Source organism: Chiloscyllium plagiosum, chromosome 2 (assembly GCF_004010195.1).
Source record: "Chiloscyllium plagiosum isolate BGI_BamShark_2017 chromosome 2, ASM401019v2, whole genome shotgun sequence".
Classification (NCBI taxonomy): domain Eukaryota; kingdom Metazoa; phylum Chordata; class Chondrichthyes; order Orectolobiformes; family Hemiscylliidae; genus Chiloscyllium; species Chiloscyllium plagiosum.
In genome coordinates this window covers 73,115,042-73,187,130 of record NC_057711.1, presented here as the reverse complement: position 1 = coordinate 73,187,130, position 72,089 = coordinate 73,115,042, and the positions used below count along the sequence as shown (strand labels likewise).

At 41.5% G+C, this 72,089-nt stretch overlaps 2 protein-coding genes and 1 long non-coding RNA gene across 4 annotated transcripts; all 3 read right to left on the bottom strand.

Moving 5' to 3' along the window:
* Window positions 1-100: 100 nt before the first annotated feature.
* Window positions 101-4,610, bottom strand: LOC122560830. 2 transcript variants are annotated; one of them, XR_006314824.1, is made up of 3 exons: window positions 4,206-4,527; window positions 3,900-3,984; window positions 101-147 (listed from the first exon to the last, which is right to left on the bottom strand). It is a non-coding gene; the product is annotated as an uncharacterized LOC122560830 (long non-coding RNA). The 2 variants fall into 2 exon arrangements; XR_006314826.1 differs by lacking the exon at window positions 3,900-3,984 and having other exon boundaries at window positions 4,206-4,610.
* A 10,565-nt stretch (window positions 4,611-15,175) lies between these two features.
* LOC122539244 (testis-expressed protein 43-like) lies at window positions 15,176-29,384 on the bottom strand. Its single transcript, XM_043673949.1, has 3 exons — window positions 29,307-29,384; window positions 20,860-20,968; window positions 15,176-15,467 (listed from the first exon to the last, which is right to left on the bottom strand). The coding sequence occupies exons 1-3, from the start codon at window positions 29,327-29,329 to the stop codon at window positions 15,255-15,257; spliced, it is 345 nt and encodes a 114-aa protein (XP_043529884.1). The 5' UTR covers window positions 29,330-29,384; the 3' UTR covers window positions 15,176-15,254.
* A 13,071-nt stretch (window positions 29,385-42,455) lies between these two features.
* On the bottom strand, window positions 42,456-61,456 carry phax (phosphorylated adaptor for RNA export). The gene is made up of 5 exons (XM_043711966.1): window positions 61,310-61,456; window positions 56,437-57,119; window positions 50,749-50,869; window positions 47,182-47,265; window positions 42,456-44,489 (listed from the first exon to the last, which is right to left on the bottom strand). Exons 1-5 carry the CDS (start codon window positions 61,385-61,387, stop codon window positions 44,217-44,219), a joined length of 1,239 nt encoding a protein of 412 aa, XP_043567901.1. The 5' UTR covers window positions 61,388-61,456; the 3' UTR covers window positions 42,456-44,216.
* Between the last annotated feature and the right edge of the window lie 10,633 nt (window positions 61,457-72,089).

The window sequence follows — 72,089 nt, the reverse complement described above, 5'->3', positions numbered from 1 at the left end:
ACTATGCAACATTCTCGTCACTTTACTTTTAAAAAAAGGAGTCTTCCTGAATGCCAGTGGAATGAAGAACAGGAATCCTGCACTCAATTTAGCTTTATTGAAGCAACTTCTACACCGAGGCACAGCGTGTGTGTTAATACAGGCTACCTAGGAACAATAGGAAAAAGTGAGGACTGCAGATGCTGGAGATCAGAGCTGAAAATGTGTTGCTGGAAAAGTGCAGCAGGTCAGGCAGCATCCAAGGAGCAGGAGAATCGACATTTCAGGCATGAGCCCTTCTTCCTGAAGAAGGGCTCATGCCTGAAACGTTGATTCTCCTGCTCCTTGGATGCTGCCTGACCTGCTGTGCTTTTCCAGCAACACATTTTCAGCTACCTAGGAACAATAACAACATTAGCATGGTCAGTTAATATAAGTAAATTAGCCAGTTGCATATTAGATTTAAATTTTAAAACGAGATTACTATTTGGAAGTCATTCCCAGACTTAGAACAGCAAAGTTCCAAATAGGCAAAAAAAACATTCAGATTGTTCTGCTACAACACATATTTCATTAACACAAGTTCACTGTAATGCAATTAATGAATTGGGGACACTGTTTCCAAAGCACAAACATTTAAAATGGTTGTTGGCGATGTAATCTCATTACAGCCAACACTAAGCACTGTTTCTAAAACGTGATTTTTCTACAATGAGGAGTTGCATAAGATCGCAACCATTGAGTTCTTCTACAACAATCTGTATTTATACAGCATACTTCATGATTTAAGAGCTTCCCAAACTCAAAATGAACTGAATAAGTGACAGAATTTTAAATTATGCAAGCAAATGTACAGTCACAGTAAACAGTTTGGAACCACAAACAGAAAAAAGATGAATGATCGGTTAATCTCTGATACCATTCTTCCTTCTCTTCTTTAAAGATTGCTAATGACAGATATGGCATCCACTCTGAAGTAAAGTATAATGGCTCGTGAAAGGTAGGATCCCAAGTAATCGGTTAGTTCAAGAGGTGAACGAATATAATCTCAGCCATTGTGAAATATGGTTATACAAGTAGAACAAGACTGAGAACTTAACATTTGAGGGACATTTAACCTTCCCAAGAGATGGGAGGAAAGGAGAAGGTAGTTGGGTAGCACTGTTCAGAAATGAAATGAGGACAGTTGTGAGAGATGATTTCAGCTCAGGTGATGTAGATCCATTTGGGTGAAGACAAACAACAGGAAGGGAAAGACATTGGTAGGAGTGACGTATAGACCCCAAACAATTTCAAGCTATAGGAAAGGGAGTGTATCAACAAATAATAGGAGCATGCAAAAAGAATAGAGCAATAATTGTGGGTGACTTTAATCTTCATGTTGATTGGGTCAATTGTGCTGGAAAAGGTAACTACATAAACAAATTCAGAGTGCACTATGCATAGTTTCTTACAGCAATATTGCTTGGAAACAAATCAAGAAGCAAGGTGTCTATTGATCTAGTAATGGGTGATGAGGAGGTTTAAAAAGAGACCTCCAAGTAAAAGATCCCCTAGGAATTAGTGATCATAGAATTTAATATTCAGTTTATCATGTTAAGTGAGAGAAACTGGAGTCAAAAAACTGTTTAATTTAAATCAAATGAAATACAATGAAATGAGGATAGAATTAGTAAAAATGAACTGGGTAGATAAGTTAACAGAAAAGACAATAAGAAAGCAGCAACATACATTTAAGAGGTACTTCATGACTCTCAGCTGGAAAGATTCGAAGATAAACCAACCATAGCTAACTCAGGAAGTTAAGAACAGTACAGAAGTTGAAAGAAAAAGCATATCACGGCAAAAGTCAGTGATAGCATGAAAGACTGGAATAAATTCAGAATCCAGGAAAGGAGTACTGAATATATGAACACTGAGAAAATAAACAAGTGAGGATGACAATAAAAGCTTCTTTAATTATATAAGAGAGAGAGAAGTCCAAGTGAACATAAGGCCCTCAGAAAGTTAATCTGGAAAGAGTGTAATGGGGAACAAGGAACTGGCACAGAAGTTAAACAGATATTTTGCATCAATCTTTAATGAAAGAAACTTTGAACATTCCATTCATACTAAATAATTATGTTGGTAGAATTATGTTCCATCATCACTAGAGAAATAGCATTAGACAAACTAATGGGCTAAAAGTAGATAACTGGCTTGCATTTGAGAATCCTAAAAGAAGCTACAGAGACAGATGTATTAATTGTAATTTTTCAGAAATCCTTGGATTCTGGAGAAGTTCTGAAGTACAGGGAATTGGAAAAATGTCAATGTGACAACCTGATTTAAAAGCAGATAACTATGAGCCGATTTGGTTCATAACTATTGTTGGGAAAATGGTGGAATCAATTATTAATCATAAAACCCTTACAGCACAGAAATAGGCTATTTGTCCCATCGAGTCCACACTGACTCTCCAAAGAGCATCTCACCTAGATTCACCCTATCCCTGCATTTGCCATGGTTAATCCACCTCGCTTGCATAGCCCTGGACCCTATGGGCAAAGTAGCATGGCCAATTCACCTAACCTGCACATCTTTGGACTGTGGGAAGGAAACCTGTGCACCTGGCAGAATTCCACAGAGACCCTGGGAGAAAGTTGCAAGCTCCACACAGACAGTTGCCCAGGGCTGGAATCAATCACAGGTCCCTGGCACTGAGAGATAGCAATGCTAACTACTGAGCGACCAGGCTACTCATACTCCCATAAGGGGGAGCTCATAATCAAATCAAGCAGAGTCAGCATGGCTTCATGAAAGGGAAATTGCAGCTAACTTAAAGATTGAAAGGTAATCTCATTAAATATATAGGATTCTTCAGAGTTTGATATGGTAAATCATCATAGACGAATCCCTACAATGTGGAAACAGGTCATTTGGCCAAACAAGTCCACAGTGACCTTCGAAGAGTAACCCAGCCAGAACCATTCCCCTACCTTATATTACCCTTGACTAATGCACCTAACCTACACATCTTTGGACTGTGGAAAGAAACCAGAGCATCCAGAGGAAACCCACGCAGACAAGGGGAGAATGTGCAAACTCCACACAGACAATAGCCTGAGGCTGGAATTGAACCCGGGTCCCTGGTGCGGTGAGGCAACAGTGCTAACCACTGAGCCACCTTGTCTCCCCTCATGGGAATGGAGGGCACAATCTCAGAATAAAGGGGTACTAGTTCAAGACCAACATGAGGAAGAATTTCATCTGAGGGTTAAATGTCTTTGGATCTTCTTGCCAGAGAGCTGAAGACAGAGTCCTTGTGTACATTTAAGGCCAAGATATGATAATTTCCTTATTAGTCAAGAATCTAAGAGTTACATGGAAAGACAGGAAAGTGGACATTAGGATGTCAGATCAGCTATGATCCTGTTAAATGGTAGGGCAGGCACATGGGGCCAACGGCCTACTCCTGTTCCTCTCTTATGGTCTTAGTCGTAAACTCTCCAGCCAACCTAAACTTGCAACCTATTTGAAGTGCTCAAACATTGCACGTTTCAAGAAGCCAAATTTTTTTTGACCTACTTTGTCAAAAGATTAACAGCAGAGGCCTACATTCACAAAACAAATAATTTGCTCCAAACTGACCTGTAGAACAGATGTCATTTACTAACTGCAGCCAGCTACATCCATTAGACACAATTACAAAGAAATAACTTGCAAGTTGGAGTTACCAAAGAAATTAAGCTACCTTATCACAATATCATAGCTTTGAAATCTAACTCCTAGCTCATCAATGGAGATGGAATATTAGAAGCAAAAATACACAAACATAAGACAGGTTATTTTCAGTCTCTAGCCTGTGGTAATATCCTTGGAAGTGCTGAAAACTTCAATGCTCGTTATTAACACCTATGTTAACAACCGACCATCAATACCTGCCAAATCAGATCAACATAACCCGATTCGATTACTGAGGATAACGTCGTACACCCCAGTTTGAAAACTTAAAGAGCCTCACATCTGAGCAAGAGAAACAAATAAGACAGGATTCAGTTCAGTGGAAACAGTCATTGCTTTGGGCTCAGGACCGGTCAACACGAGTTAAGACATTTTCCTGGAGGCCCATGTGACCCCCAACACAAACAACCCGGTTTCCCAACTCCAATATTTTCATTGGAGAGTCAAGAGAATCAGATACGCAACACTGTTTCACGACGCTGTAATGGTTCTCCTGCAGTGACCTGGACAGCAATGCAGACCGGGAAGGAAGGCCATCAACAGGTCCGGGCTTTCCCAACTCCCCGGGAGATGCAGTGGGCCTCGCCCCGGGACCCAGGTTCAGGTACATTAATCCTCTCCCACAACAACCTGTTTACTCACAGCAACCGCTCCGCCCTCTGACCTCAAACCCAGTGTCACCCTCAATTACGTCACAACGGGCCGGTCGGAGGCAGCCAATCTGGAAAGACCCTCGGGTCCGTATTTACATAGGGAGCGATGATTGGTCAAGTGCCGTCACGTCCATGCGGTAGCTTGGACGTCATCATTGCTTCCGTGGAGGCAGCAGCTGGTTTTATGCGTCACAGATGGGGGAGGGGCTGTGGAAATGTAACTCTCTGTAGGTGCTGGAAATCTGATATATGCAGAAGCAGCAGGAAGGCACTTCGAGATTATTGTCGACAACTCTTAATCAAACTTCAGCGACATTATTTTTCTCTCCTAATATGATGTCGTTTGACTTGTCACTTTCAAATTTGTTTTCAATAAACTGCTTTTTTGCTTTCCTAGGGATGAGAAATGTGTTACCAGGTTACTTTGCAGTTTCACGGGTCAAGCACCGCTGTCAGTATGATAAAGCCCAAGTGCTGTTTTATTTGTTAGTCCATGTTACATGTTACGAAGAGTGGCCTCTGGTTGAGGCAATACTAATGATTTAAATTGCTATCCTATCACAGACATCTACAGTCTTGAGTTCTGTGCTTATTAGTCTCACTATTGTGCATTGCAATAGTGAGACCAATTGTGGATAGAAAACTGGTTAACCGGTCGAAGTCAGAGAGTGGTGGTAGATGGTAAATATTCAGCCTGGAGCCCAGTTACAAGTGGAGTTCCGCAGGGATCAGTTCTGGGTCCTCTGCTGTTCGTAATTTTTATTAATGACTTGGATGAGGGAGTCGAAGGGTGGATCAGTAAATTTGCAGATGATACGAAGATTGATGGAGTTGTGGATAGTGAGGATGCCACTCAGGCCTATGGAGTATTATCGTTCATTAGCAGAGGGATTGAATTCAAGAGTTGTGAAGTGATGTTGCAGCTGTACAGGACTTTGTTTAGGCCACATTTGGAGTACTGTGTGCAGTTCTGGTCGCCTCGCTTTAGGAAAGATGTGGAAGCTTTGGAGAGGGTGCAGAGAAGATTTACCAGGATGTTGCCTGGAATGGAGAATAGGTCGTACGAGGATAGGTTGAGAGTGCTAGACTTTTTCTCGTTGGAACGGCGAAGGATGAGGGGTGACTTGATAGAGGTTTATAAGATGATCAGAGGAATAGATAGAGTAGACGGTCAGAAACTTTTTCCCCGGGTACAACAGAGTGTTACAAGGGGACATAAATTTAAGGTGAAGGGTGGAAGGTATAGGGGAGATGTCAGGGGTGGGTTCTTTACCCAGAGAGTGGTGGGGGCATGGAATGCGCTGCCTGTGGGAGTGGTAGAGTCAGAATCTTTGGTGACCTTTAAGTGGCAATTGGATATGTACATGGATGGGTGCTTAAGCTAGGACAAATGTTCGGCACAACATCGTGGGCCGAAGGGCCTGTTCTGTGCTGTATTGTTCTATGTTCTATGTTCTACACACTGACTCCATTTTTACAAAGAATGATTGAAGGTGAAATCGGCACTTTTATACTTGAATGTTGCCCGTCATATTATACCACTGTCGTCATTCCTATCTGAAATCCATATAACATCCTGCACCTTTTCTTGTTAAAGAATTGGAACCCTTTTCCGTTAACAAGTACAATAACGCATATAGATACAATATTTCTACATATTTGGACAATGCTCTAGTGGACGTGTGACACAACCAGACCCAGTCCTTGGACAAATTTCATGCCTTGGCCATGTGTGCCATACGTGTCTTCACAAATGGATATATGTAATTTGTCATAGATGTGTCAGTAGTCACTATCTTGTGTAACTGATAGTTGATTCCATCCTGTTCAGACGTTTGCCTATTTATTCATAGAATTTAACCATTTGTCATTACAGCATTACATGGCGAAGGCTACACAAAACAACTGTAATCTCTTTCCACTGAGCTATATGTTTGTTCGTAATACTTGAATTCTCACATTCTGCCCTGGTTCAAGTGAAAAACTGCCTGGATGCTTTTTGATTATGCTTTATACCATTCCCTTCTCTCTTTCATCACACACATATGGTTGGAAGCTGAGAGTGTGGGTAAGAAAAACTGAGTCGCTCTGCCTTCCAAATATGAGAGCTGCCATTGAGAGTAAACTCATTGGAGAAGTAGCAAGCAGATTTAGCACAGCCACTAAAAATCTTAGCAAGCCACTTTTGACTATCATGGATTTTACAGCACAAACAGTGCATTTTGCCAGGCTGTTCATTTGAGAGCGAAAAGGAGAAGAGATAATATTTTTAAAGTCACATTTCCTACACATCTTGGAAGGATACATTAGTGCACAGTGGACTTTAGTCAAGCACACTTTGTTGATTAGGAGAATGTGAGGACTGCTAATGCTGAAGATCAGAGTCAAACATTGTGGCGCTGGAAAAGCACAGCAGGTCAGGCAGCATTCTGATGAAGGGTTTATGCCTGTAATGTTGATTCTCCTGCTCTTTGGTTGCTGCCTGACCTGCTGTGTTTTTCCAGCATCACATTTTTCGACCACAATTTGTTGAGCCACATCAAATATAATAAATATGGCATTTAATGTGTCAAAACTATTGCACTAATGGTATCTTTGATTTGTTGCATAAAGGGGAAGTTGGTGAAGTAGTCAGTGACCAAAATGTAATTATTTCTTTAAATATGGAAATAACAATAGTGATCTTGCACCTCGACATGAAAGGAATCTCAAGAGGAAGGAGCGATACTGTCATTGTTGATGTTGATGCAGTTGACATGTCTCCCACGATTTGAATAGCTGGTTGATGTTCTTATTATATATATCATGCCAATATATAGATTCATGCACCAATCTCTTGTATTTTTTTCCTGAGCCCATGTGACCTAAATGTATGTGGTCCAGCATATATTGACGTGGAACTTGCACAATCACCTTTTGTTTGCCTTTGAGATTACATTACTTGGGGGTCCTATTTAGAATGAACATGCTAGTTTGTGGGCCTGTTAAAGATTCACTCATATCACCTGGTGATGATAGTGATCATCTGATGCAGCTTGCTGAATAAGGTCTACTTGGCTCTGACCAAAAATGAATGTGGACAAGGTTGCAGTCTGAAATTTTTGCTTTGCAAAGCCATGCAATTTGGTGCTAAACTGATGGATTTGTTATCTCACAGATCATAATAATACATAGATTTGTGCATGCTGAAAAAAAAATCAGAAAAGGTCCTGCTGCATCAACAATGTAGAACTTTTCAGATGTTGAACCCAGGGAACTGTATTGACCTTTATAATCAATTATCCCAATGCAAGGGATGTCAGACCCATTGAAAGCAATTAGCTTATTGTACATAGATTGTGCTAAATTGTGCCAGTCATTGTGCAACCAACAATTACATTTTAATATAAACTAGAAGGAATGATATGCAAAAGGGGAAGCAGAAGCAAAGGTGATATCATTTCTTTCAGGTGAAATGTATTCTATGTGTTATTCCAAGGATTTGAACAATTTGGAGTTTTGGTAATGGCAGCAACAAAGCAGGGTGCAGTGCCCCTTTTTAGCCAAAGACTTGGCCTTACAAGATTGTCAGTCAGGATCTCAGGAGCAATTAAAGCTTTCTAGGCTGTGCTGGAACTGGATTGGTGGGTATGAATTTTCTAGGCAGGCAAAGGCAGTGAAAGTTTGGGGCTGAACATGTGTGCAACGGTGGCACATATGTACCATGCCACCTTGCAGAGGAATGGTACCTGTGACCACAATCAGTAAAATAGACTCTTGTTGCTAGAAATCAATTAATGGAATTCTATTGTTTTAAAATTTCCAGGTTGCTTTCAATGCCTGTTGGCTCTTCCAGAATGGTTGGTAGCCCTGTCAGCAGGATCATCTAAGGAGAGTGAAATAAGGTTAACATTTTCAGTTGATGGCCATTCATAGAGTCATAAGTCATAGAGATGTCAAGCATGGAAACAGACCCTTTGGTCCAATTCGCCCATGCTGACCAGATATCCTAACCTAATTTAGTGCTGGAAATGAGTTGCTGGAAAAGCGCAGCAGGTCAGGCAGCATCCAAGGAGCAGGAGAATCAACGCTTCGGGCATGAGCCCTTCTTCAGGAATGAGGAAAGTGTGCCAAGCAAGCTAAGGTAAAAGGTAGGGAGGAGGGACTTGGGGGAGGGGCGTTGGAAATGCGATAGGTGGAAGGAGATTAAGGTGAGGGTGATATGGTGAAGGTGATAGGCCGGAGTGGAGGTGGGGGCAGAGAGGTCAGGAAGAAGATTGCAGGCGAGGAAGGTGGTGCTGAGTTCGAGGGTTCGCATTTCCAACGCCCCTCCCCCAAGTCCCTCCTCCCTACCTTTTACCTTAGCTTGCTTGGCACAGAAATCTGAGTTCATCCCTTGTGGTTGGAGGGTTCCGAGGCGGAAGATGAGGCGCTCTTCCTCCAGCCGTCGTGTTGCTATGGTCTGGCGATGGAGGAGTCCAAGGACCTGCATGTCCTTGGAGGAGTGGGAGGGGGAATTGAAGTCTTGAGCCACGGGGTGGTTGGGTTGGTTGGTCCGGGTGTCCTAGAGGTGTTCTCTGAAGTAGGTGGCCTGTCTCCCCAAAGTCAGCTCAGGACAACACTCTCACAGACTTGCAAAGGTAGCTCAGGACAACACTCTCACAGACTTGCAAAAGACGTTCAGACCAACAAAATTTGGACCCAACCAGGACAACCAGTACCTACAACAAATCCGAAGCCTCCAGCAACAGATCTCCCTCCGGATCCTCCGCTCCACGCTTGCAGCCATGCGCCGCTACCTACATTCTCTGCAATTAGCCCTACCCCAGCTCAGGACAACACTCTCACAGACTTGCAAAGGCAGAAGCTCTTCAGCCAGGTTCTCAAACAGACTCACTACCACAGCCACATCTCCTTCCTCAGCACCTGCCTACGGAACCGACTGACCCTGCACGGACTCTGGACTACGTTCAGACCAACAAAATTTGGACCCAAGCAGGACAACCAGTACCTACAACAAATCCGAAGCCTCCAGCAACAGACCTCCCTCCGGATCCTCCGCTCCACGCTTGCAGCCATGCGCCGCTACCTACATTCCCTGCAATTAGCTCTACCCCAGCTCAGGACAACACTCTCACAGACTTGCAAAGGTTCCTCCCTCCTAACCTAATTTAGTCCCAGTTTCAGCACTTAGCCCAATCTAAACCCTTCCTATTCATATACTTGAAAGGGTTCAGAAAAGATTTACAAGGATGTTGCCAGGGAGAGGCTGAACAGGCTGGGGCTGTTTTCCCTGGAGCGTCGGAGGCTGAGGGGTAACCTTATAGAGGTTTACAAAATTATGAGGGGCGTGGATAGGATGTTGGGATATCTGGTCAGCATGGACGGGTTGGATTGAAGGGTCTGTTTCCATGCTGTACATCGCTTTGACTCTATGACTCATCCAGATATATTTTAAATGCTCTAATTGTACTAGCCCTCACCACTTCACAGAACAGCTCATTCTATACATGCACCATCCTCTGCGTGAAAAAAGTTGCCTCTTAGGTGCCTTTTAAATTTTTCCCTCTTACCCTAAACCTATGCCCTCTAGTTCTGGACTCGCCATAGGAAAACATACTTTGTCTATTTACCCTATCCATGCCCCTCATGATTTTATAAACCTATATAAGGTCACCCCTCAGCCTGCGGTGCTCCCAGCCTATTCAGCCTCTCCCGATAGTTTAAATCCTCCAACCCTGGCAACATCCTTGTAAATCTTTTCTGTACCCTTTTCAAGTTTCACAACATCCTTCTTATAAAAGGAGACCAGAATTGCACACAATATTCCACAAGTGGCCTAACTAATTTCCTGTACGGCCGCAACATGACCTCCCAACTCCTATACTCAATACTCTGACCAATAAAGGAAAGCATACCAAACACCTTCTTCACTATCCTATCTACCTGCGACTCTACTTCCAAGGAGCTATGAACCTGTACTCCAAGATCTTTTTGTTCAGCAACACTCCCCAGGACCTTACTGTTAAGTGTATATTTCATGCTTGATTTGCCTTTCCAAAATGCAGCACCTCGCATTTATCTAAATTAAACTCCATCTACCACTCCTCAGCCCATTGGCCTGTCTGATCAAGATCCCGTTATACTCTGAAGTAACCTTCTTTACTGTCAACCACACCCCAATTTTGGTGTCATATGCAAACTTACTAGCTATACCTCTTATGCTCACATCCAAATCATTTATATAAATGATGAAAAAGTGGACCCAGCACCAATCCTTGTAGCACACCCTAGTCACAGGCCTCCAGTCTGAAAAGTAACTCTCCGGCACCACCCGCAGTCTCCTACCTTGGAGCCAGTTTTGTATGCAAATGGATAGTTCTCCCCGTATTCCATGAGATCAAACTTTGCTAACCAGTCTACCATGAGGAACATTGTCAAATGTCTCACTGAAGTTCATATACATCATGTCCACACTCTGCCCTCATCAAACCTCTTCCTTACTTCTTCAAAAACCTTGATCAAGTTCATGAGACATAATTTCCCACGCACAAAGCCATGTTGACTATCCCTACTCCGTCTTGCTTTTCCAAATACATGTAAATCCTGTCCCTCAGGATTGCCTCCAAACATTTACCTACTACTGATGTCAGGTTCACTGGTCCATAATTCCCTGGCTTTTCCTTACCACATTTCTTAAATAGTGGCACCATGTTAACCAACCTCCAGTCTTCCAGCACCTCACCTGTGACTATCGATGATACAAATATTTTAGCAAGGAGACCAGCAATCACTTTCCTAGCTTCCCACAGAGTTGTAGGGTACACCTGATCAGGTCCTCGGGATTGATCTACTTTTATACATTTTAAGACAGCCAGCCCCTCCTCCTCTGTAATATGGACATTTTTCAAGGTGTCATTATCTGCTTGTTCACATTCTGTATCTTTCATGATCTTCACCACAAGTAAACACTAATGTGAAATACTCATTCAGTTTCTCCCTCATTTCCTACGGTTCCACACATAGGCTGCTTTGAAGATCTTGTGGGGCCTATTCTCTCCCTAGTTACCCTTTTGCTCTTGATGTATTTATAGCTTCCCTTTGGATTCTCCTTAATCCTATTAGCCAAAGCTATCTCATGTCCTCTTTTTGTCCTCCTGATTTCCCTCTTAAATATATTCCTACTGCCTTTATGGGACTCACTCGATCTCTTCTGTCTGTACCTAACATATGCTTCCTTCTTTTTATCAACCAAAATCTCAATTTCTCTAGCCATCCAGCATTTCCTATACCTACCAGCCTTGCCTTTCACCCTAACAGGAAACTTCTGTCTCATTTTGAAGGCTTCCCATTTTCCAGCCATCCTTTTACTTGCGAACACTTGCCCCCAATCAACTTTTGAAAATTCTTGCCAAATACCGTCAAAATTGGTCTTCCTCCAATTTAGAACTTTAACTCTTAGATCCTGTCTATCCTTTTCCATCACTATTTTAAATCTAACAGGGTTATGGTCACTAGCCCCAAAGTGCTTCCTTACTCGCACCTCAGTCACATACCCTGCCTTATTTCCCAAGATTAGGTCAAGTTTTGCACCTTCTCTATTAGGTACATCCACATATTGAATCAGAAAATGTTCTTGCAAACACTTAACAAATTCCTCTCCATCTAAACCCTTAACACAATGGCAGTCACAGCTTATGTTTGGCAAGTTAAAATCCCTTGCCACCCTATTATTCTTAAAGATAACTGAGATCTTCTTCCAAATTTATTTCTCAATTTCCCACTGACTATTGGGGGTCTATAATATAATCTCAATCAGGTGCTCATCCTTTTCTTATTTCTCAATTCCACCCAAATAACCTCCCTGGATGTATTTCCAGGAATATTCCCCCTAAGTACAGCCATAATGCTATCCCTTATCAAAAACACCAGTCCCCTTCCTGTCTTGCCTCCCTTTCTATCCTTCCCGTAGCATTTGTATCCTGGAACATTAACGTACCAGTCCTGTCCATCCCTGAACCATGATACCCAATCCCATGATACCCAATCCCATGTTCCTAACTATGCCCTGAGTTCACTTGCCTTCTCTGTTAGGTCTCTTGCGTTGAAATAAATGCAGTTTAATTTATCAGTCCTACCTTGTTCTCTGCCCTGTTCCTGCCTGCCCTGACTGTTCGACTCACTCCGGTTCTCAACTGTACCAGTGTCAGATTGATCTCTTTTCTCACTATTTCTCTGGGTCCCACACCCTACCTTACTATTTTAATCCTCCCGAGCAGTTCTAGCAAACCTCCCTGTCACTATATTAGTCCCCTTCCAACTCAGATCTAATGTGCCCTTCTTGTACAGTTCACTTCTATCCCAAAAGGGATTCCAATGATCCAAAAATGTGAACCTTTCTCCCTGCACCAGCTCCTCAGCCATGACCTCCATTAGTTTGTTACACTGGGAGTAATCCAGATATTACTACCCTTGACATCCTTTTTAACTTCCTGCCTAACTGTCTGTTTTCTCGCTTCAGAATCTCATCCTTGTCCCTTCCTATGTTGTTAGTTCCAATGTGTACAACAATCTCCTGCTGATCCCTCTCTCCTTTGAGAACATTCTGCAACTTCTCTGAGATATTCTTGACCCTGGCATCAGTTAGGCAACACGCCATTCTGATGTTTTGCTGCCTGCCACAAAAACGTCTGTCTGTGCCGCTGACTAGAGACTCCTCTATTACAATCGCATCAGAACCAGTTCTCAAGATTTATGGTTGGAAATGTGAAACGGTCATCAATGTGACACATTAACTCTGTTTCTCTCATCTTGGACGATATCAGATATGCTGAATATTTACAGTGGTTTGTTTTTATTGTGTGATGATAGTACTTTTTTTTCCCTGCTTGTTGGTCTGTCTGTTGGCAATATATTTCAAAGCCTAGAATCATAGATAGAGTCATAGAGTCATACAGCATGGAAATGGACCTTTCGGTCCAACTCATCCGTGCCAACCAGGTTTCCCAAACTAAGCTACTCCCACTTTGGCCCATATCATTCTAAATACTTCCTAATCGTGTACCTATCCAAATATCTTTTAAATGTTGTAACTGTATCTGCATCTACCACTTAGTAGATGGATTTCAACAAAACCTGGTACACCAATAGGGTACTGCTTAGGGAAGAACTACTTACTTATTGGTGTGAAGATACCGAATTGGATCCTGGAATTTAATTTTATAAAATTGATCTGTTAACTTTAGGAGATAGGATAAAGTGATTTTTTTGTGGAATAATGAGGATTAACTCAACTACTCTTATAAAATTTGTCACAGCTATCAAACTATAAGCAGAGTTTCCAAAGCAGGTTATTAAATGTGGATTGCCTTGAAGCCTCCTGAAAAAAAGGGCGCTCTTCATACAAAGCTTTTTTTGAGCTTTTTAGTCACAAAAGCAAAAACATTAACAAAGATGTGGGCAGTTGTAATAATGTTGAAACAAAAACTGAAGTTGCTGGAGAAACTCAACAGTTCTGGCAGCACCTGTGAAGAAAAAGCAGAGCAAGTACATTATGACAGTCCGATGGTATCCAAATTGTAAACATAAAACAGAAATTGCTGGGGAAACTCTTCAGAGCACTGAAGAAGATTTGCTGAACTCAAACGATTTAATGTGTTTTCTCTCCACAGATGCTGCCAAACATGCTGAGTTTCTCCAGCAATTTTCTGTTTTTGTTTCAGATTTTCAGTATCCATATATGTCTTCTATTTCAGTGTAATAATGTTGATATCACAGTGTGGTGGAGCTATGCATTCCACTGAATGCCCTCTTCAATTATTGTAAATACTAGTTGTTGTTAACCATTTCTCTCTCTCGGTGTTTTGATCCCTCCTGTGCACCATTCACAACTCCTACAAAAATGAAGCAGTTTGTATCCATACAAAGCCAGACCTGCATAACATTCAAGCTTATGCCGATAAGCAGCAAATAACATTCTCATCATCCAACTGCTTGGCAAAGACAATATCCAATCAGGAAAAGTGCCCCTGCCTTCCCCCACCCTGACATTCAATGGCAGGGCTTATTCTCTCCACCACTTCCGCTCTACCTTCTTGTAATTTCTGACTCAGAGACACTGACACTGCGATCCCTAAACCTGTTCAGTAGGCAAGTCACCTACTCCCCTGTCATTCCCATGAGTATAAAAAAATAGTCTTTGGCAGATGCCAAAACAAAACACAACAAGACATTTTAGGGATCTTGTGTTGGAAAAGTTTAAAACATGTTATGTACAAGCCATCAAGATGTCTGGCCCTTTAAATAACACGACTGCAGGACCCAACATGCTGCTTTAATCATCTTTTTACAAGAATAGACAATATAGAAATTACAAGAACCTCCATCATCCAAATTTGTAATCCTGGGCATCATTCTGGCCAGTGGCCTGGATGTTGGAAGGAAAAGTGCCATTTTAATATATTTTTGGAGAACAAGTAGTGATTGTTGTGACAGCCTGACCCCAGAAAGCTATGACCTTTTCTCCACAAGTAGTATACACACATATGAGTTTTGGACTACTTTAGTTTGGGATTATGTTCGGCATGGACTGGTTGGACCAAAGGGTCTGTTTGCATGCACTATAACTCAATGCCAATGGCAGCTCACGGATGAATTAATATGGATCATCATTGTTAACAGTTGGTCTTAAGTTACTTACGATGAATCCCCTTTACAGTTAACATAAATGAACACATAGAGTCACAGAGGCACAGTGCAGATGAGCTTATGCTACATTTTTTATTGAGACAGTGATATAGTTTATTACTCTTGACAAGCACGGAACAATTAGTAACTGATGATGAGCAGGTCCCCAAAGATATCAACTACTTCTTTTATACTGGTCAAAGAATATAGGAAGGTGGCTCAATCAGAAAGTGTTTAGGTGCGAGATCTGCCCCAGCGTCGTATAATAGTGCTCCGGTACCTGGAGAGATGGGAAGACAGAGGAATATGAAGCATATTGCCTGGAGTCAATTGGTTCATTTGATCACTGAGACAGAGTCTGTCCTCTCCATGACACAGCCGTTCACGTCTCTCCAGGAATAAGCTCTCTTCCCCTTCATCATGTGGTATTCCACTCAGTTTTTGGTGCTAAAATGGGAAAGTCATGATCAATAAGGTGATTAATTCAAGAAGATTAACTTGCAAACGCTTTTAAATCAATGCTCATCAATTATGAATTTACAAAACAAATTGTCATTGGCATCAACTTGTATTTTAAATCATTAGTTCTGAGCTGTGGTTTGTTTGGTAGCATTCTCACTTCCCACTTGGGGTGCAGGTTAGTACTCTGCTGCAGTACTCACTGTCAGAGTAACCATCTATTGGTTAAAATGTTTCTCTTAGAGTCCATCTGTCTTTTTCAAGTGGACATAAATGATCCCTTTGCACTATTTTTAATAAAAAAGCAAGCGTCCTGTACAATATCGATGCCTCAATCATTATATCTGGAGGTTGCCATTTGCTTCTAGGAGGTTGCTGTGCACAAATTATTTGCCACATTTGCTACATTGCATCAGTGACAAATGCCAAAATTGCTTTAGTGACTGTAAAGTGTGGGATACCTTGTGGTTGTGGAAGGTACATATAACTGCAAATATTTATTTTGATATGATTACTTTTTCCTCACTAATCCTGGGGATAATCCAATTTGTAACTCAGCTCGTTCTATTTAATAATAAAACAGGAGAATCGACGTTTCGGGCATAAGCCCTTCTTCAGGAATGGGGAAAGTTTGTCCAGCAGGCTAAGATAAAAGGTGCTAGTAACAGAAAGCCTAGCCTAGTATTTATTGAGCGTCTTATCATTTTGCTGATGACTATTTCAGTGTTCTGAAGAAGGGTCATACTGGACTCAGCATCAGAGTAATGCTTTTTCCCGACAGATGCTACCAGACCTATTGAGTTTTTCTAGCACTCCCTGTTTTTATTCAGATTTCCACTACCCACAGTATTTTGCTTTTATTTCAAAGTATCATCCATATAATGAGTTAATTTGAAGTATGGTTATTTAGGTGAACTCAGCTGCCATTTGCACAATCCATGAAAAGAAACTGAAATAAAAGGCTAGACATTATCAATATTGCCTGTGCCATTGAAATGGGAAGGGAGCAAGTTCAATTATAGTGTCATTGACTCGGACCCTTCAGTCCAACTTGTCCATGCCGACCAGATATCCTAACCTAATCTAATTCCATTTGCCAGCACTTGGCCCATGCCCAATTCATATACCAATCCAGATGTCTTTTAAATGTTGTAACTGTACCAGCCTCCACCACTTTTTCTGGCAGCTCATTCCATACATGCACCACCCTCTGCATGTCCCTCTCACCCTAAACCTATACCCTCTAGTTCCATACTCACCCCTCCCCCCCCACTACCAGGGAAAAGACCTTGTTGATTTACCCTATCCATGTCCCTCATGATTTTATAAATCTCTATAGGTCACCCCTCAACTTCTAACGCTTCAGGAAAAACAACACCAACCTATTCAGACTCTCCTTGTAGATGAAACCCTCCAATCCTGGCAACATCCTTGTAGATCTTTATTGAACCCTTTCAAATTTCAAAACATCCTTCCAATAGGAGGGAGACCAAAACTGTACTCAATATTCCAACAGTGGGCTAACCAAGGTCCTGTCCAGCCACAGCATGACCATCCAACTCCTAATCGGGCCCAATCAAGAGCCATTCCCCCCTACTTTCCTATTGTCACATGCACCTACCTGCTGGTTTTGGGGCCCAACAATGTTGCTGTAGTGATTAGGTCGAGGTGGCCGTCACTGACTACGTGGTTGGGGCTGTTTACCTGGGCCAATCAGGGAACCTCATAGTAAACAAGGTCCACCTGGTCCCAATCACTACATTTGTAGAGGAGGCCTCACACAGGGAGGTTGACAGGCCATAGGAGGTTAGCACCATCAGGGTCTGTATTGTTCATGGACAACCAAGAATGGCTTTCTGGGTGGGTCAACTCTCCAGCCTGAACTGCCTCACATTACGTTATTGTTATTTTTACCATGGAAGAATGTGAACCCCTGCATTTTGAGGTATCTCCTGCATCTGTCTTTTCCGGTAATGTTCACTTCTCTCAGTGGCTCCAGCCCCTATATCATGCTGAGAGCCTCCATCTTCCTTGGGCTACCCATCGTCCTTAACTGGATGGCACACACAGAGGTGAACAATTGGGAGGCTGCCTTATACAAAGTTGGTTCAAACTGATGTTTGAGACTATTTTCAGACTCAGAACATATGAACAAGGAACAAGAGTAGGCAACTTGGCCCTTTGGTCTGCTCCACCATTCAATATGATCGCGGTTGATCTGATTTTACTCAACTCTCCATTCATGCATACACTACTGATAATCTTTCTACACCCTTGGTAAACAAATGTAACCTGTGTATGATTCCATGTTGCCATTGTCATGATGATGACCGTTGCCACTTTGGGCCCAGCTGCAAGCCAAAGAGTTCTCAAAAGGTGAACAGTCTGTCGCTTGTGTCTGACAGAGGCCACTAAGGTTCACACGATGTGAGGCAGTGGGCCCTCCCATCATCATGGCATCTACAACGTGGAATCTTACATGGATTATATTTAATTACTGAGGGGATGTAAGGTGATCAGTATATGTAGAGTTGAGGTTAAAATCAGATCAATTGAATAGTTGAGTACATCCAAAGTGCTCTAGGCTCGAACAGTCAAGTGACGTACTCTTGTTCTTTGTTTGCATGTTCTGAGCCTGAAAGTAGTCTTAAACATCAATTACATGTGGCAAGTAAAATGCCAGTGTAGTCATAAAGAAGCCCTTAATTGGCCACTTTACTGGGCTCTGGTTGGATGGTCGTCATTTGTCCTAGCAGGGACGTTGGCATGACACTTATCATCGACCACTTTCCCACATTTTAGCATTCACTCCTTCCAATCCAACACCAAAGAACTAGTAACACCCAGCCCCAAATTTCTAGTCTCTTTTTATAACTCTGACTCCTAATCATAGGCTCAATCCTGTATTTTTACACTGCCCCTCCTCTTTTATTGCTATTCAAATAATGCTTTCTGTAAGATGCCTTTCAAATGCAAGTAGCTTTTGATATTGAGTAACTTCAGCCAGTATTCTTTTGTGTGGGCCTCATTTTATCCTATGCTAATTTCTTTGACACCTGTCTTAAAATGCATAAACGTGGATAATTCTGCAGCACCTGATCAGGTATACCCTAGATCTGTGTGGGAAGCTATGGAAGTGATTTCTGGGCCTCTTACTTAGATATTTTTTATCATCAATAGCCATAGGTGAGGTGCCAAAACACTGGAGGTTGGCTAACATGGTTCCACTATTTCAGAAAGGTGGTAAGGAAAAGCCAAGGAACTATATACCTGTGAGCTTGACTTGGTGGACAAGTTATTGGAGGGAATCCTGAGGGACAGAATTTACATGTATTTGGAAAAGCAAGGACTGATTTGGGATAGTCAACATGGCTTTGTGAATGTGAAATTGTGTCTTACTAACTTGATTGAGTTTTTTGAAAAAAATAACGAAAAATATTGATGAGGGCAGAGCAGTGAACATGATCTATCTGGACTTCAATAAGGCATTCGATAGTTTCCTCACGGTAGACTGGTTAGTAAGGTTAGATCACATGGAATAGAGGGAGAACCAGCCATTTGGATACAAAAGTAGTGGGAGCAAGTTAGGAGACAAAGGGTGGTGGTGGAGTGTTGCTTTTCAGACTGAAAGCCTGGGACCCGCGGTGTGCCACAAAGATTGGTGCTGGGTCCACTAGATTTTAATTATTTATATAAATGACTTGAATGGAAGCATGGTAGGTATAGTTAGTGAATTTGCAGATGACATCAAATTTGGATGTGTAATGGACAGTGAAGAAGGCTACCTCACAGTATAATGGTTCTTGATCAGATGGGCCAATGGGCCGAGGATGGCAGATGGAGTTTAATTTAGATAAATATGAGGTGCAGCATTTGGAAAGGCAAATCAGGGAAGGACTCATACACTTAATGGTAAGGTCTGAGCTGAGAAAAGAGACCTTGGAGTGCAGATTCATAGTTCCTTGCAATTTTTGTCTCCCTGCTATAGGAAGAATGCTGTGAAACTTGAAAGTGTTCAGAAAAGATTTACAAGGATGTTGCCAGTTTTGAAGGGTTTGAGCTATAGGGAAAACCTGACTAAGCTGGGGATGTTTTCCCTGGAGTATCAGAGGCTGAGGGGTGACCTTATAGAGGTTTATAAAATCATGAGAGACATGGCTAGGGTAAATAGCCAAGATCCTTTCCTCACAGGGGGGAGTTCAAAACTAGTTGGCATAGATTTAAGGTGAGAGGGGAAAGATTTAATATGGACATGCGGGGCAACTTTTTCACACAGAGGGTGTGTGTTTGGAATGGGCTGCCAGAGGTGGCGGTGGAAGCTGGTAAAATTGCAATTTTCAAAGAGCAACTGGATGGGTATGTGGATAGGAAGGGTTTAGAGGGATATGGGCCTGGTGCTGGCAAATGGGATTGGATTAATTGATCGGTATGGATGAGTTGGACATAGTGGTCTGTTTCCATGCTGTATAACTCTGTGACTCTTCATTTCCTTTTGTTCATCAATTAGGCCCCTGTTTAGTTCTCTCTTTCCTGCTGTGTATTGTTTTTACTCACTTGTAGGATGTGGGCATTGCTGGCTGGCCAGCATTTATTGCCTAACCCTTGAAGATACTTTGTATTGATTGGTACCACTGAATGGCTTGCTCGACCATTGAGAGTCAAGGTGTGTGGATCTGGAGTCACATGTAGGCCAGATCAGGCGAGGATGGCAGATTTTCCTTCCCTGAACAAGATTAGTGAACCAGATAGATTTTTTCCAATAATTGACAATAGTCATCAGTATTCCAGATATTTATTGTTGAATTCAAATTCCACCACGTACTTGATGGGATTCAAACTTGGTTCCCAGAACATTAGGGGAGAAAGTGAGGACTGCAGATGCTGGAGATCAGAGCTGAAAATGTGTTGCTGGAAAAGCGCAGCAGGTCAGGCAGCATCCAAGGAACAGGAGAATCGACGTTTCGGGCATAAGCCCTTCTTCAGGAACATTAGCTCAGTTTCTGGATTAATAGTTCAGCAATAATACCACAAGGCAATTGCATCCCCCATGCCTACCCGTTTATGGTACAATACACTCTAACATTGCACAAATTGGCACTAACAGTATTAATCTTTCTCAGAAGGATCAAAGAAATGCCAGTATACATTTTTGAAATATAGCAAAGGACTTTCAGTTTACATAATCCACACAGTCAAGGATTCTTATAAATATGAAAATATTAATTCTGATTGAGCTGGATTTGAACCTCCTGAAGCAGGGATTTTAAGATTGCGCTTTAAAAATATTCATTCTACAGTATTATAGGAAATAACATAGGAAATAACATAGGAAAAATGTAGGTCTTCAGTCATAACAATTGCTGACATTAATTAACAATACCTTTAAAATGAGCCTACTGTTCTTCATGTCCTGTTTCCATGGCATTACATAGCGCCTTGGAATACAAGGATGGAGGTCAGAGAAAATTGGGATATGACCTATGGTACAACTGGAAAATATAAATTATAAATTAATATTTTCAGTTCCAATTTTGATTAATATACTTTGTCTAAAAAGTAGCATTTAACAAAACTAATATTACAATTCCATATTATTGTGACAATATATGGCAAATATTTTATTCTTATGTTCTGATCATGAACTTTGTCACCCAACAACTAATCAATACTTATATCAAAAAATTATAGTGGTTCCATCAAATTCTGTTATCTTATGTATTAATTATAGGGAATTTTCTGAAGTAAATTTTCTTAATCCTATCTGTTTTTTTCTGTGGAAACTGTAATTTAACTAAAGATCTATTTGGAAGGATATTATTATGTTTCAGCAACGCCGTACTGTTTATTAGCATTTCTCAAAAAAACTGGAAATGTTATCTGGGAAGAGGACTCAAAATGGTGAAAACCCTGCCATAAATGTCCTACCTATAGACGAAATAAATATTATGGATAGTCAGGAGCAATGCAAACATATAATCTCATTTTGGGGTGTAGTGGGTTCTGCTGCACTTAAATAAATAATTACTGAGGGAAGACTATTAAATACCTAATATAACAGGTAAAAGAATATTCAACTGACACCCTCCCCCAACTTAGCTCACACATCCCCAGCTACACCCCTCTCCCCCAGACACCTAACTCCCTCTAGTCCTTGACTAGCCACCCCCCTCCTCCTGGAATTCAACAGCCTCCACTCTGGACCCAATATTCTCCCTCTCTTTATGGGACCCAACACCCTCATTTTAAGCCCAGGACCCAATCCCCCTTCACCAATACTGGACATGACTCCCTTTTCCCCATTGCTAGACATGACATCAATCCCCACTTGCCCCACTTTTATCACCCTCTCCTTTCTATTTATATTCTAATATATGACTTTTTCTTTAGTTTCAATTTTGCCTCATTTATTTATTTATCTACAGTGTGTCACATTGGATTAAGATAAAGACCAATGCAAGGGGTAAGAAGTTGTTTTTGGGGTAACAAGAATGGAACAACAAACTGGAAAGTTGATGTTATAAAACAAATTAGTCCCTGATGACAGAACATGGGTAAATTAAAAAACACACCAAGAAAATAAACAAAAAGAGCATAATGAAAGTGGATACAAGATTAAAAAGAAACTAAGGCAACAGTTAAAATGGCTAGGAGGCGTTACAAAAATAATGATCAAAAGTACAAAAATAGATAGTAAAATATTGTGCAGACACCTAAATAGCAAAAAGAAAAACCAGAATCAAATAATTAAGTGCTGCACATGATAAATTCACAGGCAATGGTAGCAAAATGATAACAATATTAAATTATTACATTGTCTTGGTATTTTCAATAAGATTAATACAAATCTTTACAATGAAGAAACAAGATATTTAATCCAAAAGGTCTAAGTTGATTTTTATGCTCCATGCGAAGTTTCTTCCATCCGACTAGCACTGTCTAGAGTCATAGAGTCTTAAAGATGTACAGCACAGAAACAGACCCTTCGGTCCAACTCGTCCATGCTGACCAGATATCCCAACCCAATCTAGTCCCACCTGCCAGCACCTGGCCCATATCCCTCCAAACCCTTCCTAGTCATATACCCATCCAGATTCCTTTTAAATGTTATAATTGTACTAGCCTCCACCACTTCCTCTGGCAGCTCATTCTATACACATACCACTCTCTGAGTGAAAAAGTTGCTCCTTAGGTCTCTTTTATATCTTTCCCCTCTCACCCTAAACCTATGCCCTCTAGTTCTGGACTCCTTGACCCCAGGGAAAAGACTTTGCCTATTTATCCTATCCATGCCCCTCATGATTCTATAAGGTCACCCCTCAGCCTTCGACGTTCCAGGGAAAATAGCCCTAGCCTTATTCAGCCTCTCCCTATAGCTCAAATCCTCCAACCCTGGCAACATCCTTGTAAATCTTTTCTGAACACTTTCAATTTTCACAACATCTTTCCGATAGGAAGGACAACAGAATTGCACGCAACAGTGGCCTAACCAATGTCCTGTACAGCTGCAACATGACCTCCCAACTCCTTTTCACAATACACTGACCAATAAAGGAAAGCATACCAAATGCCTTCTTCATTATCCTATCTACCTGCGACTCAATTTTTAAGGAGCTATGAACCTGCACTCCAAGGTCTCTTTGTTCAAGCACACTCCCTAGGACTTTACCATTACGTGTATAAATCCTGCTAAGATTTGCTTTCCCAAAATGCAGCACCTCACATTTGTCTGAATTAAACTTCATCTGGCAATTCTCAGCCCATTGGCCCATCTGATCAAGATCCCATTGTAATCTGAAGTAACCTTCTTCACTGTCCATTACATCTCCAATTTTGGTGTCAGCTGAAAATTTACTAACTATACCTCTTATGTTTACATCCAGTCTACAAGAGTAACCTTCTGTTCTGTTACAAATGTAAGATTTTACAAGGTTGTAACGTTTCGGCACTGTGTTTTTAATTTAGGGTAAAATGCAAGAATGAAGACATTCATGAGACCTGTTCTTAATTCTGCTGTCAACACAATTGGGTTGCTTGAGTGTTAAAGGTCAGAAGGCAGGCTAGATAGTTTTGCTAGGAAGAGAGCACAGGGAGATCACACTTTGACCAAAACATCTGTGCTGATGATTGATAAATTGTTAGTCTCTAGTTCCCAGGAATTTCAGGTTTTATGAGTGGTTATACTTTAAACCATTTATTTAGTTTCAGAATGGAACAAAGTTTGTTTTTAAATGATTGCACATTAATACTTTCACCTGGATATAAGGTATTTGTAATTCATGTTACCATTGAGAGGATAAGTGCCTATAGGAAGCCTTTGCTCATTAGTCTTTTTCTTGAAAAATATTGGTTGTTTTCTTGAAAAATAGTAGGGAGTAGAGGCAGTAAGTCACAATGGTTTACTAAACAAGATGCTTGGATTGAAAATACCATGTTATTGGGCATTTAGCACGACTGTATAATTTGCTTAACTTTGGCTAAAGAGAAGAATCTCCAGGGTAACCATCACTGTGTAAAATTCAGTTTGGGGGTTAGATATTATTCATCAGGAACAAATTTGTGGATGACATTAAAATAAGAGTTAATACAGAGAAGAACTATAACATAAGGCAGGAATATATTAACAAACTTGCAGAATATATGTGTAGTTTACATGTTAACTTCGGTATAGAACCATCGTTTATCATGTCTACTCTGGTGAAATGAGCTAGCTGCCCATTCCTAATCCCATTTGTCAGCACTGGTTCATAGCCTTACAGGTTCCAGCACTTCAGATGCAGAACTAGGCTCCTTGTAAATGAGTTGAAGGTTTCCGCCTTAACCATCAAACCAGGTAGTGAATTCCAGCCACCCATTATCCCCGGCAAAAAGTTTTTTTTTCTCATGCCCCTTTTAATCCTTCTTCACATCACCTTAAATTTATGCCCTGGTAATTGACCTTTGCTGTGGGGTCTTTCCTGCCCACTCTATTTAAATTCTTTAATATTTTGTACAACTTGATTAAGTCAACACTCAGCCACCCCTGTTCTAAGGAGACTCTAGCATAACCAATCTTTCCTCATACCTGAAGTATTCAAGTCTTTTAAATCTCCATTGTTCTCTCTCTCTAAAACAATTATGTCCTTCCTCTAATGTGACCATAATTGTGACCAAAATTCCACTTATGACTTAACCAGTAGCTTACATAGTTCTAACATTATATCCCTGCTCTTGTATTCACTACCTCACCTGATAAAGGAAAGCACCCCATATACCTTCTTTATCACCTGATCTACCTGTCCTTCCACTTTCAGGGACCAATGCACATGCAATCCAAGATCTCTTCCCTCATGTATCCCTCCCAAAACCTCCTATTTGTTGAGTACCCCACTGCTGTTTTTGGCCTTCCTCAAAAGCATTTCTTCAGATTAAATTCCATTTGCTACTTTTCTGCCTACTCAACCAAAGTAAGTATGAAGTGGGGCAATGTGGTAGAAAAAACATGGGGACAATTTTCATTGAAAATTGAGAGTCTAAAAGAGGTAAGGGAACTGGCAGATCCATTGATACAGATACACAAATGACTATGCAAACTAAGAAGGCCGTAAGAAAACATGTTGAAGAACAAACTTAGGAAAAAAATTCTAATGTTTGTGTAATGAGGTATGAACAATAATTAATCTTATTGTTGGGTCCTTTAGGAAAGTGTGATCAAAGCATAATAAAATATACTAAATTTGAGAAAGATATGCTATATACAAAATTAGGGTCTAAATTTTAAGTCTCCAATTATTTAGATGAGCATAAATTTTTATTGCAACTGAAAGGATTTTTATTTCTACTTTTATACTTTCATAGAATCAAAACTTCTCACTTTGGAAAATAAGCTACGTAAATGTGTCAAAGCAGAATTATGTAAATACAAATTTTGTGAAGTGTTTCTTCTGTAAAGGATATTAATTACATTTTAATTGAAATTTGTAGTTCAAATTTTTAAGACCATTTAAACCTGGAATTCAATAATATAAAGCATTTAGAATCATAGTCATAGAGTCCTATAGCACGGAGACAGGCCCTTGACCCAAACTGGTCCATGCTGACCAATTGTCCATCCACACTAACACTATTTCCCTGGAGTTGGCCCATAACCTTCTAAACCTTTCCTATCCATGTATTTGTCCAAAAGCTTTTTAAATGTTGTTAATGTACATGCCTCAACCACTTTCGCTGGCAGCTATTTCATTTCCGTAGTACCCTCTGTGTAAAAGCGTTGGCCCTCAGGTTCCCTTTTATTCTTTCCCTTCTAGCCGTCAACTGATGCCCTCCAGTCCTCAATTCCCCAACCCTGGAGAATTCACCCTATCCATGCCTCTCGTGATCTTATATACTTCTATAAGTTCTGCCTCAGTCTCCAATGCTCTAAAGAAAAAAGTCCTAGCTTATCCAACCTCTTCCTATAACTCAGACGCTTGAGTCCAGGCAACATCCTTATAAATTTCTTTGACACTCATTCCAGTTTAATAACATCCTTCCTATAGCAAGGTGACGAAAACTGAACACAATGCTCCAAGTGCAGCCCTCACCAATGAAGTGTAAAACTGCAACATAACTTCCCAACTTCTATATTCAGTGCCCTGACTGATTAAGGTTAGTGTGCCAAAAGCCTTCTTCATTTCCCCATCTACCTGTGACTCCATTTTCAGAGAACCTTCCAACAGCAAGCTTTCTTGGACTCTTCATGTGGATGCACTGGTTATAATGGCCCAACAACGTCTTTTCTTCCTCAGGCAGCTGTGGAAATTTGGCATGACGGCGAATACCCTTGCCAACTGTACTATTCAGGTTTGGAGATGGTTACAGAGAGTGGTGAACTCGGCCCGGACAATCACAAAAGCCAACCTCCCATGTGTAGAATCCATCTACCAGGCCTGCTGTCAAGGAAAGACTGCCAGCATTCTTAAAGATCCATCCCACCCTGGCAATGTTTTTCTATAAGCTCTACCATCAGGGAGAAGTTAGAGAAGCCTGAGCACACATACCAGCTGGTTTCAAAACAGTTTCTACCCTATTGTTGTTAGAATATTGAATGGACTCACAAAGTCTTAACATTTGCCTGTACCTGTGTTTATTTGTTTTGCCGCTTTACCTATTATTTACTATCTATGCTACTTAACTATGTGATCTGCCTGCTTTGCACGCAAGTCAAAGGTTTTCACTTGGTACATGTGACAATAAATTCAATTCAATGCACATGAACTCCAAAGTCCCTCTGTTCCACTACACTTCTTAAGGTCCTATCATTCACCATGAAACTGCTACCTTGATTTGACTTTCCAAAATGCAAGACCTCACACTTATCAATATTAAATTCCATTTGCCATTTCGTAGCCCACTTAAGATCCTGCTGCAATTTCTGATAACCTTTCCCACTGTCCACGATACCACCTATTTTAGTCTCATCTGCAAACTTACTAATCATGCCTTGGACATTCTCATCCAAATCATTGATATAGATAATAAACAGCAGTGGGCCCAGCACTGATCCCAGAGGCACTTCACTAGTCACAGGACTCCAGTCCGACAAGCATCTTTTCACTACTATCCTCTGCTTCCTACCATCAAGCCAATTGTATATCCAGTTTGCCAGCTCACCCTGGATTCTATGCATTCTAACCTTCCAGAGCAACCTACCACTTGGAACCGTATGAAAGGCCTTAGAAATACATCTACATTGAGACTACATCTACTGCCCTGCCCTCATCAACCTTCCTAGTCACTTCATCAAAGAACTCTAACAAATTTGTGAGACATGACACACAAAGCCATGCTGACTACTCCTATTCAAACCTTGTCTTTCCAAATTCTTATCACTCTGAATCTTCTCAAGTAACTTGTCTACCACAGGTACTAAGCTTTCTGGTCTATAGTTTCCAGGTTTTTCTTTGCAGACCTTACTGAATAAGGGCACAACATTCACTACCTTCCAGTCTTCTGGGACCTCACCATGGCTTAAGATGACACAAAAATATCAGCCAGGGCCCCTGCAATTTCTTCTCTAGCCCCTTGCAGGGTTCTTGGATACATCTGGTAAGGCCTGGGAGATTTACACACCTTCATCCATTTTAATATTTCCAAAACATCCTCTACAATGATATGGACTATCTCCAAGATATCACACTAACTTCCCCAAGTTTCTAAGTTTTCATGTCTTTCTCCACAGTAAACACAGAGGAGAAATATTCATTGAGGATCTCGATCATCTGCTGCCGTTCCATATATACATGTCCACTTTGTCCTTGAAGAGTCCTATTCTGTCTCTAGTTATTCTTTTTCATTTAATATACTTAAAGAACCTCTTTGGATTCACCCTAATCATCTCAGTCAAGGCTATTAAAAGGATACTTAAAGAGAACTGTGTTACACACATGGTATACCAGCTACAGGATGTTTTTGTCCATTACTCATTAAAAAGGCAATGGGCTATAACACCTAAACAATGGTTTATCAACAAGCATAAAAATTTATGTGATAAAATAAAACCAGTAAACAAACATCTTTAAAAGTTATGCTTTCCTTTGATGTCAACAAGTTTTACACTTTAAAAAAAAACTAAGCGACACGAAACTGAAATTTACCGGTTGGACAGTGACCCTAATATTGATCACAAAGTGAGTTGCAAATATACAAGGATGGTTTGGCAGGACTGCCAACTCAGTTTAACGGGTGGCAAACAACTTATAGATGACCCTAGAGGTTTTTGATTCATTTGCCAACATGTGTTGCCCATCCATAGCTGTCCTTGTGAAAATGGTGTTGAGCTGGGTTCTTGAACTCTTGCAGTCCCTTTGGTTAGGCACACCCATCCTAACCAGGACAGCTGCCATTGGCGAGCTGCTAGGCACCCTCAACATTGTCAGCCAGAACAATGCCTACTGCTGTAGTAGGCTGGAGACTTGCTGTACTGAGAGGCTAGACTGTAGAAAAATAAAAACTTAAAATTACAAGTTATGGAAGGGAAATCCCTTCAGAAAATAGTTAGGGCCCCAGAACTGAACAAAATAAGAACCCTGCCAAGATGCTACAGGGGCATTGTTCATAAAGGGAGAAATAAACCCAAGCAATTTAACTTTCAGATCTAAATCCAAGGTTCAAATACTATAATTAGTTTCCGCACCATTTACACACGCCATACTCTCTAGAGCAATGGCAATAGCTAGGGTGCAAAGGAAATTGTTACTGTTTTTAAAAATGTTCATTTAGACACCATTAACAATTTGTTGACAAAATTAAAAATAGATCAGGGAAAACTGAACACAAATTGATGAGGTATTTTTCACACTCAAGGAAAGATAGGTCACATATATGCTCAATGCTTCAAGTTCAAACATACTCCTCACGTTTTTGATTTGGTGTTCGTTGCAACATCGACCTTTGAAGAGCTCATGTTGGTTGATAATGGAGAATCTATACTGTACTTTATGAAATAGATAGGGTCTCTAAGTTCCAATTTTGCTAATGACTTAAGACTATCTAATGTAGCATCTTTATAGCAACACTGCCCTTTTCATTGAATGTCCAATGAACTTTCAAACTGCAGGAATAAACTTTCTAGTATATGAATCACACACTATTATGATGTAAATTCACAGTCCTTTATGATAGGTGGCCTAACATCAGAAGTGGCCTGTGACCTAATTAATGTAACAATGAATTTCATATTTTGGTATAAATTGCTTTAAATAAGTAACCTGCGTCAATGAGAAGGTGTGTCTATCTCACAATCTGTGAAGACAAACATTGCAAATATGCCAAGAAATCTCACAATTCTTATTGTCGCACTTAAGAAATTACCTGAGTGAAACTCCACTATCCATAAAAACCTCCTCCTATTCTTCCAGTTTCTCTGTTTCCATGCACCTATTCTGAAAGATCTGTCTTTGGCATTAGAGTTTAGATTAGATTAGATTACATTACAGTGTGGAAACAGGCCCTTCGGCCCAACAAGTCCACACCGACCCGCCGAAGCAAAACCCACCCATACCCCTACATTTACCCCTTACCTAACACTACGGGCAATTTAGCATGGCCAATTCACCTGACCCTGCACATCTTTTGGACTGTGGGAGGAAACCGGAGCACCCGGAGGAAACCCACGCAGACACGGGGAGAACGTGCAAACTCCACACAGTCAGTCGCCTGAGGCGGGAAAAGTTCCTGAAGTGTCTTTTGAATTCATGTGAGTCTATTTCTAGTTGAGCCACAGACCCATTTCAATGTGGCTGCCTCTTAATTGCACTCCAAAATAGCTAAGAAGCCTCTGCAACTGCTAACTTTGCCAGTGACACTCAAATCACATTTGAAAAAGAAAAGTTATTGCAATTATCACCTCTTGACTAGGCAACCTTCTCTACACTAGGAAGACTAAATGCACATTAAATAGTACTTATTTTACAATTCTAAATGTGATTCTGACCTTGATGCTTTCTTTTTCCGAAGTGAGTCTACTCGTGTGGCTACATTTCTCTTCAATTATTTGTCTTTATTTTCATGAGAAGGCTCATGTACTACCTCATGTTCATCTTTAAAAGCATATTTAGAGATAGTCAGCATGGCTTTGTGCATGGGAAATCATGTCTTATGAACTTGATTGAGTTTTTTGACAGAGTAACGGAGAGGGTTGATGAAGGCAGAGTGGTAGACATGATCTACATGGACATCAGTAAGGCATTCAACAATGTTCCTCATGATAGACTAGTGAACAAGGTTAGATCTTATGGAATACAGGGAGTACAGGGAGAATTAACTATTTGGATACATAATTGGCTCGAAGGTAGAAGACTGAGGGTGGTGGAGGAGGGTTGTTTTTCAGACTGGATGCCTGTGATTACTGATGTGCCACAAGGATTGGTGATGAGTCCACTGCTATTCATAAATGATTTGGATGTGAGTATAGGAGGTATAGTTAGTAAGTTTGCAGATGACACCAAAATTGGAGGTGTAGTGGACAGCGAAGAAGGTTACCTCAGATTACAACTGGATCTTGATCAGATGGGGTTCTCACCTTCTTTCCAACTGGTGGGTGTGGACCTACCAATGGAATTTTTCTATTAATCATATTGCATTATCAAACTGAAGGGCATTCTTACTTTATGATCAATTATAAAATCTGTTAGCTGCTTGAACACAAAGAGTGAAATGAAACCAATGCAAAATTGCACAGTATGGTGATGCACTTAAATATAGAGTCATAGAGTCATAGAGATGTACAGCATGGAAATAGACCCTTCGGTCCAACCCGTCCATGCCGACCAGATATCCCAACCCAATCTAGTCCCACCTGCCAGCACCCGGCCCATATCCCTCTAAACCCTTCCACCAGCACCTCACGAAAGTCAAAGACCCAACACCCACATCCAACAGGATGAACGTTATCTAAAAGATACCTTGCAAAGACTGTGAAAAACACTACGTGGGACAAATGGGAAGAAAACCGACCATACAAATGCACGAACATCAGCTTGCCACTGCCAGACAGGACCAGCACTCCTTCATTCCTAACCACAGAGACAACGAGGGAATTCTACTGGGGTGATGTAACCATCATAGCACAGGCAATACAGAGACATCCCAGAAAATTCCTTGAAGTTTGGCACTCCAACCAGAACTCAATTAATAGACACATTTCATTGGACCCCGTATACAAATCACTACTATACAGAACTGGGAGTACCAACAGAGACATATAAATACCAGGCAGGACAGACTACTAACAGCTTATCAAAAGATACACTGATGATGTCACCAAGTGAGATGACAAAATGTTTGCAGAAAACACATCAGCTCAGCGAATGAATCCACGACTTTGTCGTGCACTGTTTGAGTATCTAGTAGGACAATGTTGAACCTGTGGGAGGCAGTTCTTTGTGCTGCTTGCCTTGGCAGACTAATGTACTATTAGGCAGAGGGAACTTATTGGATGGCCAAGGCACATCTCCCAATCTTCAAAGGCCAAGTGCTCCCTTGAAATGTCAATCCAGAGAATGAACATTTCCCTCCAGAGATGTGTGAAATTATAATGATTCTGTACCCACACTCACCCAAAGTGGGTGTAACTGTGGAAGATGTGTCTGGATCAGTGGTGCTGGAAGAGCACAGCAGTTCAGGCAGCATCCAAGGAGCTTCAAAATCGACGTTTCGGGCAAAAGCCATTCCTGATGAAGGGCTTTTGCCCGAAACGTCTATTTCGAAGCTCCTTGGATGCTGCCTAAACTGCTGTGCTCTTCCAGCACCACTGACCCAGAATCTGGTTTCCAGCATCTGCAGTCATTGTTTTTACCTTGTGGAAGATGTGTGTGTAGGCTAGGCCCTAGCATGTTCCCTGTACATTGCATTTGTCCACATTAAAGTACAACACCTTGTCTGTAATCAACATCACAGTTCAAGGATCGCTGACTATCTGTAGTCTGTTTGTGAGGAATGAGCAATGCTTGGCCATTACAACTTCTTTCAACCTCTGTAATATGGACATTTTTTAAGATGTTGCTATTTATTTCTCCAAGTCGTCTATCTTCCATATCCTTCTCCATTGTAAATACTTGTGCAAAATACACATTCAGTTTTTCCCCCATCTCCTACAGTTTCACACATAAGCGACCTTGCTGATCCTTAAGGGGCCCTATTCTCTCCCAAGTTACTTTTTTGTCCTTATTGTGTTTGCAGAATCCCTTTGGATTCTCTTTAACCCTATCTACCAAAGCTATCTCATGTACCTTTTTTGCCCTCCTGACTTCCCGCTTAAGTATACATGTCCTGCTTTTATACTCTTCCAAAAATTCACTCAATCTCTGTCTTCTATACCTGACATATGCTTCGTTCTTTTTCTTGACCAAAACCTCAGTTTCTGTAGTCATCCAGCATTCCCTAAACTGACGAGTCTGGCCTTCACCCTAACAGGAACATACTGTCTCTTGACCCTCATTATCTCATTTTCCAGTTATTCCTTTACCTGCAAATGTCTGCCAATCAACTTTTGAAATGTTTTGCCTAATATTGTCAAAATTGGCCTTCCTCCAATTTAGAACTTTAACTTTTTGGTCTGATCTATCCTTTTCCATCACTATTTTAAAATTGTTAAAATTATGATCACTAGCCCCGAAGTGCTCCCCCACTAACACCTCAGTCACCTGCGCAGCCTTAATTCCCAAGAGTAGGTCAAATTTTGCTCCTTCTCTAGTAGGTATATCCACATGCTGAATCATAAAAATTTCTTGTACATACTTAACAAATTCCTCTCTATTTAAGCCCTTAATAATTATGGAAGTCCCAGTCTATGCTTGAAAAGTTAAAATCGCCTATCATTATCACCCTATTATTCTTACAGATAACTGAGATCTCCTTAGAAATTTGCTTCTCAATTTCCCACTGACTATTGGGGGTTTATAGTTACAATCCCAGTAAGGTGATCATTCCTTTCTTATTTCTCAGTTCTATCCAAATAACCTCCCTGCACATTCTCCCAGGAATATCCTCCATAGATACAGCCATAATGTTATCCCTAATCAAAAACACCACTACCCGCCTGTTCTACCCTTCTTATAACATCTATACAATTAAGCTGTCAGTCCTGTCCATCCCTGAGCCACATCTCTGTAATTGCTATGACATCCCAATCCATGTTCCCAACCATGCCCTGAGTTCATCTGCTTCACCCATAAGGCCTCTTGATTCAAAACAAATGCATTTTAATTTATCAGTCCTACCTCACTCTCTGCTTTGTTCCTGCCTACCCTGACTGTTTGACTTGCTCCTTTTTCCGATTTCCTCGGTCTTAGACTAATGTCATTCTTCACTATCTCCCTGAGTCCCAATCAACACCCCCACTCTGGGTGCATTCTGTCCTCCTTTTACAGGTCACTTCTACCCCAGAAAGATTTTAATGATCCAAAAATGTGAATCCTTTTCCCTGCATCAGTTCCTCAGCCATGCATTCATCTGCTCTATCCTCCTATTTCTACTCTCACCAGCTCATGGCACCAGGAGTATTCCAGATATTACTCCCCTCGAGGATCTAATTTCTAAATTTCAGCCTAATTTCCTGTATTGTCTCCTCAGAATCTCATCCTTTTCTCTTCCTATGTTGTTTGTTCCAATGGTCCCACTCCCCTTTGAGAATATTCTGCACCCTCTCCATATCCTTGATCCTGACACCAGGGAGGCAACACACCATTCTGATTTCTCATTGTCAGCCACAGAAACATCTGCCTGTGCCTCTAACTAGACAGTCTGTTATCACAATCGATCACTTGGAACCTGATGTACCTCTCGTTACAGCAGAGCCAATCTCAGTACCAGAAACCTGGCTGTCAGTGCTACATTCCCCAGAGAGTCTACCACCCTGTACATTTTCCAAAACAATATACTTGTTTGGATGGGGAGAGCCACAGGAAATTCCTGCATTACCTACCTACCTCTTCTACCTTTCTTAGAGATAACTCATCTACTTGACTGTATCTTGGGTTTATGTCCCTTTCCTGCAACACATCTGTCACACCCCAGCTCCTGTAAATTCCTCATTGCCTCTAACTAATGCTCTAACCGATCCATGCAATCCAATAGGATTCACAACCAAACATGCTTCCTGCAGACATAATCATGAGTAACATGAAAACTCTCCCTGATCTCCCACAGCTGACAGGAAGAGCATATCACTCTACAAAAGTCCATCTTTGCACTTTAACAATTTACAGACCCCAGAAAATAGCACAGTCTTACTGCTCTAGAAAACACCGCTCCAGGATAGCTTTGTACCTAGGTTTTATATATTTAAAGTTTAATAAAGAGATAGATCTCATTAAAACATAGAATCAGAAAAAAAACCACTTTACTCACTATTGTAGATTTACAAAAATAAAATAAGGTTACTCTTTAAAAAATGGTCACTTAGCTGCTTCCATGCTGTGAGCTCATTCATTCAAACTTCTCTAAAGTCAGCCGTGAATTTCACTGTTTGTTTATTTTTCTTAGAATGAACTCAAATGTCCAGAGATACTTGAGACTAAACAACAGAGGCAGCCGGCTGTGCAGGTTCACTGCCTGGTCAGATCACTGTGCAGAATCATTGCCTGGTTAGATCACTGTGCAGAATCACTGCCTGGTCAGATCACTGTGCAGAATCACTGCCTGGTCAGATCACTGTGCAGAATCACTGCCTGGTTAGATCGCTGTGCAGGTTCACTGCCTGGTTAGATCGCTGTGCAGAATCACTGCCTGGTCAGATTGCTGTGCAGAATCACTGTCTGGTTAGATCGTTGTGCAGGTTAGGTGCCTGGTCGGATCGCTGTGCAGGTTCACTGCCTGGTCAGATCGCTGTGCAGGTTAGGTGCCTGGTCAGATCACTGCATGTTCACTGCCTGGTCAGATCACTGTGCAGGTTAGGTGCCTGGTTAGATCGTTGTGCAGGTTAGGTGCCTGGTCAGATTGCTGTACAGGTTAGGTGCCTGGTCAGATCACTGTACAGGTTAGGTGCCTGGTCAGATCACTGTGCAGGTTAGGTGCCTGGTCAGATAGCTGTGCAGGTTCACTGCCTGGTCAGATCGCTGTGCAGGTTAGGTGCCTGGTTAGATCGCTGTGCAGGTTAGGTGCCTGGTCAGATCGCTGTGCAGGTTAGGTGCCTGGTTAGATCGCTGTGCAGGTTAGGTGCCTGGTCAGATAGCTGTGCAGGTTCACTGCCTGGTCAGATCGCTGTGCAGGTTAGATGCCTGGTTAGATTGCTGTGCAGGTTAGGTGCCTGGTCAGATCGCTGTGCAGGTTAGATGCCTGGTTAGATCGCTATGCAGGTTAGGTGCCTGGTCAGATCACTGTACAGGTTCACTGCCTGGTCAGATCACTGTGCAGGTTTGGTGCCTGGTTAGATCGCTGTGCAGGTTAGGTGCCTGGTTAGATCGCTGTGCAGGTTAGGTGCCTGGTCAGATCGCTGTGCAGGTTAGGTGCCTGGTTAGATCGCTGTGCAGTTTAGGTGCCTGGTCAGATCGCTGTGCAGGTTAGGTGCCTGGTTAGATCGCTGTACAGGTTAGGTGCTCCATTTTTTTTATCACCTCCCATGTTGTCCGTGCTTGCCCATTCTTTCCTCTTTTTTTAAAGCATCATTGTTTTGATCTTTTTTCTCCAAAGTTCATCTTCACCTTCAGAAGATTTTTGTTGCTTTCCTATTTTGTTTGCAACGAGGCTAACCTCCTTTTGCTAGCTGAAGTTGTGAAGAGCAATGCATGCCACAATGATGTGACGAAGCCTTTCTGGACTGTTTGGTAAGGCTCTACTGGAACAGTCCAGGCATCAAAGATTCATTTTGAAGAGGCCTATGGTCTGATTTTGCTGTGATGTGGAGGTACTGGTGTTGGTCCAACAGCTTTATTTGAAATCCACAAGCTTTCTAAGTGCAATTCCCTCCACTTCACCTGACAAAGGAGCAGTGCTCTGAAAGCTTGTGATTTCAAGTAAAGCTGTTTGATTATAACCTGGTGTCATGTGACTTCTGACTCTATTTTACTGAAACCATGGTGGAAGTTCAGCAATATTGTATTTTTAGTCTCAGGGTTTTATAAATGTGTCATAAGCCATGTTTGGAACAGGTATTTCTTGTCTCCCAGCAACCATCCCTGTATGGCCTGAGGACCCTGGAGGGAGGCAGGAATGTAAGAGTTCACTAGAATGCAACTCATAGCAGATCCCAGGATATCTGGTGCAGACCTCTGGTATTTGCCATAGATGAGGACACATAATTTGAACATTGAGGGAGTGGAGCCTTTTCTGTTGAATCCACAGGTTGCTGATTGGGCACTCTCAAAGTAACCTCGGTGCCACCAATAACATCTGCTCCAGTGGTGGTGGAGAATCCCGTTGGCCAGGCTCCTTGACTCTCCTTGTCATGGAAACAAGGGAAATTAAGAACTATGCTTTTGGATAAAGTGGTAACAATTACATCATGGACATAGTCATGTTATGCCCCCACAGCTTGGAGGAGAAGCTTCCTATTGAGGTAATTACCGTGTCTACATGAGGTATTAAGAATAGAATTCTGCCATGAAGTCTCATGATAATTCCTACATGTCCCCACACCGTAAAGAACAAGTGTTCTTCCTCATCACAGTCTAGTGTGCAAATATGGCAGATGTGAAGCGTTGTCGTCCAGTGTTTGTTATGGTTTGTGAAAGTTTTACTTTTAAGTATTTCTTTCTGACAAAAGTTGCTTACCGACATGATAAAAAGCAATTAGTCCATACAACGTAATGTCATGATTACTTGAGGCACTGATTTATAATGTGCATTTTTGGACAATGAATGACCCGCTGATGAATTGCAAATTTAAGTCAGATGAACGGCATTACTGAATTAGTGGAGGCATGATTACTGTAATTATCCCTATCAGGTCCTCCACTTCCAACAGGTTTACTCCTTAGCAGTAACTTACTGCACACACTTTGTCTGCAGTGTCATGTTGTGTACTTATTACACAATTGGCTTTTGATCTGACATGGCAAGGTCCCAGCTGCAGTTCAGTCAGTGACTACACTCTGCCTGGGATGTGTGAATTTTCCCTCATCCTTTCAGGTTCCACATTCTGTTGCCAGCCCCGTGGACTCTATAACTTTTCTGTTTCCCTAGTTTCCATTGGGCCCCTTTATATAACTGTTAATGTGTCTACTTTATCCCCAGAGAACTAGACTTGGGAAATTCTCATGTAGAGAGAGAGTTGACATAACCTTTTTGACGAGTGCCGTCCCATGGGTTAGAGAGATAAATGGGAGGGGGTGGGGCTGGAGGTAGCTACCTTCTCCCCAGCTCCACCCTCCTCCCATTTATCTCTTCACACCGGAGGCTCCATCCTCATTCCTGATGAAGGGTTCCTGCCCGAAACGTCGATTTTTCCTGCTCCTCAGATGCTGCCTGACCTGTTGTGATTTTCCAGCACCACTCTAATCTTGGTAGAATAGCCCTGACTGACCATGTCCCAATCCCCTGCACTGATGTCTCCTCAACATCCAATTGATCTACTTAAGTTCCTGAATGTTCGCACTTGATCTGCAGGACTGGAGATGGCCCAATCTCCAGACTCTTTTAGGACTAAGCACCAATTGACTGTGGCCAATCCTTGGAGTAGAATCAGAAAAGCCACTTGACTGACTGGCACACCTTCACACACTAAGGACTGCTCCTCTTTAATTTTCACACATGACCATTTGCTGAAGCACATGGAGTTTGTTTGCCACAAGAACTGCTGGCATAGGTGTATCATGGTGTCATGCAGCAACATATCCACACGTCACGGCCCTCACTCCACCCTGCCACATGCTGCCTGCCTCTCTATACTAAAAAAACAAGGGAGTCACAGAGGCTGGCAGACTGTGACTAAACACTTATGATTTTGTGCACAAAGAAAGCAGTATGAAGTAGATAGAGGCTAGCAGCCTTCAAATAAGCACCAAGTTAGCAAGCACTATAAAAGCAAGAGTCAAAAGATGCATCCTGTGCAGATATGCAAGATGTGTATCTGTCCCGATGTGTAACCTCCCAGAAGTACAAAAGTCATTGATTGTACCCTGAACTCCAAAGTAAAGTTTAATGGATTGAAATAATGTGCAAGTTGATTCAAGAACAGGCACAATGATTAGTTAGATAGGTGCCAATATCAACTTGCATGGATGGGGGTTGAGAAGGCTGGTTGATATGGAGTTGTTGCTGTGATGAAGCAGTTCCATTTTGGTGAATTCCAGCCATCATGAGTCAAGCTAATTCACTTGCCAATAATTTGTGCTGTCTCATTTCTCAGTGGAGGAGAAGGAAATTGGAAATGACAACTGAACAAAGCAAGTTGGAGCTTTCATGAGATTTAAGTCATAGAGTCATACAGAAGTACAGCATGGAAACAGACCTTTTGGTCCAACCCGTCCATGCCGACCAGATATCCCAACCCAATCTAGTCCCACCTGCCAGCACCCAGCCCATATCCCTTCCTATTCATATACCCATCCAAATGACTCTTACATGTTACAATTGTACCAGCCTCCACCACATCCTCTGACAGCTCATTCCATACATGTACCACCCTCTGCGTGAAAAAGTTGCCCCTTAGGTCTCTTTTATATCTTTCCTCTCTCACCTTAAACCTATGCCCTCGAGTTCTGGACTCCCCAACCCCAGGGAAAAGACTTTGTCTATTTATCCTATCTATGCCACTCATAATTGTGAAGCCTCTATAAAGTCACCCCTCAGCCTCTGACGCTCCAGGGAAAACAGCCCCAGCCTGTTCAATCTCTCCCTGTAGCTCAGATCCTCCATGCCTGGCAACATCCTTGTGAATCTTTTCTGAACCCTTTAAAGTTTCACATCATCTTTCCGATAGGAAGGAGACCAGAATTGCACGCAACAGTGGCCTAACCAATGGCCTGTACAGCCCCAACATGACCTCTCAACTCCTGTACTTAATACTCTGACCAATAAAGGAAAGCATACCAAACGCCTTCTTCACTATCCTATCTACCTGCGACTCCACTTTCAAGGACCTATGAAGGCCTCCAGTCTGAAAAACAACCCTCCACCACCACCCTCTGTCTTCTACCTTTGACCCAGTTCTGCATCCAGATGGCTAGTTCTCTCTGTATTCCATGAGATCTAACCTTGCTAATCTGTCTCCCATGGGGAACCTTGTCGAATGCCTTACTGAAGTCCATATAGATCACATCTACCGCTCTCCCATCATCAATCTTCTTTGTTACTTCTTCAAAAAACTCAATCAAGTTTGTGAGACATGATTTCCAGGTCAACCTGCTCAATGGTGAGAATCTGAAGTCAGCTGAGGGAACATAATCCTTTCTCCATGTTGAGAATCTAATGTTATCACTCTTTTTCTATTTTCCCACCTTTCCTCCAATTGCTCACTCCACATCAGGGAAAGGAAAATTCCATCACCTGGTTTTACCGCATTATCTGTCTAAATGACTTAGAAATCTTATCAATAACTTATTTCCTACTCCTTGGTTATACAGCAACATATCAAAAAGGAGAAAAAGGCCATATGATACATCCTTCTTCTCGTATTTAAGCCTGAGTGGAGATGTTGCAGTCAGAAGCCATTCTCTCCACTCCCAAAGGGATCGTACCACAGAATTCTCAGTCTCTTCCATTGGAAAATATCACCCAGCAGCCAAATATATTAATCCATAACAAACCCAGTGCTTCCCAAACCCTTTTCAAGGCTTTAAAATTGCCATTGAATTCCTTGGTGAGAACTGTGGGAATGGTGATCACGGATGATGGAGCTGAGAGGCCAATGAGCAGCAAGACATTTAATCTTCTGGAATTTTTAAAAAGCCTGGCTACCCCTCACCAGCTTTTTTGGGGCAAGCCTCCAGATCAATAAACATGGCCACACCCACCATTAAAAAGAAACAAGGATGTTTAGTTGCTACGAGCTTCATAGTGACCATTCCTGGCTCGGAGCTCTCAATCTCATCTCGTGACCCTCACTAGAGGGTTAAAACTCAACAGTTTGGAAGCTCTGAACTAACCTGAAAGCAGGTTGATGCTGCTATGAGAAAACTACCAGTGCAGAGTCCATTCTGCTGCTAAAATTGTCTTCAGCTATGCAAGGTTAAGAGATAACATTAGCTGGAATGCCATAGTGACAATGCTGCTATCAATTCTGCATACATAGAGTATGACATAATAATCTGTGTATTCTACCATTATCCATCAGACCCCAACTGAGCAATACTAACATTTTCACCAATATACCACCCAGCATAACATGCACCAGAAACGTGCATACTATTTTAGACCTCGAAACCCACTGTCAGTGCCTGAGAAATCAGCATTACACATCTTTACTTTGGGCGAAGAATTCTTCCTCCTCCCCCATTGATGAGACACAACAGAACAGATATGGAAAGAATGTTTCCTCTTGTGGGACAATCGAGGACTAAGGCTCAAAGTTTTAAAAAATGAGGGTTGCCCACATTAGACAAAAGAGAAATATATTTTGTAAAAGTTGAGAATCTTCTATACTTTCTTTAAAAAAATCCAAAAATTCTGCTTTCATCGCCTTTTTAGGCAGAGATGGAACATCGAGTGAAAGTTATTGGGAGGAGGTGGGAATATTTTCTTCCCTTTTCAGGATACTAACATTTTATTCATTATTTCATACAGTTAAAATTAGAATCAGGGAGCGCTGCTTACAAGCTCTGTGTAATGGAAGGGAAAAGTTAAAATAGCAGCCATTCTCAGGAGCCATATGACAAAGAAAAAGAACAGGAGTACTGGAGAACTGGAGTATGTAAAACTCTGACAGCAAGAGTGGCAGATGGGAACATGGAGTTGAAGTTTTTATGATGAACCATGATCTTGTCGAAAGGCAGAGCAGGCTCAAGGTGCTGAATGGCTAAATCCTGCTAACTTTTATATATGTATGATTCATTCTTACAATTCTTCATAAACACATGGCACAAAGTAATCTCAAAATTGTCTTCACAAGTTTACAGTTCATGAACATTTTGCTGAGATTCCACAATTTGCATTTTTGGTTCTAGCCTACTGCATCGGTTTAGCTCAGTTGGCTGGATTGTCTGTTTACAGAGCAGTGTGATGACAACATTGTGGGTTTAATTCCCATCGCCGGTTTGAGGTTACCATGAAGGACTCTCCTTCTCAACCTCTTCCCTAGCCTGAGGTGTGGTAGCCCTCAGGTTAAATCACCACCAATTGCTTCTCTCTAATGAGAGAGCAGCCACTATGATCTGGTAAGACTATGGCAACACAATGCTACAAATCTAGCCTGCTGCTTCCCATACCTTCTTGTATTTTCTGAATCATACCATTCTGTATTCCCAATGATAGCCCAATCACTGATATGAGATATCCTTAAACTGTTATTCACCTATTTTAATGTAAGTGCTTCATAGTTCAATATCCAGCATCATTCACACCCTCATGAGTTGGGAGTTGTACTGGACAAATACAGCCCCAAAGTTTTCCTTGTAATGCTTTTTATTCTTTCTGGAGATGGCCATCTGTTGCTGATACTTTGTTTTTTGTTCCTGTGGGCTAACTACACAATCACTGCAACCAAAGACTATAGCTGACAACAGTCTGCATAAAAACTCCAGTTGTTCACAAAAGCAGCTATCAACACTCATTTGGGTCAAACGCTTTCAAATGAAAAAAATCTCAGATCATGACTCCCATCAGCCTTTTGTAACAAATCAGCTATTACATGCTAATGCACATATTTAAATCACACCGTGACAGTAGGTGAAATTTAAATTCAATTAACAAAAATCAGAAATATGCAACTAGTCTTAATAATAGTCCTATATTGACCATCATAAAAACCCATCTGGTTCACTACTGTCCTTTAGGGAAGGGAGTTTGCCTGATTGACAAGTGGCTCCAAATTCTCAGTAAGGTGGTCGACTCTGACAGTGGCCGACAGTGCAAGGACGTTTCGTGATGGGTAACAAATGCTGGCCTTGCCACCAACACCCACATCCCATAAAAGATGTTTTGAAAAATCTGTATGGAAGACATAACTATATTGCAAATGTAATGAATTTACAAAGTCCATAATCCAAAAATAAAAAGAGATATCTAGAGTAACCTCTATTATCCAGCATTCGATTATTCAAATTTCAGATTATCTGGCAAGGTCGCAATGCTTAGCTAAACTATGTTATCCAGCATTCCATTAACCAAACAAAATATTTTGTTCCTGTGTTCCTACCCACGCTCTTTGGATAATTGAGGTCCCTTTGTATTACAGAAATTAGTATAGCTATTGTCATGCTAATACAGCTGGAAAGAAAAAAAAACACTAAAGGACAAGAGGGAAAGGTATATTGTATTATTTTTACTGTTCACATCTGTCCTTTCTCTTGGTATGATTGTTGTAGGCTTAGAATGTGTTCACTCTGCAGGTAAAAGATAGAAACCCAGAAAGGTCAAGACTAGAGATAGGCTTAACCAGGCACAGAGCTGATTTTATTATTGACTCTTTTGGTGTTAATAGCAGACAAATGATAGAAGTCAAAAACTGTATAATCAAAGATCATTTAAACGCACCACCAGATACAATCACATAACCAGGGATATGTGGCTTCAGCGCTCAGCTGAGGTTAGTTTTGATGCTCTGTTCACTAAACAATTGTACTTTGTAGCAGATAACTATGGAGTCATTAGCACCATCTTCTGCATAACATTTTTTTTTCAGAACTAGTTGGGATAGACCTTTCATATATGATTGTTGCACCTTGGCTGATTTGGAATGTTCATGCAAATAAGTGCTCCACTTCAAAGAAATGAGGAAAAAGCTTTTGTGTTGGCACTTGAAAATTTCTGGAAGCAGCCAATTTATCTATTCTATACTTCAGGGTAGCCAGTTCTCTTGGGCTGTTTAGTGGCTCTTTTTAAAAGGTATGCTAAGTATTAAAGCTCATTTTTAATCTAATTAAAAGTTTTACCCTCAAAAATTAAATTTTACTTTTATTTTAACCATGTATTTCAATAAAAGGAAAGCAATTATCATTCATTTTTCCATTGTCTATTCATGCCCCTGCTCTGCTGCACTGCACTGTGGCTTTTCCAATGATTGAGACACATCTCCCTCACTTTTCTATATGGAAGGAGGCTCTGATTAACTCAACTCAACCCCATGCAGGACTATGAATGGTGTTCTGCTTTCTGCGCCTTTGGAGAACCTTGTTGAAACATTATCTCAAAAGCCAAATGAAACCTTTCTTTTCTCTCAAGGGGCCCCTTTTTGATCTGAACATTCACAATGTCCTTAAGAATATTGTATTTCCTTCTCTAACCTCTCTGGCATGCATACACAATAAGATGGAAACCTGATTTTCCAAAGCAAATTAATCAGTCGGCCCAATTGAGAACAGACAATAAATTATGGCCTTGTCAGGGATGTCACAACAGAATTTTTCAAACTTCTTCAACAATGGGTTGCAAACCGAGAAAATGGTATTTTACTCGTTTGCCCAAAAGCTCAAATGACTCATCTACTCTGGTATAGTTTCAGTACCCACATTCCCTCCACTGAACTTCTGGCTATAATTTTGGTGAAACAACAGTGTATGTTATGGTTTAACTTTAATTTTGTAATCGGATATCCAAAGCTGTGCACCAGTCAAACTATTGATGTATTTACTTTATTTCCTCACTGTTTTTGCACTGTACTGCTATTTACATAATCCAGTTTTCCATAGGTCGTTTTAACGCCTTTACAGACCTGCACATGCACATGCCAAATACTGAACTCCATAATATCTGTTCGCCCGATACCATCCAGCAGTTTCCAATAAAATCACCATCATAAGCTGAATTGAATCAAAGGAGCTGCAAAAAAATTTGCATTTAAGTAAAAATTTACTAAATTTGCAAAACGTTATGATACGCAAACATAAAATTTACATGGAAGAATGATTTAAGATTCCTTTGCTGATAGGAATGCATCACTTTACCCTATATTCTCAAAAATGCTGTTATATGAGCACAACAAAGTTAATTGACAATTTATGTCATTTGAAAGGTAAGCATGAATTCGCAAGTTAAACACACAATACAAGTCAAAAAATTGTTTCAAGTAAGGAGGGCGTTATAAATGTAGCACAAATATGTCAACTAGAAATTTTAATGAGATCATCGATATGGGGTATTTATTACATTTGTCTCATAGTTTTCCAGTACTGTAATTAAGCAACCTTTTCAAAAGATTTCTAGATCATTACTGTTATCCAGTTCAATTGCATCTTCAGGATCTAATGGTGGCTTTTCCATGTGAACCTCTTCTGTATCCTCCACAGAAGCTAAGGCATCATTTGTATCACTAGCAAAAGTCTCTCGTGAAGCATCATCATCCACTTGCAGGTTCAGTTCCTTAATAGCTTGCTTCATCTTTTTCCCAATGATGTGCCGTCTCCTTTTTTTGGCTGCTTTTTTGCAATTATATTCTCTCTGATTTTCATCATAAAAAATTTCCTGTTGATTGAAAGCAAGAGATATTTTCTGACTAATTTAATATGACTGGAAAACTGTAACAAAAATAAATATTAGCAGATAATGTCCTTTGCAACTAAATTTTGAGAGCTTAATCTGTGACTGAACAGAGGATCCCAGAAAGCCAAATTCAAGTAGAATACAGAACTAGAAAGGAACACATGCATGAAATGATTTTAAGAGAAAGATAGGAATACTTGTTTGAATTACTTACAGTGTGGAAACAGGCCCTTCGGCCCAACAAGTCCACACCGACCCGCCGAAGCGCAACCCACCCATACCCCTACATTTACCCCTTACCTAACACTACGGGCAATTTAGCATGGCCAATTCACCTGACCTGCACATCTTTGGACTGTGGGAGGAAACCGGAGCACCCGGAGGAAACCCACGCAGACACGGGGAGAATGTGCAAACTCCACACAGTCAGTCGCCTGAGGCGGGAATTGAACCCGGGTCTCGGGCGCTGTGAGGCAGCAGTACTAACCACTGTGCCACCCACATTAAGATTAGATTCCCTACAGTGTGGAAACGGGCCCTTCGGCCAAACAAGTCCACACCGACCCTCTGAAGAGCAACCCATCCAGACCCATTCCTCTACATTCACCCCTGACTAATGCACGTAAAACTATGGGCAATTTAGCATGGCCAATTCACCTAACTTGCACATCTTTGGACTGTGGGAGGAAGCCAGAGCACCTGAAGGAAACCCACGCAGACACGGGGAGAATGTGCAAAATCCACACAGACAGTTGCCCGAGGTGGGAATTGAACCCAGGTCTCTGGCACTGTGAGGCAGCAGTGCTAACCACTCAGACACCGTGCTGCCTGGTTCTCCTTCAAAGATTGTTCTTGTATAATTCTGGTTTAAGCAGCCCTCTAGTGGCCATTCTTCACAAGTTTTGAAAAACAAAATGCAACTGATGACACAAGATCACACAAGATAAATGGCAGTTGGCCTAACAAGTCCATACCAGTGTTTACCCTCACCTGAATCTTCCCTCCTCTAAATGTTCCTTTGGAGTATTAATTCATGGCTCTATCACAATGTAATCTACTTCTCCTTGATTACATTAACAAAGGCAAATCTTAGCAGGACTTGTACACTGGCGGCATGGTGGCACAGTGGTTAGCACTGCTGCCTCACAGCGCTCGAGACCCGGGTTCGATTCCCGCCTCAGGCGACTGACTGTGTGGAGTTTGCACGTTCTCCCCGTGTCTGCGTGGGTTTCCTCTGGGTGCTCCGGTTTCCTCCCACAGTCCAAAGATGTGCAGGTCAGGTGAATTGGACATGCTAAATTGCCCGTAGTGTTAGGTAAGGGGTAAATGTAGGGGTATGGGTGGGTTGCGCTTCAGCGGGGCGGTGTGGACTTGTTGGGCTGAAGGGCCTGTTTCCACACTGTAAGTAATCTAAATCTAAATCTATCTAAAACTTAATGGTAAGGTCCTGGGGCGTGTTGCTGAACAAAGGGAGTGCAGGTTCACAGTTCCTTGAAAGTGCAGTCTCAGGTAGGTAGGATAGTGAAGGTGTTTTGTATGCTTTCTTTTATTGGTCAGAACATTGAGTACAGAAGTTGGGAAGTCAAATTGTAGCTGAACAGGACATCGGTGAGGGTGCTTTTAGAATATTGTATGCAAATCTGGTCTCCCTCCCATAAAAAGGAGATTGTGAAACTTGAAAGGGTTCAGAAAATATTTACAAGGATGTTACCAAGGTTGAAGGGTTTGAGCTATAGGTAGACTCTTAATAGGTTGGGGCTGTTTTCCTTGGAGCATCAGAGACTGAGTGACCTTCTAGAGGTATAGATAGGGTAAACAGACAAGGTCTTTTCCCTGGGTTGGGGTGAGTCCAGAACTAGATGGCATAAGTTTAGGGTGAGAGGGGAAAGATTTAAAAGGGGACCCAAGAGACATACTTTTTCATGCAAAGGGTGCTATGTGTACAGAATGAGCTGCCATAGGAAGTGGTGGAGGCTGGTACAATTACCCATCCAGATACCTTTTAAATGTTGTATGTGAACAGAAAGAGTTTAGAGGGATATGGACCAAGTGCTAGCAATAACTTAGGATATCTGGTCAGCATGGATGAGTTGGACCGAAGGGTCTGTTTCTGTGCTGTACATCTCTAAGACTACATGCTTCAACCACTTAAAATAGTAACAAGTTCCAAATTTACACCATTCTTTGACTGAACAGGTTTCTCCTAGATTCTCTTTTGGCACTCTCAAATCTATATTGATGACCTTTAGTGATCCTCTTCCCCATAATCAGAATCATTCTCTGTGTCGACCCTATTGAAAGCTTTTAGAAATTTGAAGTTAAGAGAAACAGTCCATTAATTATTGCCTGATGTTTATGCCCATCCATTTCTGATAAATTTCTCATAAATCATCTTTGCACCACTCCATTGCCTTGTAGCTGCAAAGGAAACTTAATTGTTCACCAAATTCCCAAGCTAAGTACTCTGCAGAGGCATTAATCTGTTGCGATGAGCACTGAGTCACTCATGTAATGCATCTGAACTCTGCCTACACATTTACACTTTCAGCAGACATTACAAAATAACAACCAGCAGCTAAAGCACTGATTTTAGGCAAAGAACAAAATCACTCGTTTGCCCTTATCAAACAGTATGATGATTAAGTTAATTACATAAAAATGTTTCAGTTCTAACCTTGATTTGGTCTTGAGTGATGCTTGGTGTACTTTTCAACAATTGCAAGTAAACTCCACCAGGTGTTCTTCTGCGACTGCCATCCTATGAAGCAGAAAAACAATTGCACAACGAAGCTGGATTCATGCAAAAAAAAACTAGCCTCCCTTTCTGCAAGTCCATCTTTGCTTACTAATTCACTGTTCCTCCCACTCCTGTTAGACCTCGACTTTTCTTTTTGTTTACACGTGTCTCAGACATTTCCACTTTTTCTTTTGATCTCCTGGGACATGTAGTTCTATATCCTCACTTTCTCTTGGAGACCTGGAGAAAGACCTCCAGCTGCAAACCTTTGAAGTGACAAAAGCATTTCAGCTCTCCCTAAGGACAAAGTCATAACACATCTCTAAACACTATTATGCTTTCTTTAGAAAGTATTATTTTATTAAGGGATCTCTGCCATCTTAAATGTAAAGTCTAACCTCCCAAGCCTATTTTGACCATAAGACATAGGGCAGAGGTAGGCTCATCAGCCCAAGCCTATTCCACCATTCAAACTCATGGCTGATCTGAATCCTCAATTCCACTTTCCTGTCTTTTCCCCCAAAACCCTCGATTCCCTTACTGATTAAAAATCTCTCTACCTTGGCCTTGAATATTCTTAATGGCTCAGCAGCTCTCTGCAGTAAAGAATTCCAGAGACACTCACCCTCAAGAAATTCCTCATCTATGTTAAACGTATGATAGAGTCAGACAACGTGAAAACAGACCCTTTGGTTCAAATTGTCCTTGCGGACCAGACATCCCAATCTAACCTCGTCCCACTGCCAATATTCAACCCCTATCCCTCTAAACGCTTCCTACTCATGTACCCATCCAGATGCCTTTTAAATGTTGTCATTGTATCCATCTCCACCACTTCCTTTGGATGAATGCACAGTGCTCTGTTTGAAGCTACGCCTCAGATCCTTTATAAAATCTTTCCCCTCCCACCTTAAACTTATGTCCTCTAGCTTTGGACTCTTCCATCCTAGGAGAAAAGACCTTGGCTATTCACCCTATCCATGCCCCTCATGATTTTATGAGGTCACCTAAGTTTCTGATGCTCCAAGGAAAATAGCCCCAGTTTATTCAGCCTCTCCCTATAGCTCATACCCTCCAGTCCTAGCAACATCCTTGTAAATCTTTTCTGCACACTCTCTAATTTAACAATATCCTTCTTATAGAAGGACAATAATTTTACGCAGTATTCTATAAGTGGTCTCACCAAAGTCCTGTACAGACACAACATGTCGACCCAACTCCTATACTCAATATTCTAACCAATGAGGGCATGTGTATCAAACACCACTTTCACCAATCTGTCCACCTGTGACTCCAATTTCAAACTATTCTAAGATGACGACTCTTGGTCCTAGATTTCCCACAAGAGGAAACAACCTTTCTGCAGCTACCCTATCCAAGTCCTCTACTAATCTTATTTGTTTCAATACATTTGCCACTCATTCTTCTAAATTCTAATGAGTACAGGTCTAATCTACCAAATCTCCTCTTGGAAAGTAGGCTGATACCAGGCATGGAGGGACTATCTCTGGACTGCCTCCAGTTCCAGTATATCTTTCCTGGGATCAGCCTTGTATTGGGAAAACAAGATTCTTCAGCAAGTTGGAAGATTGATATCACTGAATCCAAAAAATATCCAATCGCTCCAATAGACAACAAGGCCATTAGTATTAAAGGAGTTGCCTCAGCTCCCATATCTACTTGTATGATAATGCAATAATGTAAAACCTTACAACTTAAACACTACACGGATTTTTTTTTTGCAAATCCATTTCTTCTGTTACAACTTTTAAAAGGCAACACCCTGAATCAACTGTCAATAATTACAACTGTAGAAACATAACCCAGCATCCTATACTTTCCAATTTCCTGTGCCAAATACCTTAGGAGGTCAACTTGCAAAAAGTGTCTTTAAGATTATCTTTATTTCATGTTATACTAAGGGAGTGTCTCAACCTATTTTAGTTCATGAGTGGCTAACATTCATCTAAATTAACCTGGAATTTCACAACCATGAGAGGGGTTTTGGATTTGTGATCAATAATGTTTGAGTATGTCCTTTATTAACATTCAAGCATTAAGACAGAACTCAAAACAATGACCATGTTGAGTCCTTGCTGGAGCATGGTCCCTTGTGCAACGAATTTTATTCAGTATCTTACACCATCACTTTGAGAAATTCAACGATATTGCCAAATTGTTATTTGATTGCAGAAAGCATCACAAACTTGTGGATAAGCATCTCTGGGACTGATTGGAGTCAGCGGACTGGACCGTGTACAGGTTCTCAGCAGAATACCTCCACGAGTATGCCACTGCCATCATGGACTTAATTAGGAAATGTGTGGAAGATTGACTTCTTTGTTACACAGTCTAGGTGTTCTTCAACCAGGAAGACCATCCAACTCAAGTTGGATGACCCAGACTGATACAGGAGCTCCGGATATGACTTACACAATGTCATTCGGACTAAGTTAGAGCCCCAAACCTATCAAACAGGCTCCTGCTGTCTGTGGCAAGGCCCAAACAAGATTACGGAATACAAGCCGAAACAGAGCAAGATAGCAGACAAAGACATCTCCCTCCCTGATGCGGGCAATGCTTTCTATGCTCAATTTGAGCAGAATGCCAGTGGCACAGTGCCACCTGCCCCAACAGCCACTGGAGATGTCAGATCAGTCTTTCTGGGAGTCAACCCAAGGAAAGTGATGGGCCCAGGTGGTGTCCCCGGACTAGTATTCACATCCTGTGCAGACCAGCTGGACGAGGTAATTACCGACGTCTTCAACCTCTCCCTCCTACAAGCAAAAGTCCCCACTTGCTTCAAGATGACCGCCACCATATCTGTACCTAAGAGTACATATGTGATGCCCTTTCATGACTACTGCAAAATCAGGAAATGCTTCAAGAGGCTGGTCATGGCCCACATTAAATCCAGTCTTCCAGCCTGCCTCTATCTCCTACAATTTGCCTACTGACACAACCGGTACACAGGATTGAAATAAACACAGTTTATTCACCATCTTACTATTTTCAACGAACACTTCACCAGAGGACCGAACAATCTGGACCACTGCAACACAACCAAAGATGCCTACCACTCCATCCCTATCCAGTCCAAAGATGTGCAGGTCAGGTGAATTGGCCATGCTAAATTGCCCATAGTGTTAGGTGCATAACTCAGAGGGAAACTGGTCTGAGTAGGTTACTCTTCAGAGGTCGGTGTGGACTGGTTGGACCGAAGGGCCTGTTTCCACACTGTTGGGAATCTAATCTAAACTGATCCCATTCCTCTCCCCATCCAAATCCAACAGCACTCAGAAGAATTACTGGTCACCCTCCCTCTTCCTCACCAAGGGATGCAGCAACCAGCTGTCACACTCCATGACTAGCTCAGCTAAGATTAGTTAACTAAGCAAAGAATGGATACTGAAACTGATTTTCTCCTGAATGGCACTGTTTAGTTACTCCACAGACAAAGTCATGGAGTCACGCACAATTTTTAAAAAGACAGGCATTACTTACAACAATCATGAGTCCACCATTCTGTTCCACTTCCGCTGTTTGAATCAGAAGTTCTATTGCTTTCTTCCTTCCAATAGTTTTAACAACCCTGTGAATCAGATCGGTTTTTGGTTCTCGGAGCCTGAATAATAGAAATTTGAAATTTCTGTTACATTTTCTGCAACACATTTTTCATAACAGGTGCACACTGCTTCAACATTCTCGATCATTTTGATTTAAAAAGGCCAAGGCATTCTTGGGGCATATTTTAAAATAATTTTCCATGGAAAAATGAACTCCAGGGTCAAAATAAGTGTCATTAGATGGGCTTAAATATTGAGCAAGCCACTTTTCTCTCCACTCAGAAAAATGAGGACAACCTGCCACCACTAAGATGTCAAACTTTCCAGTCCTAGGTATTATATGCTAATCTCGTAATCAATATGTGCTGTATCTCCGAATTCAAAAGGTGGGTGTCTTAAAAACACGTCAGCCTTTGGATGCAGTTTTAAATTTCATATATGTACGCTTTCAGTGGAGTTAAATCCACCTAGTGATTGTTCCTTATTAGTGAAGAGGGTGTGGGAAGACGAGAGAAGAGAGGAGGAGGAAGAGGTGGAGAAAAATTCAACTACACTTGTCAGGCATGATCGATTTCCAAATCCACCTTTGTTCTGTCATGTTCAGCACAGGTAGGATCCATTTTGAACTTCAAAACAATTTGAAATTGAAAACAGGATACAAACCAGGTGACATAGATGGCTATCCAAAGTCACCAAACCTTTGTGGATCAGAACCACTCCTTTAACACAACAATTTTTATAGATGGACCACAGAAAGCATCCTATCTGGATATATCACAGCATGGATTGGCAACTGCTCTTTCCAAGGCAGCAAGAGAGAAAGAGTTGTGAACAACATCATATAAACCAGTCTTCCATCCACAGAGTCCATCTGCCTGCTGCTTCAGGAAAGCTGCCAACATAATCAAAGACCCTTCCCATTCTGGTTATACTCTCTTCCAGCAGGCAGAAGATGTAAAAGTTTGAATAAATATACAAATCGATTCAAGAACTACTTCCATCTTGTTATCAGACTTTTGGAATGGACTTTACCAATGTTAATTCTGAACTCACTCTCTGCACCTTCTCTGTGGCTATAACACTGTGTTCTGCACTCTGTTCTGTTACCCTAATGCACTTTGTGTGGTTCTGTCGGTCTATATAGCATGGAAAACAACACTTCTCACTGTATCTCAACAACATAACAACAAATCAATTTATCTTTAAGTAGGAGAATGATTAATTTTTCAAACTAAAACAGTTCCAAAATCAAGAAATGTACAAAATAGGAGGCGAGGACCATTCAGCCATGTGCGTCTGCTCCACCATTCAATGTGATTATGGCTCATGATCATCCAACTCAGCATACTGTTCTAGCTTTCACCCTCCGGTCCTATTAGCCTCAAGAACCAACTCTCGAAGATCATAGCTCTGGTGCCTGCAACCTATTTCCTTTAAGACCTCCGAGATACAAACCATATGAGGTTCAACAGATTTGTCAATCTTTAATAAATTATTTTGCTTATGTTATGGGCGGCACGGTGGCACAGTGGTTAGCACTGTTGCCTCACAGCGCCAGAGACCCGGGTTCAATTCCCGCCTCAGGCGACTGACTGTGTGGAGTTTGCACGTTCTCCCCGTGTCTGCGTGGGTTTCCTCCGGGTGCTCCGGTTTCCTCCCACAATCCAAAAGATGTGCAGGGTCAGGTGAATTGGCCGTACTAAATTGCCCGTAGTGTTAGATAAGGGGTAAATGTAGGGGTATGGGTGGGTTTCGCTTCGGCGGGTCGGTGTGGACTTGTTGGGCCGAAGGGCCTGTTTCCACACTGTAATCTAATCTAATCTAATCTAATATGGATCTGTTTCTGATTCAATGCTGGTTTCCTTGGAGAGTCTGTCATCTTGTCAACTTCTTCTATCTTAAATAGAAATGCCATATTTGATTAGATCAGATTACTTACAGTGTGGAAACAGGCCCTTCGGCCCAACAAGTCCACACCGACCCGCCAAAGCGTAACCCACCCAGACCCATTCCCCTACATTTACCCCTGCACCTAACACTACGGGCAATTTAGCATGGCCAATTCACCTCACCTGCACATTGTTGGACTGTGGGAGGAAACCGGAGCACCCAGAGGAAACCCATGCAGACACGGGGAGAATGTGCAAACTCCACACAATCAGTCGCCTGAGGCGGGAATTGAACCCGGGTCTCTGGCACTGTGAGGCAGCAGTGCTAACCACTGTGCCACCGTGACGCCTGATATTATTTTCAGCAGGTCTGCAACTGCCTTATTTTCACTGGTAACATCTAATGTCATGAAAAAAAGTTGTATTGATTATTATGGCCTTTACATGCCTCTTCATACTCAAGATTTTGAGGGGCTTTTGTTCTGTTAACCTCTATTGCTGTTTTTCTTTCTCATTTGCCACGACACAATCTATTTTCTGCATTATTTTAGCTTTATCTCACCTCTTTAGTTACCGGTGTGTTTTTTGGGAAATATGGTTCTTACCCTTAGAGGTGTAAACATGTTCTGAATCTTATTCATATTTTTATTAATTATTTCCCTCTACTTTTCTGTTGTTTTATCCATTAACAGTTGTTCAGTTTACTATGACCAATCTCTATTCTCACTGCATTGAAGTCAGCTTCACAAATTTTGTTTCTTCTTTGCAAATACTATGCTGAATATAATCAGATTAAGATCGATAACAGATAAATGTTCATTCACCAACAGACACCAAACTAAATCAGGCTCATTATTAAATCTAACATGGCAGGAATTTTATTGGTTCTAGGGTACATAGCTTGAGACACATAAGTAGTTCACTATCTTGGTGACATGCTAGACGTTGCCTGATGGGAGTCACTGTATGTCAACATGCACAACAGTGATAAAAGGAACGTAGCACAAATCAGACATGGATGAACTGATGCCTGCAGAGGGTAGAATGTGAGAGAATAGTCAGGAATGCAATGGAAGTCAAGTTTCAAAGGTAACAAATATGAACAGGGTTTCAGCAACAGTTAAGTGAAATGGGCATAAAGTCAGAAACTGTTATGGAGTTGGAGGTAGGTAGTCTTGCTTATAATACAAATGTAGCTGGAAGAACAACTTGGTGTCAAAAATGACTTTAAGGTTGAGAACAGTCTGATTCTGTTCAACCAGTACGAGATGTTTGATATATATTCTGATAACTTAACACTGAAGTTGAGAGAATGCATATAAATTTTGAAATCTTCCATTAAACCCCAACTGCCTTTACTATCCTTACCTAATCTCTGCATTTATACAGTTTAGTAATCGGAGGGTATTTACACAACACTCACTACTGTCTTAATCCTTTCCCATTTCATAATTCTACCCATAAACTTGCTTCTCTCTTGTTCTATCCTCTCTTACCACTGAAATGATTTCAATCTTCATCAAGGTGGTTCCCGTGCCATTTTCCCCAGCTTTCCTATAGAAATTCTAACCTGGCATATCTTGTTCTTGGTCCTATCTTCAAGTCATGCCTTAGTAATAGTCAACATGTAAAATCTTCCTCATTGAATCTGATTTTCAGTTGCTGAATTGTTGGTTTACATGTATAAATTGAGACATTGCTGCAAATGAGTATCTCCTAGCAACACTATCAGACTAAACAGTGCATCAGCGCTTGTGTGATACAGTTGTAGTGTCCTATCTCTGGGCAAGGAGCCTGCGCTCAAGTCACCTGCTCGAGAGGTGTGTCATAACACCTGTCTCGGTTGATTAGAAATATAACAAACTTTGTTTTAACTGCTACCTTATGAATGACACTCTTGATAAACGGGCAAAAATGATATACCTCAAATACCAGAGGTTCACTGTATTATCACGACATCAGAGTAATCAGTTGAGGATATGAGTGAGAAGGCTCTCTTCTGGTAAGTTTTATTTAAGGGAAATAATAATGCAACTTGAAGTGATAAATGCTGTAAATTAAGTATAACAGTGATCTGTATAGCCACTGCATTACATTTCTGTTACTGTATGTTTTTACATTAATAATGTGGACCTCTTTATCAGCCATAATATTTAGTCAACTGGCACACTCCTGGTCCCATAGTCAGAGTCATGGAGATGTACAGCATGGAAACAGACCCTTCAGTCTAACTTGTCCATGCCAACAAGATATCCTAAATTAATCTAGTCCCATTTGTCAGCATTTGGCCCAGATCCCTCAAACCCTTCCAATTCACATACAATATTTAAAAGGCATCTGAATGGGCAATTATACCAGCCCCCACCACTTCCTCTGACAGCTCACTCCATACATTTACCACCCTCTGCACGAAAAGGTTGCTTTTTAGGTACTTTTAAAAAATTCCCCTTAAACTAAGGCTTCTAGTTTTGGGCTCTGCTGCACTGGGGAAAAGACCTTGGCTATTCAACCTATGATGTCCCCTTATGATTTTATAAACTTCGATAAGGTCATTCCCTCAACCTCCAGGTTAATAAAGTGCCAGTTAATAAAAAATGTTCTGTACCTATAATTCAGCTTTAAACACTAGCTAAAATTACTATGACTACTGACAAGCCAAAGGCTAAGTATCTCATTGACAACTTGAAACAAATTTTAAAATATCAGAAAGGAGGTCAAGTAATGTAGTCGCCTAGAACCAAAGCTCTTGTGCAATACTTGTAACAATAATGCAACTGTGTTCAAAATGGAGGAGTTGAGACAGGATCCTCAAGGTATTCTCTAAAGATCTGATTATAGCTTTAATTGTATTAAGTTCCTCCCATGTTGCATTATAGTTTCTGTAGATGCTGTGCCAAAATCACTTCATTTGTGCTGATGTCATCTCACCGTATTACAATGGCTCCTTGAAAAACCCATCTTGTACATTAATGTTCTTGGGAGAGGAAATCTGCCGGCTTTGCCTATCTGACCTGCACATGACTCCAGACAGCAATCTGACTGACTCTTAGAGATGATCATCATCTGGTGGCAAGGTGGCTCAGTGGATAGCACTGCTGCCTCTCAGCACCAGGGACCAGAGCTCGACTCCAGCCTCCGGCGACTACGTGTAGAGTTTGCACATTCTCCCCATGTCTGTGTGGGTTTCCTCTGGGTGCTCCGGTTTCCTCCCAAAATCCAAAGATATGTAGGTTAGGTGAATTGGCCAAGTTAAATTGCCCAAAGTGCTCAGGTGCATTAATTAGGGGAAAATGTAGAGTGGTAGGGGAATGGGTCTGGTGGGTTACCCCTTGGAGAACTGATGTGGACTTGTTGGGCCGAATGGCCTATTTCCACACAGTAGGGATTCTGTAACATTCAGGCCTTACCAAGGACATTCATATCCTAAGAAATAAAAACAAAAATTCTACTTGAACAGCGTACTTCACTTGAAGTTTGGAGACAAAGGTATTTTTTACTTCCCCTTTCTTTGAACAATAATTTTGACTTGTGTCAAAGAACAAAAAAAAGAAGAGAGGTAATGTTCGATGACTATTCCACAGATGGGTATGCCACAAAGACTCAGGGGCACACAGAACATGTGGCAAATTTGCTGAGACTCACCCAAGGTAGAAATTTAAACTGCAGATAGCACCTTAATATTACCTCTGCAGAAAACCTATCAGTTGTCATATTCTAGATAAACAGAACATACCAACCTGTAGGCTATTTCATCCGAAATCTTATTTGGACTATCATCTTCTTTAATATCACATTTTCCCTTGTAGTTCATTTCAAGCCTTTCCCCTAGCCTCTCCTTAACTGGCCTTTTTCGCTTGAGATTGCTTTGATTACACTCTTCCTGGTTTTTGATTTTCCTTCCATCCTGTATATACTCATCTAATTCTGCTTCTAACTTATTCATTTCCTCGTCCTCTTCCCGACGCTGTTTTGCCATCATCTTCTTTGCCATTGCATAATTGTAAGTCTCAGACTGTCGAGAGTTCATGTCAATGCAGCCCTCCATTCCCAAAATTCCCAGCTCTGTTGCCACAGCATCTTGATTCTGCTCCTGTAACACTGAGCCCCAAATATTGTTAACTTTGCGATCTTGTACTTTTGCAGGATTTCCAGTCCCCATAAAACCATCACCAACTGGACCAAAAGGCATGCCTGGAGGTTTTAAAGGTAGATTGTTTGCACTGTTTGAACATTTTTGACGCTTCCTTCGCCACAAGAGTCTTTCCTCATCATCAGAATCAAGATCACTCTCTTCACTTGAATTGTCAGATGTTGTGGTTCGGTAGCGGCTGCTCAAATCAAATGAAGATGGGTGAGCTGGCACATCATTTTGTGCATTAAAGGGTGTAGTTGGGAAGTTGGGTATAGCAGCTTGCTGGTTCTGCAAATGAAGTACAATACAGTTACTAAGCATGAACATTATGTTCAGCCTAATTAAAATTATTGCTTTGGAAAATAACATGCAAGCGATAATTTGCTATTCACACTTTACTGTGGCTACTAAAATGGCTGCCACCTCTCCAACTAATGTTTCAAATTTATTCTTTCACCCCTGTTCATAATGCATTTTGCCAATGGACCTCCTTGCTCTTATTTTGTAATGTATTGCATGCCCCCATGTACTTGAGATTTTTTCCCTTCAGCAATTGAAATAATTTTGTCCAACAATAAAAAGAGATTGCATTAACCTCCTAAATTTTATTTACAACCTGAAATTCTATTTTTATAGACTTTAAGTGAAGATCTCAGTCTTTCAAACACCTGGGCTTGGAACTTGATACCTTTGCCCATGACCGCAGCCATGAACTGAATTTGCTTTGTACAGACATCATGAGGAATCAAAATCAAAATTTGACCAGTTGCATAAAGAAATATTGGGACCAGTGACCAAGAATTTGGTCAGAGGCATCATAAACAAAAGAGGGAAGTAAATAGATGGAGAGGTTTAGGGAAGAGGTTCGAGCTTACAGCCTAAGCAACTAAAGGTACAGCCAAAAACAGCTAAATAAACTTAGAGATGTGCCACATCGAGGAGCTCAGTAATCTTAATAAAAATCTTGTTACAGTTTTTGGGCTGTAACAAATTGCAGAGATAAGTTGGGACAAGACCAAAGGACTTGAAAAGATGTGAATTGTAAACAAAATCAAAAGAACTGCAGATGCTGTAAATTATAAATGAAAACAGAAATTGTTGGAAAAGCTCAGTAGGTCTGGCAGCATCTGTAGAGAGAATTCAGAGTCAATGTTTCAGATCGAATGACCCTTCCTCAAATGCCATTTGGGGCCGCTCGGTGGCTCAGTGGTTAGCCCTGCTGCCTCTCAATGCCAGGGACCTGGGTTCAATTCCAACCTCTGCGTGGAGTTTGCACATTCTCCCTGTGTCTGCGTGGGTTCCTTCCAGGTGGTCCAGTTTTCTCCCAGTCAAAAGATGTGCAGGTTAGGTGAATTAGCTTTGGGAGGTGTCAGGTTGCAGGGACAGGATGGGATGCACTTTGGAGGGTCAGTGTAGACTTGATGGGCCAAATGGTCTGTTTCCACACTGTGAGGATTCTATGACGACCCAAAATGTTAACTCTAATTTCTCTCCACAGACACTGCCAGACAGGTTGAGCCTTCCCAGCAATTCCTAATTTTGTTTGAGGATTTTAAAAGTTGTTGTCACACTTTGCAACAAACTAGGTCAATGTACATGGATTGAAGGGGAAGTGGAACTTCAACAGTTGGCTTGAAGCTGATGAGTTTTAGGTATACCCTGACACCATCGAGCTTTACCTCATCATCTATGTTGACTTCCACATTGTCTATAATAGTCAAACTGCTATGAAAAAGTACAGGACGAGCACAAATTTCCATCAAATACTGGGCAGACTGAAGACATTCCATTCTCCCACCCCAGACTGCAATAATGCCACTGAAAGCCAGACAGGAAGTATTGGAATAGTCAAGTTCAGACAGTAACTCTCTTGTCAATAAGATGTCAGCAACAAAGAAGCTGAGGGAGGGACCAAGTTCATTAATTTCAGAGTGAAAATCAGTACAGTACTCCTGGTGAAGGAGGAGATGGGACTGCACAGTGGCTAAGTGATTAGCATAGTGGTGCCTCACAGCGTCAGGGACCCAGGTTAAATTCCACCCTTGTGGGACCGTGTTTGTGGTGTTCGCACATTTTCCACAAATCTGCATGGGATACTTCCCACAGTCCAAAGATGCACAGGTTAGGTGGATTGGCCATGAATATGCAGGGTTACAGGAAAAGAGTAAGGGGTGGGTCCAGATGGGATGCTCTTTGGAGGGCCAGAGTGTACTCGATGGGCTGAATGGCCTGCTCCCACAGTGTAGGGATTCTATGACATGGAGGTGGAAACTGCGTCAAACATCACATCACACAGTGTCAAACAGTTGGACTTGGCCTCAAGCGATGGCTTTGGGCTTTCTGACACAATGGAAAACAATTCATCTCATTTTATGTCAGACAGGCACAATGACAAATCAAAAGGTGGTGAACAGCTTGAGAGAAAGAGTGACAAACCAGGTGTCTGTGTACATATGGATCCTGGCAGGTTTTTACAAGATGTCACTGAAAAATAGCAGGAGCCAGGGAGACAATCTTGGAGAAGCTACTGATAGAAATGTACTGATATACAGCATGGGTGGTAATAAAGGATAGGTGGTTGTATGGTACTATAGTTAAATTCTTACATTGCATCAGCACTAGTTGCTGATGGAATATTCTAGAAGTGTCCACTCAAGCATTTTCAAAATTAAGAAAACTAACATGCAAATTTGGATTTTATTCAGGTAAAATTTATTTTTAAAAAGTACAAATCCATAAGAAGAGACAGAATATTATGAGAGATTAACCACAGCTTACACACAATGGAATTTAGAAAGTCCACCTATAGGCCCAAAAACTCAAGATGTTAATCTTTGCACCAACAGAATTCCCCCCTCCTCCTCAAAAAGGTGAATTCAGATCAAATAATTCCAATTACTTGGATTGTTCTAGGCACAACCCTAAATAGCCCCTGAATGATGTTATAACAAATCCACAGTAGCTAAGTTTCAAGAAAGATGTCTTGTACAACAAAACAAACTGTCCAGCTACACTGTTTGATAGCTAAGTGTTCATGTTGGGTAGGTTACTTCCTGCAGAGTCTAATGAGTATCATAAGGTATTTTGCATCCACCTGAATATCTTAGATAGCAAAACATCCCAGACTGCATGACTGAAATAGTCTTAAAGGGGGAAAAAAGAGAGACCATATAGATATATACCTGATCAAGCAGCTGGACAACTTTCCTAATAAATATTTTTTAAAGGAGCATCTTAAAGAAAGTAAGAGACACAAGTCCAGGTGAGTCTTAAAATGCTTTAAATAGTTTAAATATACTTGAATGTTTCACTTTAACATTTTAACCAGAGAGAAAGGAAACTATTTGAGAGATGCCTGCAAGGGTGCTTGGTCTATACATTTAAATTATAATAAACAAAGCTGGAAGGGTACAGACAGGTTTGCAAAAGGGGTAAATAAACTTGCATTAACTCATTGTTGTGCATTGGCATTACTCAAGGTAAACAGAGAAGAGTGGGGTCTTTTTCCTCTAAAGATAAGCATGCTGTCAGGACAGTTGAAAATTCAGTTACCATGACAATTCTAACTTGAAGTTGATCAACTTGAAGTTTGTGAAGGAAATCAGGTGCAATCATTCACTAATGTAAATTTTATAGATCAGCCATACAAAAGCAAGTGCAAATCTAAAAACAGAAAACACTCGACCTACTCAGGTCTGGCAGCATGTGTGGAATCAAACAGTTAACATTTCAGGTTTGCGACCTTCCATTGTTAGTCTTTTGAGACCTGGCCCATGCAGAAATTGTTGCTGAGAGATTGAAAGCCCTATTGTTGCAACTGTTACTACAGTCAACTACAGGTGGGGCTACATTTTGCCAACAGCAAAAAGAGGCTGACCTGAAATGCGAGTTTTGCATACCAACCTGCAGCATATTCAGCTTTTAAATATTATTGAAGGCTGGGGAGAGATAAATTGGAGGGAGATGCACAAGAGGATAGACAGAGTGGGAAGATAGCATAAACCCTGGTGGTGGAGACTCCACAGAAAGAGGGGGAAAAGAATACCAAAGGGTTTAGAAAGAGGGGTCGCTGGAGTCGAAACCTTGAACGGTTTTTCTTTCCTCCACAAGATGCTGCTGAGTTTCTCCAACAATCGCTGGGCGGGGGTTGGGGGGAGGTGAGGGGGAAGCGACTGGCTGCAAAAAGGGTCTTGGAATAAGGACGTGAATTTTAAAAGTGGGGTTTGGTATTGGAGGGAGGGTACGGAGAGTGCTGCACTCTCCCACCCCCGCCCCAGCACAGAGGCCGGTTACACCAGTCAGTCAGTCAGACCCCCCCCCCCCTGCCCCCTGCAGTGCTGGGGAGGGACAGGACACTGAGAGTCCATTGTACTCGGGCTGGCTCTCCATGCAGCAAGACTCTGATCATGATTTCAGTCCTGAGGCGGGGGGGAGAGAGAGGGGAAAACCCTTTCAACTGCAAACCCTTCCCCCGGTACCTGCGGCTCTCCGCCCGTGGTCATCTCCGAGTCAGACTCAGAGTCCAGCACCTCCCCGTCCTCCAGCGGCGCCGCCATCCTTGCTGCAGAGCCCCGACCCGGAAACTAAACCCACTCTCTCCTCCCCCTTCCCCAGAGCCGCACTTCCGGGTCACAGCCTCCCGCCTTGATCTGCTCTCGCTCTGGGCACGCGGGGGCGCTGCACTGGCTCACTGCCTTTCCAGGTGCTCCTCCTGCTCCCTCTATGTTGTGGGCTATTGACATCCTCTCTCTCTCTTCATCACAAAGGGAGGGAGAGAGGCAATTGGTTTTATATCTCAGAATCATATAAGTGTTACAGGGTAGAAGCAGAGTGTTCAAAGCACCGGCTCTCTGAATGAGGATAGTTACTTACTACCAATCTCCTACTTTTTCCCTGTACTCTTGTATATTATTTCAATCCAAATATTCATCCAATACCCTCTTGAATATCCTAGTTATACTTCCATAATCTCACTACTCGTTGTGTAATAATGTTTTGGTTCGCATTTGCATTTATTTGGCAAATCATTTTAAACCTGTGCCATCTGGTTCTTGACTCTTTTAACATCTCTTTGTAAAGAGTTGTGGAAAACTGGCTGGATCAATGAAGGTTTCTGCAGGTGGGATCACCAAATAAGTAGTGCACCAAGTGTCCTGTTTAAGGTACTTGTAATTTACTAAAAGTGAAAAAAAAAGCTTCAGAACCAAAAAAACACTCAATGAAGTCTATTATTATTGATGTCATCTGCACATTGTGGTTGTTTTTAATTAATGTGTTGAGGCATATTATGACACATATCTGAATGCAGTGGGATTTGAACCCAGGCCTTTTAGCTCAGAGGTAAGGACACTACTAATGTGCCACAAAACCCTCACAGACATTTCATACTTAGTGCTGCATACTTAGTTCATCAAGAGCAATCTTAGTTACTCCATGCTCCTTCCACAGGACATGGAAAAAACTCTGGAAAAGATTAAGACAGAGTGAGTTACTGCTCATAGACTCATAGAGTCTACAGCACAGAAACAGACCCTTTGGTCCAACCAGACTGTACCGAACATAATCCCAAACTAAACTAGTCCCATTGCCTGCTCCTGGCCCATATCCCTCCAAACCTTTCCTATTCATGTACCTATCCAAATGTCTTTTAAATGTTGTAATTGTATCTGTTTCCACCACTTCCCCAGGAAGTTCATTCCACACGTGAACCACTCTTGGTGTAAAGGATTTACCACTCATGTCTTTTTTACATGTCTCTTCTCTCATCTTAAAAATGTGCCCCCTCGTCTTGAAATCCCCTATCCTAGGGAAAAGACAACTACCATTAATTCAATCTATACATCTCATTATTTTTTAAACTTCGATAACATTCCCAAGTCCTCCCAGTCTAAAACCTAGAAACTATCAGCCAGGCCTACATGGGATGGGTCTTTACGAAGATCCTCCCACAATTCCAAGCTATTCTGTACAGAACAGCCAAAGATTAGAGCCCCCACAAGGCTCGACCTAAAGTATAATAAAAGATTCAGGAACAGCTGACATAACTCTATGTGGGGAGGCTAGCAAAACCCTGGTCAAATATAGCTTTTAAGTAGTTTCTAGAGGTTGAGTACTTTAAAAAAGGAAATCTAAAGAATAGATGCAAGGAAGCTGAAAGTTCTGCCACCTATGGAGGAATAAAGAGTGAGTAATGCAATGGAGAACATAGAAGAATAGATTTTGAAGAAGACATAGGACTGGAGGAAACTGCAACAAGAAGGTAAGACAGGGCCATTAAATGGTTTGTAGATGTGAACAGAATTGCAATTTTTTGGGGAAACTGGCAATGCTGGATGTGTTTGATTTACTGTTGGACTACATGTGGTCTCTAATTAAAGATATGCTAAACATGTTAAGAGACGACAGTGAATATACTGTAATCTATCACTCACTGGTCTTGACTTGACACAGTCCACCACACCAGGAATAGAAGCCATTTCAGTGATAATCTGGCAATGATTATGTAGATCAGAATGGATTCAGACAAGCACAGACACATCAGCTGCACCCACATCATTTCCTCTGGATCTTTTCCAGTACTTGTGTATTTCTCATCAGCATATTACTCATAACATTACATAAAAACACAGCAAAAAACAAATGTATGATGACAATATGAAGCTTTATCTCATCACCACCTTTCTAAACTATCCAGGTTGCTTGACTAACATTCAGTACCAGATTAGCACAGCATCTTCCAGCATTGGTAAAACTGAATCCATGATCTTTGGTCTTTCTACAACTTTTTTTTCTGTCTATTGACCAGACTGTTTTTGATGTTATATTTATCCACAAAATGAGGGTTTCCAATCGGTTATTAATATGATTACCTACTCTCATTCCCCATGGCATTACTTTGCTTTGTCAGTTCTTTGTGCATTTGTTATGACTAAACTTGACATTTTAATTATTATGAGAGGTTACAATGCACGTTTATAGTTTGGGAACTTGGATTCTAATGTAGAGGTAAATGGCTTTTTGATTTTCCGTACTGTGAAGATCTGATCTGACAGTTGGTGAGTTAGTCTGTTTTTTAATCTCAGGGAGAGCCAATAATGGAGAGAACTACATCTGTTGAATGTGCAGAAAGTTGCCAACCTCATGAGTCAGTTAAGACATTTAAAACTGAAGATAGGAGTGGAACTTCACTGAATATTGATTCAAAATACTGATGGGAAAAGGGTTGAATTTTCTTTTTGCTGTTTATGGCAAGATCTTTCCAAATTATGTTTTTATTTCATACATGTTTTCCATTGATGCCAAGAGCAATGCTGTAAGGAATTCTCAACTTCCGCCAGGGTCACCCAGCTTGGAGGAGAGGAATCATACAGAACACAATCAGAAAAATGTCCTCAATGGCAATCTAAGCAGAAGATGTTAATCTGATATCAACAGCTGTGACAGTGAATGAAATCGGCAGCAGAAGGAGGATCCCCAGTCATCATGGTTTCCTTGCCACTGGAACTGGATTCTCCTTCTGTCAAGAATTGTGTGCCTGTTGATGTGCAACAACATTCTCACATTAAAAGATGTCTCACAAAAAGCATCTACCCAGAGGAATTCAAACCCCCACACACACAACACAAGCCCTGCAGCGATCGGCAAGAGGTGATTGAATGGTGGAGTGGACTTGATGGGCCGAATGGCCTTACTTCCACTCCTATGTCTTATGGTCTTATGGTCTTATGGTGACGGGATAGGATTGCATGATCTGGAAGTCCCTAGCTGCAGATAAGTACATAGTCAATGGAATTTGACTTGGTCATTTCACTCTTGGAATAGGACCAGCTTTCTTCATGACTGAACAACCCTCTTCAGGATTCACTCTGCTTACCCTCCATGGGAAGGGGCTAGAAAAGATGTCCTATAAATAGCCTGTTTCATCACCAACCTGGCTAGAAAATCACATCCAGTAGGCTCATCTACCTGCCATCTGAAAACCAACAGGAAACTCAATCTTGGAACCTTGTATGTACAAATTCTGATAGATAATGAGCAAAACAATCCTCCAAAACAAAGAACTGCCCTATGAACTCAAGCACTTCAATGCTGGCATTGCTGTCCAGCGGGAGACTCAAAGAGCAGACGAAGGGCAGCTGACAGAAGAATGTAGTGGTTACACATTCTTCTGGAGTGGAAAACCCAAACAGCAACTCAGGACTCAAGGAATTGGATTTGCCATCAAGCATAAGCTCATCAACCAACTCTCAGAGCTCTCTGTTGGCACCAACAATCACCTCATTACTCTCCATCTACAACACGCCAAGAATCAGAAGGTAACAATAGTGGTTGAAGCCGCTCAACTTTGAGATTTTTTTCTGAACTGTTTCTTCATCTTCAGCTACTTCTAATGGAATTTGATGGATGTTGGGGAGCAGATGAGCTGGTGGTCTGTCCAGCAGTCATCAGCACTGATGAGTCCAAAGGAGGCTTCTACTCCACTCTGGACACCATACTCACCAACATCCCTGAAGATGAAATGATCATTCTTGGGGACTCCAATGCCAGGTTGGAAAGGATGCCCAAGTCTGGAAAGGAACTATCAAAAGGAAGTAGTCAGGAATTGCAACACCAGTGCGATTCTCCTGCTCACCAAATGTGTGAAACAATAGCTAGTCATCACCAAAAAGACAAGTTCAAGACTTCTTGGAGGCACCCATGATCAAGATATTGGCACATAATCGACTACGATTTTGTTGAATCCTGAGGCCTAAAGGATGACCTCTTACAAAAGCAGTGACCAGTGCAGATGACTACTGGATAGACCACCAGTTCATCTGCTCTTCAAAGTCCATCAAATTCCATCAGAAGCAGCTGAAGATACAGAAACAGTTCAGAAAAAAGCTCAAAATTGAGTGGCTTCACCCACCAAGCAGACAAGCAAATGCCCAATGATGTCTTCACCAAAATCTCCAAAGAGTTCATTTTTAATGAGTGGAAGAAAGCTGGAAAGAGCTGAAGACAATCATCATCTCATGCTGTGGAAAAACCAGCAAACACCAAGAATGGTTTGTCCATATCGTCTAAGGCCTCATCCACAAGAAGAGGAAATCTCTCCGTGCCTGGCAAAAGTCATCACTGGTGAAATAAAGTGAATGCATCAAACAGTAATTGTGAAGTTACAAAAATGACAAAGGAAACCAAGGAGTGATGGTGGACTGAGAAAGTTAAGAGCTGCAATTCCATGCTGACAAGCACAGTACCCAGAGTGTCTTCAGTGCCACCAATGCAATGTAGAGATCAAACACCCTTGGTCTCAAACCAGTGCAGAGTAAGGATAGGACCTTGTGGATAGACAGACGAAATATCAGCCTCTGATAGAAAGAACACTTCAAAGAATTCCTAAAGCATGATACAATCATCAATGAGGACGTATTTGAGAAAATTCTCCAACTCCCCATCAAAGATGATCTTGGACTCCCACCTAAGAAGGTGAAGTCGCCAAACTGCACATGAAGAATAGAAAAGCTGCAGGACAGGTGATATTCCAATAGAGATTTACAAACTTGGAGGAGCATGCTTACCTGTCATCTCCATCAATTCTTTCTGAATATCAGGGACAAAGAAGAAATCCCTGCCAATTTCAGGGATGCTGCCACCATCTTCAAGTAAGAAGACAAAGTGGTCTGTGGGAACTAGTAAAGAACATCCTTAATCTCCATTGCCAGAAGGATCATTCCCCGAATCCTCGCTAGGTGCCTTCTCCCAATCTCTAAAGGAATCCTTCCTGAAAGCCAGTGGGGCTTTTGACAAACCATGCAGCTATAGACATGTTTTTCATTGCTCAGCAACAACAAGAGAAATGCCAGGAATAACACCAATTGCTCTACAAAGCGATTGACGTGACCAAGCCTTTTCAGGTCGTGCTATGGAAGACCCTGTCAAAGGCTGACGGTCCATCGAAATTCATCAACATCCTCCATATTCAAAAAGACAAGGTATCAGTGACAGTTCTCATCAAGCAATATGACATATTCCTTTGAGGTCAAGCAAGGCTGTGTCATTCCAACCCGCTGCCCCCCACCTTGTTCTTTTCACCATTTTCATCACCACCATTGTTCATCTTGCCAAGAAGAAGCTTCACAGTGGAATGAACATTGTCTACAGAATGGATGGAAAACTTTTCAACCTCAACCGATTGAAATCCAAGAAGAAAATGAGAGACCAATCTTGCGTGTGGGACTTCAGTATGCAGATGACTTTGTCCTTTCTGCTTTCTTGGAAGATAGTCTTCAAGCTTTACTAATGCCTTTGTGGCAGACGGAAACATTGTCCTCAGTGTCAGCCTCAAGAAGGCTCCAATCCTTTACCAAACCATCCCAGGATATGAGCTGATCCATCCCTTCATTAAGATCAATGGAGAAATCCTCCCAAATGTGGAACATTTCCCTTACCTGGGAAGAGACCTCACATCTAGTCTGACATCAATGTGAAGATTCAACATCACATACAATCTGTGAGTGCTGTCTTTGGTTGCCTAAGGATGAGAGTTTTTGAGAGCCGTCACATCCGTGCTAATACCAAGATCCTTGTGTATAAGGTAGTGATCCTACTGACTTTCTATATCGCTCCAACACCTCTACATATAGATTCCATCTCAAGATCCTTGAGAAGTACCATCAACACTGTTTGGATTCTCCACATCAGCTGAGAGGTCAGGTGTTTTAGCATCCACATTGTTGAAGCAGCTAATAATACCAACATCGAGGCCTTGATCATCCAAAACCAACTCCGCTGAGCCAACCACGTGGTTAGTGTGCCTGAGTTCCAACTACCAACTCAAATCTTCTTTGCCCACCTCAAGGAAGGCATTTGAATGAGAAGACAACAAAGGAAGTGTTTCAAAGACTCCCTAAAGTCTTCCCTCAACAAATGCAACTTGATGTCAAAACATGGGAGACCCTTGTTCAGAAGAAACCAACTTGGAGGGAACTCCTGTGTGTAGGGACACAAGTCTTTGAGAACACCCATCAGCAAGAGGAAGTGCAGAAAAGGTACTGGAGAAAGAATGCAAATGATCTCAAGGTCAGGGACAACGTCCACTTCCTGGAAACACCTGCCAAATGTTTGGTTGGTGATGTGGCTTTAGGATCAGGCTCATTACACAAGGACCCATAGAACCCATGGCCAGTGATGTGAACTTTCCCAAGTGGGCAATTATACATGTTTGCGAGTGAATGCTGACAATGATAAATTATTTTTCTTCTTTCTCTTGAGTAGTTATTTTACGTGCTTTTGTTAAAACTACATTGATAGTCTTGTGTGAATAGATTTAGATGATCATAGTAACAAATTGCAAAACATAAAAGTTTATGGCCATTCAATCCCCCAGATTTTAATCAGATTTAAGCATCAGGTTCTGGAAAAGCTCAGGAGGTCTGGCAGCATCTGTGAAAACAATTCAAAGTTAATGTTTCAGCTTTGGCAACACTTCCTATGAATTGCTGAGCTTTTCTAGCAACATATGTTTTTGTTTCTAATTCAAAGCATCCACAGTTCTTTCAGTTTTTTTAAATCTGACTTATCCAGTATTACCATCAACTGGCCTCTGGCATTCATAAACTGTAGTCGTCAAAAACTCCTGACCTTACTCATGCTAAGTTTCATATATGAGATCACCCATGGTTGTACTTAACAGCAGAGCAGGCTCAAGTGGCTGAACTGCCTCCATCTGCACATAGTTCTTATTTGTGTTCTTTATGTCCTGTTCACCCTAGACCAAATTTTCACTGACCGACTGGCCGACAACTAAGTAATGCCTTGATTTTAAAATTCTCATTCTGGCTTTCATATCCACTTATAGTCTCTCCTTATCTCTTCAATCGGATCTTGACCAGATGGGCCAATGGGCTGAGGAGTGGCAGATGGAGTTTAATTCAGATAAATGCGAGGGGCTGCAGGACTTATACACTTAATGGTAAGGTCTAGGGAGTGTTGCTGAACAAAGAGACCTTGGAGTGCAGGTTCATAGCTCCTTGAAAGTCTACAGGGAGAGGCTGAACGGGCTAGAGTTGTTTTCCCTGGAGTGTCGGAGGCTGAGGGGTGACCTTATAGAGGTTTATAAAATTATGAGGGGCATGGATACGGTAAATAGGCAAAGTCTTTTCCTTGGGTTGGGGAGTCCAGAACTAGAGGGCCTAGGTTTAGGGTGAGAGGGGAAAGATATAAAAGAGACCTATGGGGCAACCTTTTCACACAGAGGGTAGTACATGTATGGAATGAGCTGCCAGAGGAAGTGGTGGAGGCTGGTACAATTGCAATATTTAAAAGACATTTGGATGGGTATATGAATAGGAAGGGTTTGGAGGTATATGGGCTGGGTGCTGGCAAGTGGGACTAGATTGGGTTGGGATATCTGGTCGGCATGGACGGGTTGGACCGAAGGGTCTGTTTCCATGCTGTACATCTCTATGACTCTAACCCACTCCACTTATATGTGCTGAGTTTTGATTTCTTGAACTTAAGTGATTTAATTGCAATCCGATGGGTGGCTATGACTCCAGCTGCCTAGAATTGAAATTCACTTATTTCCTCTGAAATCATTCCACCTCTTTAAATCTCTTTCTTCCTTGAAGCTGCTGCTTAAAATTGACCTCATTTGGCTTTTGGCTATTCTTCCTAATGTCATTTTATGTAACCTGACATCACATTCTGCTTTATGTTGCAACTGTAAACTATTTTGGATGTTTTATTGCAATAAAGAAATTGTATAAATATAGACAATATAAGATTGTGGACTGTTCACCTCCAATCCAAAGGGACATCCCACTTCAACAGCATGAGAAAGATCAATGTTTGTCGCCCGTGGATTATCGTCTGCCTTCTCCAGTAAATCCGCTTTATTGGATCACTGTTCATTAGCTGTAAATTTGCATACATGACATGCCTTTAACAAATACAGCTTTTATTAACTTGTGCATTTCTAACAGCTAACTAATTTTATCTCCATCCCTCTCTCAGTGAAGTTCCCCAACACTTGTCCTGCACTGTCACATTCCAATGGGAGTCAACTGTGTCAAGATTTAAAGTTCTCAAGAATTGAGCTGTCTGAAAAGCAAAGAAAATTCACATGAAGATAACAAAATTATGAAGAGGTTCCCTTCCGTAGATACACTTAAAGGTTTGTGACTGAAAAGCTAGTCAACAATAAAAATATATTATATTATTGATAAAATGAGATGTCATTTGATCTGTAGTTTTCTGTTCTTCCAGTTAAGTCAAAGCCATTACTCCTTGATATTGTTTCAAACATTCCAAACTCAAATCAACAGATCATGTCGAGAAGTGCAGGAACCAAGGACATCACTCTTATTGTTACCATTGTCACAGCCCTGAATGAGACTTCAGCTTCATCAGCAACAAATTAACAGAGCTCAGAAACTTCTAGTTACAAACAAAGCATGTCCTATTTTTGTAAATTGGAGTGGATCTTGTTGCAAAAAGTAAAGGGAGACAAATAAACAAGGCAGTTCAGCTCAACGTGGTGACTTATTAAGACTTTGAGACAGTTGTTTCAGGTTCTTGGAGAATTAGGGCTCATTCTGGGGAAGGTGGGAATTGTACAAACAGGACGGTCTTCACTTAAACTAGAGGGGTACTAATATCCTGGGTGGGAAATTTGCTGATGCTATTCGGGTGGGTTTAATCTAGCTCAGCAGGAGGATGGGAACTGGAGGTGGAGTTGCAGTGCACAGGAGGTTGAGAGTAGGAAGGACAGGGGCAAGATTTCAGGGTCACAGGAATGTGCTGGCAGAAAGCGAAGTGGTTTGAAGTGTGTTTACTTCAACGCCAGAAGTATCCGAAATAAGGTGGGTGAGCTTGCAGCATGGATAGGTACCTGGGATGTTGTGGCCATTTCGGAGATGTAGATAGAGCAGGGTGAGGAATGGATGTTGCAGGTTCCAGGGTTTAGATCTTTCATTAAGAACAGGCAAGGCGGTAAAAGAGGGGGAGGTGCGGCCTTGTTAGTCAAGGATAGTATAACGGTGGCTGAGAGAACTTTTGATGAGGACTCGTCTACTGAGGTAGTGTGGGCTGAGGCTAGAAACAGGAGAGGAGAGGTCACACTGCTTGGAGTTTTTTATAGGCCTCCGCAGAGTTCCAGGGAGGTGGAAGAGAGGATTAGCAAAATTATTCTGGGTAAGAGTGAAAGGAACAGGGTGGTCATTATGGGGGACCTTAACTTCCCCAACATTGACTGGAAATGCTATAACTCTAGTACATCAGATGGATCAGTTTTTGTCCAGTGTATACAGGAGGGTTTCCTGACACAGTACGTTGAAGGGCCGTCAAGAGGGGATGCCACACTGGATCTGGTGCTTGGTAATGAACCAGGCAAGATGTTTGATTTATTTGTAGGTGAGCACTTTGGAGAGAGTGACCATAATTCAGTTACGTTTAGTTTAGCGATGGAAAGGGATAGGTACATGCCACAGGTCAAGAGTTATCGATGGGGCAAGGACAACTATAATGCGATTAGGCAAGAATTAGGATGCATAGAATGGGGTAGCAAAATGCAGGGGATGCAGACAATGGAAATGTGCAGCTGGTGTAAGGAACAGATATTGCGTGTCCTCGATAAGTATGTCCCTGTCAGGCAGGGAGGAAGTGATAAGGTAAGGGAACCGTGATTTACTACAGAAATTTCATCTCTTGTTACGAAGAAGAAGGAGGCTGATGTGTTGATGAGGCAAGATGGTACAGATGAGGCGATGGAGAGTTGCAGATTATCTCGGAAGGATTTAAAGAGAGAGTTAAGAAGAGCAAAGAGGGGACACAAGCAGTCTTTAGCAAATAGAATAAAGAAGAACCCTAAAGGTATGTGAGGAATAGAAGGATGGTTAGGGTAGGAATAGGGCCAATCAAAGACAGAAGTGTGAAGTTGAGTGTGGACCCTGTGGAGATCAGAGAGGTGCTAAACGAACATTTCTCATCTGTTTTCACTCAGGAAAAGGAGAATATTGTTAAGGAGAAGAATGAGGTCCGAGACATTAGACTAGAAAGGATCGAGGTTAGTTACAAACAGGTGGTATCAATTCTAGAAGGAGTGAAAGTAGACAAGTCCCCTGGGCCGGATGGGATTTATCCGAGGATTCTCTGGGAAGCTATGGAGGAAATAGCTGAGCCTTTGGCTTTGATATTTGAGTCGTCATTGTCCACAGGTTTAGTACCAGAGGAACATAGAACATAGAAAAATACAGCGCAGTACAGGCCTTTTGG

Excerpts from the sequence above, each read along its gene's own strand:
- LOC122539244 (XM_043673949.1), bottom strand. The coding sequence starts at position 29,329 with ATGGATAGTGGAGTTTCACTCAG. Across the intron at positions 20,969-29,306 it reads GATAGTGGAGTTTCACTCAG|TTGTACCATAGGTCATATCC; the intron begins GTAATTTCTTAA and ends TATATTTTCCAG. Across the intron at positions 15,468-20,859 it reads ACAGTAGGCTCATTTTAAAG|CACCAAAAACTGAGTGGAAT; the intron begins GTATTGTTAATT and ends TTCCCATTTTAG.
- phax (XM_043711966.1), bottom strand. The coding sequence starts at position 61,387 with ATGGCGGCGCCGCTGGAGGACGGGGAGGTGCTGGACTCTGAGTCTGAC. Across the intron at positions 50,870-56,436 it reads TCGGATGAAATAGCCTACAG|GCTCCGAGAACCAAAAACCG; the intron begins GTTGGTATGTTC and ends TCTATTATTCAG. Across the intron at positions 47,266-50,748 it reads ATGGTGGACTCATGATTGTT|GATGGCAGTCGCAGAAGAAC; the intron begins GTAAGTAATGCC and ends TCTGCTTCATAG.